Source organism: Mustela putorius, unplaced genomic scaffold, assembly GCF_011764305.1.
Source record: "Mustela putorius furo isolate JIRA1106 unplaced genomic scaffold, ASM1176430v1.1 tig00000151_pilon_pilon_pilon, whole genome shotgun sequence".
NCBI lineage: Eukaryota > Metazoa > Chordata > Mammalia > Carnivora > Mustelidae > Mustela > Mustela putorius.
In genome coordinates this window covers 3,083,196-3,155,284 of record NW_025421296.1, presented here as the reverse complement: position 1 = coordinate 3,155,284, position 72,089 = coordinate 3,083,196, and the positions used below count along the sequence as shown (strand labels likewise).

The following is a 72,089-nucleotide window of genomic DNA, read 5'->3' as shown; positions in this document are numbered from 1 at the left end:
GAATTAATGCCAATTCTACACAATTTCTTCTAGAAAACAGAATAGAAGGAAATACTTCCCGCATTTTATGAAGTTATTATTACCTTGCACTAAAACCAGGAAAAGACAGTACAAAAAAAGAAAACCACAAACCATTATCCTTTGTGAATATAGACACAAATATCCTTTAAAAATATTAGCAAAGAGAATTCAGTAATTTATAAAAAGAATTATAACCATGCAAAGTAGGATTTATTGCAAAGATGCCAAGCTGCTTTAGTATTTGAAAAGCAATGAGTATAATCCTATGTATTAATAGGCTAAAGAAAAAAAAAAAAAAACTCATGCTCATATCAACTGATGCAAATAATTTGACAAAATCAAAATCTATTTATGATAAAAACTCTTAGAAAAATCGAAATAGTGAGGGACTTCCTCATCTTCATTAAAAGCATCTATGAGATGCATATAGCTAACATTACATTTAATGGTAAAAGATTGGATGCTTTCTTCCTAAAATTAGGAACATGGCAAAGATGTCTGCTCTCTCTTTTTAAGCATAATGCTAGAAGTTCTAGCCAGTGCATTAAAAGCCATGAAAGAAAATCACACAAATCAAGGGGAAAAAAAAGAAAGAAAGAAAGAAAAGACATAAAACTACCTAATTGCAGATGACATAATTGTCCACATAGAAAATTCCGAATTATCTACCAAAAAACTCTTAGAACAATAAGTGAGTTTAGAACATCATACATAAAAGATCAACACATAACATTAATTATATCCCTGTATACTCATAATGATCAAGGGGACACTAAAATTAAAAGTATAATACCATTTATTATTATTATTATTTTATTTTCTGGTGAAAGAGAGAGATAATCCTAAGCAGGCTAACACCCAGAGGGGAGCCCAACATGGGACTCCATCTCACAATCCTGAGATGATGACCTGAGCTAAAATCAAGAGTCAGATGCTTAACCAAATGAACCACCCAGAGACACCAAAGTATAATACCATTTTTAATTGCTAATAAAAATGAGACATTTAGTTATAAATCTACCAAAATATTTACAGGACCTGAACGCTAAAAACTACGTAACACTGATGAAAGTATTCAAATTAGATCTAAATTATAGGCCATGTTCCTTGAGTGAAAGGCTCAACATAGTAAAGGTGTCAATTATCCCCAAAATGATATAAAGAATTAATGCAATTTCTACCAATATCTGAGTAAGATTTTTATAGATATAGATAAGATATAGATATTGATATCTGAAATTTATATAGAAAGGCAAAGGAACTAGAATAGCTCAAATAATTTGAAAAAGAAGAAGAAAGTGGAAGGAGTCAATCTACCTGATTTTAAGGCATTATTTAGGTACAGTAATTAAGACTATGTTGTGTTGGTGGAGGAGCAGACAAATAGATTAATGGAAAAGAACAGGAAACTCAGAAGTAGATCCTTACAAATATGCCAACTTATTTTTGATAAATACGCAAAAACAATCAGTGAAAGAAAATTTTTCAGTAAAGGTAGTGGAGCAAATGAATACCAACAGGTCAAAAAATAAATAACCTCAACCTAAGTCTGACAACTTATGTAAAATTGGGTTCACAATAGGTCTTAAAAATTTATTGTATAACATAAAGTCATAAATATTTAAGAAATTAATATTAGAGAAAATCTGAGAGATTTGGAACTAGACAAACAGTGTGTAGATTGACACTGGAGCACAATCCGTAAAAGGAGAAAATGATGAACTGACTTCACTAAAACTAAACACTCACATTCTATAAAACATCCTCTTAAGTGGATGAAAACACAAGCAAGATATGGCAGAAAATATTTGCAAACCACATGTCCAACAAAAAGACTAATATGTAGAATATATTAAAAACTCTCAAAACACCTCAGTAATAAAAAAGAAAGAAAGAAAGAAGGAAGGAAAGAAAGAAAAAAAGAAAGAAAGAAGCGAAATATCAAATAGGCAACTTGCTGAAGAGATTTCACCAGAGGATCTACAAATGGAAAATTAGCACATGAAAAGATGTTCACAATTAAAACCACAATAAAATAGTACTATACACTCATCAGAATGGATAAATAAGAAATAGTGACAGCCCGAGGCTAGGAAGGATACAGAGAACTGAAGAAACATTGAGGAAGGGAATGTAAAATGGATTAACCATTTTCGGAAACAGTTTGGCAGTTTCTTTAAAAAGATGAAACATGCAGCTACCTTATGACCCAGCAACTACAATCCTGGAAATTCAAAAAAAATTGAAGTCTTACGTTCACACACAAATCTATACGTAGATGTTTATAGCAATTTTATTCCTAATAGCCAAAAACTGCAAATAATCTGGATAGACTTCAGCAAAAGAATGGCCAAACAAACTGTAGCTTATCTACAATCGTGGAAGACTGAGCAGCAAAAACGAATGGACTACCGATACACACAGCAACCTAGAGAACATGAAATTAAATGAAAAAAGCCAATCTCAGTTACAAACTGTATGATTCCATTTATACGACATTCGTCAAATGACAAACCTATAGACATCAAGAGTTAATGGTGACCCAGTTAAGGAGAGAGTGAACAAGGAGTCAATGTGGCTAAAAAAAGGCAACTTGTGGTGACGAAATTGTTCTGTACTTGCCCTGTTTGTTTTGTATTATAGTTTTGCAAGTGTTACCATTGGGGTAAACTGGGTAGAGAATATATAGGATCTCGCTGTAGCATTTCTTACAACTGCATGTGAATCTACACTTACCTCAAAAAGTTTATTTTTAAAAAATTAAACTAAACTCCTCTCCCAAAAATGGACACTAGAATTTTAAACAAAGTTTATGATTTAGAATGACAAATGACCAAACAAAATCAGGAAAACTTAAAATCATAGTAATGAATATTAAAGAATTTTACATGTATATAATTTTAACAAAGTGCTAATAAATATTCACTATGTCAGCTCAAGGCAACTTGAGTTGCATATACTTGAGTATTGCACACATTCAAATATCTTTGAGTGTGTGTGATAATGAAGTACTAGAAAATGTGTATTTATTTTAATTATTTAAAGATCTCCATTCTACATTTTTTTAGATCCTGCATTTCAGTCATTAGGTCAGATACCTGGCTGACTCATGATATCAAATGAATATAAAGTAGTCCAGGAATAATCATCTGTTAAATACATATATGGACCTCCTTCAGCAGATGTCACTGTGTACATAAGTGAATGAGCACAGAATTTGCATTTTCATTTGATATATAAAACTTCCATCATCACAGTTCTCTATCCACTTTAAGATAAAAGACATATTTTGCAGCTCTAAAACCATATAAATTCTGTAACTGAATTTATCTATCAATGTTGGTACTGGTAGGAAAAAGTAGAAAGAACTGCAAATGGTCAGCAATATTATTCCCTCAAAATTACCTTTTTAATTTCATGAGGAGTTATGATAAGTAAGTGATAAAATGAAGGGCACTTTATTTCAAATTTTAATTTTACTTAGAAAGGACAACGCACAGGGATTTAATTCTGGAAAATGATACGGAGAAACAAATGGATGTTCTAAATTGTGTGAAAAGCACTATGGGAGAGAAATCACAACCAGGAATTCTCAAAATAAAAAAATCAGGAGCTTAAGAGAAATATGAAGCAAATAGTTAAAGACTTTGGTGACATTGCCAGTAAGGCAAAGAAAGAAAGAGAAACTGTCAATAGGAAACACTTCAGGAACTTTAACTTAATATTTATCAATTCTGAAAACAAGAAAAAAAATCATATTTAAAAGAGAAAAAAGTGGCAGTAGTTAAATATGTATCATCCTTATATCTTGTTTTGTTTAACATTTTGAGAATTAATAAAATATAAAGTTATAAATATATTATAGATCCAAATATTTCCATGAAATTTTGCCTGTATAATTTATGCAAATATTTCCATTAAAAGTCTCTTCTTTGGGTAATAGGAAGGGCACTTATGATGAGATGAGCACTGGGTGTTGTATGTACGTGATGAATCACTAAATTCTACTCCAGAAACCAATTTTGTACTGTATGTTAACTACCTAGAATTTAAATTAAAAAAAAAAAAAAGTGTCTCTGGTTTAAGAAAACAAGGTTAACTGCATCATATACTCAGAAAACACACTTACTTATTTTTAGAGGAAGTCTTATACACTGACAAGCACTATCATAAGTCATTTCATAATCACCAGCTTTTTAGAGGTATATAATCACCACCTAAATTAGATATATAGTTTCAGTGGGAATTAATTCATTTATAGCCAGGCACACTTTTCAAATCTAAATATTTGATGAATTTTTAGCATGTGTTTCAAACTTTTGTCTGTTATATTCCTTTCTGGATGCATATTTACGTTTTGCTTTTTCCTCCTCTCTCATGAGAGGTAATGAAAAAGGCAACAGATCCTATTTCTGCCATATTCTACCTTTCCTTTGTATTATCTCTTTCCTCCTAAATACAAATTTATATAGCTTTTCCTTCTAAATTATGCATTTCATTTATTCTATTACTTTTCAACCTTCTGACAGAATCCTGCAAATAAAGGGTAATGATCGTATTTATTTATGGATGGTATTTATAGACATCCACGGAACCATGTGCCTGAACGTTTGGGCTCAAATTCCCATTAAAATGCCCATGAAGATATATAAAAAAAAAAAAAAAAAAGATGAAAACTGGCAATTGCATAAGACACTAGCTACAAGAGAAGATGACATGTCAAAGTCCAGGTGGAATGTGGATTAAGATGACTTTATCAACACAGTCCTCCTCTGTAGGCCATCATGTCCTCTAGCCTCTGAATCAAGCAGAACAATTCACTTTGAAGGAGTTAGGGAAAACCATTTTGACAGGTCTCCACAGCTGAATCAGAAGATCCAAACTCAGTCCAAGAGACTTGCATTAGAAGAATCCCAACTAGCCATTGTAAATTCTACCAACTTGGAACTTCAGGTTTAAATCTTGGAGAGAAAATATTCTAGCACAAGTTTATAGAAAAAGAATTTAGATTATTCACTCTGTTGGAAACTCCAGGAATAAATAAAACTCTTCCTTTTCAATATGTATAAACAGAAAAGAAAAATTATCCACTTTGTAGAGACTTAAGTCAAAGGAATCATTGCTCTCTGAAGGTTAAGAGAATCATATTTCCGATTCTTATTTTCTTTTAAAAAAAGATGAAAATTTTAGAAGAAATTTGATTCATGTCCTCCAAAAACTACAGAAAAATATGAACCATGTGGAAGAAAACACAAAAAACCATAAATGAAAAATATGTCATGAAAAAGAAATTTTAAGTGAGCTGGCTGAAGTATTAATGAAGATTTTGAAATATAATAGCAAAGGGGAGCATGGGTAGCTCAGTTGGTTGGGCAGTGGACTCTTGATTTCTGCTCAGGTCATGATCTCAGGATCCTGGGATTTATCCCTGAGTCAGGGCTCCGTGGTCACTCTGGAGTTGGTTTAAGGATTTTCTCTCTCCCTCTCCTTCTGCCCCTCTCCTTGCTCACATACATGTGCGTGCAAAAGTGCTCTCTCTCTTTCTCTCTATCTTAAAATAAATATTATTCCTCTAACAGCAGAAAAAGGCTTAGAATACATAAAAATATAATACATAGGCTTTGGATCATAAAGTTTTTTAGATAACTGGGAAAATATGATTATGTATTAGGTATTGGATGACATTAAGAAATAATGTTATATGTGCATTGTGAGTGTATAATATATTTTTCATAGTTTTAAAAGATGTGCAACAAAGTACAAAGAGATGAACTGGTCTAATGCCTGGGATTTATGCTCAAAATACTTTAGCACAGAAATGAAAATTAGAGAATGGACACGTCATGAATGCAATGAAATCTAAATTATTGCTGATGAGTGGCTAGTTGTGCAGATGCATATACTGGGCAAAGTTGGGGGGTGTTTCCTGGGGGTACTTCCTGTGAAGAATAAAAGGAGCAGAAGCAGGATTAATCAGGAGAAGGCGGTGGGCAGGCCATGATACCATCTGACAGGTAGGAGAACAGAGGCAGAAGGAGGCAGAATAGAGTGGGAGGGCCTCAGACTGTGATGCAGATCTGACAGAGTCAGCCAACCCAGTGGATGAGCTCATTCGGGAGTCCCACACTGGGCAGAAATGGCAGGCCCTCATGTCCCTGCTGTGCTCACTCACTGGCTGGAGGCTGCCCTGGAGGAAAAGAATCCTGGCTTGGACGCTTAACAAATCCCAGAAGGGATACATCTGGAGATTCAGCTAACTGCTCACAGCTGAAGCCCATGTTCCTTCTTGATGAGAGGTCCAAGCAGCTCACCTCCCTGGCTACATCACCCGTACACAAGCCAGGACACGTTATTGCACTATTCTTTTTGTTAATATTTTGGAAATTTTCATTTAAAACGTTCAAAAGCAAGAGCAGGAGTCGCGGTTGCAGAAAAATGAAATCAATGATAGAAGACAAACATGGGAGACTTACCCGGAATAGAGTAGAACACAATGAAACAGAAAGGAAGATCTGAGAGAACACAATTGCCCTAAAGGATGGAAAACCATCAGAGAAAGGATATCAAAAATCAGCCCAGAAATGATCTTCATAGATATTTATAGACCACATATTTCCTTGGAAGAATTTACAAGCCAAAGAACAATCTGAGTCCCCCAAAAAATGAATGAAAAAAAGCACACTCAGAATATAGCGAGACTTGCCTTTTGATGTGCTTTTACAAAGACAGAGCTCATGTATTTCTTTTTTTTTTTAAAGGTATCTTCCCTTTCTTACAATTCACTGTATAGCAAATGTAGTCCAATCTGGTGAAAAACCGAACCTGATTCACTAAGTTGAACAGTCTTTTTAAGTTTAATTCAGTCACTTTGGAACAAATTCTTTTCAGATTCCTCCCCTGCCCACCCTCCACCTGCTACCTCAACAGGGCTTCCTCTGTCCCCAGGGCTGAGAAGGGCTTTTGGGATCCACTTTGTTTCCTGTCATTACGTTGAGCTCTGGAGTGGTAGCTTTTGTCTGCTTGGTTGCTTTTACCCTCTTGGTACCATGGTTGAAGTTAGGGGCCAAAGAATGCATAGGACCCTTGGTTCTCTCTGGCTGTCTCTTTGTCAGAGAATCTCTCAAATTCCCCAGCCTGCCGCTAGGGCCAACCCCTTCTTCACACCCCCTCACCCACTGCCACAGCAGGCCCCGAAGCCTCAGTTCAATTACACTACTCCTCAACCCGCCCCCAAGGACCTCTGGGAACTCTAGTTTCCACTCATGCTTTGCAGAAGCTCTTGCTATCTGCTGCCTGCCCAGACTGTGCCACTGACTTTGCGATGCTGAGGTGCCAAGTTTGGACTGACGGCCCATGAGGCAGCATCCTGCCAGAGTCCCCAGGGATGCCCTTGTCTTCCACATGCTTCTCACTCAGTTCAGCACACTCCCTGTGGTGGACAACCGTGTGTCTCCCTCCTTGCTGCCTCACTTCCCTTTTCTTGAACAATGAGGAATCCTGAAAGCATGACATGGGGCAATTTACAAAAGCACCAAAATAAGCCTCTCCTCAGACTTCCTTTCTCAACACAAATAGAAGCAAACTTCTGATCAAAAAAGTAAATATCAAGCCAAGCTATCACATGTGCAAAAAATAACGTGGACATGTACAGTTGAGAAACAACTTAGAAAATGAACCTTCTCAGACAACAGCAGAAGAAATATACCCACACATCAAAAAGATGTCTATCAATCAAGACTGAAAAAGTCACGTTATGTAAGAGGTAAGTGAATTAAATGTGCTCTGTAAATTATAAATAACCATTGTACAACAACATCAGTCTCTCTTCAAGGTAACATTATTAAATGGTATAATACCGTGATGAAACCCAGATAAACTTTTAAAAGCTTGTGAAGTGTTAGGGGGAAGATGAGCCAAATTGCCTCAGAACCTATGAGGAAAGTTTTTATTACTATGAAAAGAAATTTGGGCAACTTCTACATTCTCAAGAAAGAAATCAAATTAAGAAACAAGTGGTTAAGAGTTACTGGAACAATACATTGGAATATCTTAAATACATATATTTATATATACTTAGAGGGTGGCTTGCACTAGTCTATTCACTACATAAGTTGGTATTGATTGAGTGAACAGCTTTCAAACTGATTTTGATGGCTATTTATTGCTCCAGCTACAGAAGAGTCTTTTTTGAAGTTTGCAGAAACTGTTTTATTTTGCTTCCCTTTTGTTCTTCATTCAGGCAAAACTGCATGAGAGACTATCAGTGACTGGTCGGGTCTTTGCCACAGGCGAAGAATTCTTCTTAAATAAATCTTTGCTTATAGACTTCTGGCTTTTGGTTTGAGAATTGATCAGTGTGAGTTTATTTTGTTTTTGCTTAAATCACTTGCAGAATCATCTGTCAGGACAATGCCCAGAAGCATTTAAGATTCTATGTAACAGGCATCAAACATAATGCGACAAATAAGTAAAAGTTTTATATTTGAAAGTGAAGGGAAGATCAGTCCCAACAACTCCACGTCTTTGTGAAATAGCCAGATTGTCTTTTCTTCAGCTTAGCTACAGATTTTTTTTCCCTTATGAGTAATGTTAACTCAAGCAACAATGATACAGATTCTTCCCTGGTTGGCCAAAAGAAAATCTGTGAATATTTTGTTACCCCTGACTACTTTAGTTAAGGAATTTAAACTGGTCTATTTTACCTTCAGGCTATATTTTTACTATATCATCCAATATGAGGGAACAAATTTTTGATGGCCACCTCAAGTTATCTGATTTCGGAGGAAGGAGTCAGTATTATTAGGAGTCTTTCCCAAAATAGAAGGAGTGGAGGGAATGTTTCCTATCTTTTTTGGTTGTGTGTAAAAAGATATAGTCCTTTAGTGGTATTACGTAGTCACATCTCTGGAATGACATAACCCAAAGGGTTGACAAAGCATAGCTTATAGACTAAATCCAGACTACAATTAAGAATGGTTTTTACTGGGGTGCATGGGTGGCTCAGTGGGTTAAAGCCTCTGCCTTCGGCTCATGTCATGATCCCAGGGTCCTGGGATCAAGCCCCACGTTGGGCTCTCTCTGCTCAGTGGGGGGCCTGCTTCCCCTCTCTTTCTGCTTCCCTGTCTGCCTACTTGTGATCTCTGTCTGTCAATAAATAAATAAAGTCTTAAAAAGTGGTTTTTACATTTTTAAGAGTATTAAAAAGAATAAGAGTATATGACAGACACTGTATATAGGGCAGGATGCCTAAAATACTTACTGTTTTCCCTTTACAGAAAACATTTGCCACCTCCTGGCTTAACAAGAGCCATATTAATGGAAAGACATTTTACCTAAGGCCTACACTCAAGCAAATCATTGTTATCAGTAAGGGGTATGTGGTAGACTAAGCCAGAAACGTAGTAACTTTAAACTAGTAAAGAAATATAACAAAAATCCTAGTAAACAAGAGTATACAAGAGGAGTAGGACATATAGAAGAATCTTTTTCTGATGGTCTTGGACAGACATTTCCTACTTCATGTGATCATCAGCTTTTTCTGAGGCTGTGTCAGCTGTCAGTCTGAGAATCATCTACTTCTTGAGACCCTGTAGAACTTCTGTTTAGGTTCTGTCAAGGTTACAACTTCCCATATCTGTTCAATTCCTTTCATTTTCCAGAGGATTTAGAGTAGTAGAGACACATTTCTGAGTAAGAAGCAAAGCCTTGCATCAGTTAAATGAAAGAATGACTATTTCACGTTTCACCTTAGACGTGTCCCATCTAAACAGATCATACATTAGAATGTCTAAGTAAGAAACACAAAAGCCGATAGCATTTTAGCCATGGTAAGTGTCATGGTTTTCAACAGAAAGATGCTTGGATTCATTCAGAAAAAAACCAAGTCAACTATTATTAGTACATATTTAGAACCCATAGAAGAAAGCAACTGCTTAAAATCTGTCTGAAAGTATCTAAGGAGTGCTTTAAGCATGAGCTATATTCTGTCACTCCACCTTTTCCAGATTAATTTAGCCACAGATATAACAAACTGGCTATGTCCCCTCCTATCTTGCAAAAGTGATTCCAGTGTTTCATATTGTAGCAAATTTGTCTTTACATTTCATGGAAGATTTTTTTCAAGTGTGTATTTGAGATTTTATTTGGTGCTTCTGGCCATTCAAATTTTGCTATATCTTATTCTCATAAACAATACAATATTATCATTTCTAGAGTGTCTTTTCAGAATTCATTTGGCTTATGGTTATTAATGTATTTATGTGGCATTTTAAAAAGTATTAATATATTATTTCTGAATAATTAAATAGCATTTTTTAAGTATTTTATGAGATCTGGAGTATAGCATACTACTTTTTAGAGTTTATTTTTTATGGCTTTTATAAACCAGCTTTACTATCCATTTTAACTACATAATGCAGTAGCTTTAAGTAGATTTATTGAGTTGGGAAACTATTATCAGAATCTGGCTCCAGAACACTTCTGATAAGTCACTTTTTTGAAAAAGATTTTATGGGGATGCCTGGGTGGCTCAGTTGGTTAAGCGACTGCCTTCGGCTCGGGTCATGATCCTGGAGTTCTGGGATCAAGTCCGGCATCAGGCTCCCTGCTCGTCTGCTTCTCCCTCTGACCCTCCCACTTCTCATGCTCTCTCTCTCTTTCTCTCTCTCATTCTCTCTCTTTCAAATAAACAAATAAAATCTTTTAAAAAGATATTTTTATCCATTTATTTGACAGAGAGAGAGAGCACAAGCTGGTGTGGGGGGCGGACAGGGAGAGAGAGAAGCAGACTCGCAGCGGAACAAGGAGCCTGATGCGGGGCTGGATTCCAGGACCTCAGGATCATGACCTGAGCCTGAATACAGACACCGAAAGGACTGAGCCACCCAGGCGCCCCTCGTAAGTCACTTTTAACAGCAAATACTTTAAGTAGTTTTATGGTATCTATTCCTTATTCATTAATAGACTGGTTTGTTGTTAAAAAGTACCTAAGGAAATTTTAAAAACTCTTTTTCTGCAGCATTTTAAAATAAGGGGATTATTTTAAAATACGCCAGCTGCTAGTTTTATATTTGCTGTTTTGTTTTAGTAATTTCATATGCCATTAGAGAAGACCAGACAGGTTCAGATATTTGAACAAGTTCACTTCTGGTAAGGAATTAAAATTTACAAGAGAAACTAGACTACTTCTCTCACTCTCTCTCAAATAAATAAATAAAATAATAAATAAACAAATTCCCTAATTTAGAATTTAATGGCTTTTACGAAAATAGAGGGCAAGGCTCCATTTTTCAGTATGTGGGTCTAACCCAGAATACAACTTGAAAGTTTTGTTAAATCTATTCTTTACCTTTATTTACTTTCAGCTTTTGGATTTTATTTAATCTTTGGATTAAATCTTTGGATTAGTTTAATCTTTTATTAAAGAAAGGCATAGGGAACTTCCTACTTTGTATGTTTTCTTACTTTTTTTTTAAATTTTACTCAATAATATTTAAGTCTTCTGTTTTCCACCCTGTTTCTCTTAAATATTTTTACCAACTTAGGGGTGAATAATTAACTGATTAATTGATACAGATCTTCAGTTTAAAATAAAAAGCAGTTAACAAAGTCCTGTATTCTACAGGAAATTTTGCCTGTCCTTTCGAGGTTTAGAAAACTCCTTAATTATAGCCATTGAATCTAGAAAAGATTTTGATTCAGTTTCTATAGATTTCATGCATTTTGTCAATCACGTTCACAATATGAGTGTTCTTTCCTTAGAAAACACTGAAGGAAAGGTAACTCAAGTAGAAGGTTAGATAAAACCTATTAGAGAAAGAGAAATGCAAGGAAGATAAGTTTCAGAAGGTTTCAAAGTGAGAAAAACTATCTTGGATTTAGAATTTTGTTTAGAAATTTTAGTAAATCTATTTTAAAAGCTGACTATTGCCTTGTGTTAAGAACGCAAACATATTAATTTGCTGATTTTTGACATTTTAAGTTCAAATGTTATTTTGATATTCTTATTTTAAGTTAATTTGTTTACATTAAAAAATTAAGTGCAACGTTTGGGTTTATCATACCCCTTAATATGGAAAAAAGAAGTTTTCTAGAAATTTAAGATTTTGACATAAACAGATCCATGACAAATGAGAAAGAGGAGTCACGATAGCTGGTCAACAATATTTACTTATTAGTGATAACTCAGGCCAACAGACGAGGCAGAGGTGAGGAAGAGGCTATATGATCGATAAAGGACTACAAGTTAAAGAAAATGACTCTTTCAGAAATTGACAGACAAGGAATACATGCCTGACAGTTTTGTAGGGGAACTACATAGGTTGACCACTTTGTTTTCCACAAATTTGTTGCCAATTTAGAAGACCGTTAAACTCAGGACCTACTTGGATTGGAGTGGAGACTTATCAGATAGATGCCTCAATCTATTCTCTTATACATATGAAAAAACATTGCAGAGCAAAACAAAACCATTTGAAAGAATACTTTGTATATATAAATAAACACAAAAGCAAAGAAGCAGCTGAAGAATAAACAGGTCAATGGAAAATATGTTTATCAAATGGTATAACTCTAAAACAAAAAGTCTAGTTACCTTATTCCAAATGGTGCTCTTCAAATCAAAGGACTAATTACTCTTTAAAGGAAAATATGAGACCTAATTAACTTAGCAAAGAACTAAGTCTAATGCCCTTCTACAAAGATCTAAATGGCTACCGGTCCTAGGATAACACAACTAACTCATCAACAAAAGCTCAGTGAAACTAGTCAGAATTCAGATCATTGCTGGATTCATATCCCTGGCAGCAACTACCAAGGATGAGTGGAGTTTGGGCAAAAAGTTCCCAATAGGACTTGCATGGACTGCTGCCATGCAGGGCGCCTTCAAAAATTATGTCAGGGGCACTTTCCAAATTGTCAAGGAAGAAGACCATCAATTAACACCTAAAATAAACAAAGCTGAACTTCTTGCTTACTACAGTAAGAGAGCAATATTGGTCAGGCACATTGCCTCTGAGTGGCATGCTCATCTTATTTGGGTTTTGGAGAAGCACAGAATCTGGGGATTGGTGGACTTTCAGAGGCATAAGTGGGTTGGAATTATTGGTAGAAGTTGATTACTCATGTGTGGTTGTTGTTGACTGATTAGCACTCAGTGGTGTTTTGTAGACTATCTCTACTTAACTAAATTGCAGAAGCAGGAGATTGATATTGAATTGACTGACTCGCGAAAGCATGTTCACTGAATTGAATTGTCACTGATTAATTGAACAGGCTTAAAATACATTCTAGTAGCTACATATTACCACGGTTACAGAGCAATCAGTCTTTTTCTAAGTTTGGGGGAACTTTTAAATCCTTATTTTGAAGGAAAACTGTGCTGAGCCTGATTCCCAGCTCTGTCACTTAATTGGCTTAATAGCTCTCTATTTTGGCAGATTACTAGATCACTCTAAACCCCCAAGAAAGGTGAAATAACTATGTCTACCTTGCATAAATAGACATTGTATTGCATGATTAGCACCTTGTATTTAGTTCATATTCAAGAAATAATAAATTTTATTCCATAATCTAAAATAGGCAAAAATTAAAACACATAATACTGGAGAGACCTTGTCATGTACCAGGCATTTTTTCCAAAGGCTTTTGCATATTATTCATTTGAACCTATAAACAGCACTCTGGCATAGGTACTATTATGTCATTTTCCAGATAAGAAAATCATGGCACAGTGCCCATAACTAAAATGTTCTGTCACGCAGTAGGTAAGTAGTGGCTCTGAGACTTGAAGCTAGGCAATCCGGCTGCAGAAATTTTTGTGTTTAATCACTATACCAAACTGCCAGTCTAATGCACAATGAAGAAATATGTGATTAAAAATATAAATTCTTATAAATATGTATATATAATATGATAATACAGATAAATTACCAGAGACCAATGTGGAAGGATTAAATTTTCAACCAATGTATTGGGGAAAATGAAAGAGGTTAATTAATACAAAAACCAATTAGAAAGTGTCTTCTTCTTGTAATGGGAGACTAAGTAATTTAACCAATCTTTCTATCATGGACAAAAAGAAAAGCTGGACAAAATTTTGAAAAGAGATGTGCTTGAAGTCATGGGAAACTTTAAAAAGTAGTGAGAAACCACTGGGATAATATCAAAGACAAGAACAATTTTAGAGAAATAGTCTTAGTATAAAGGGCCATGTTTCCAGAGGGCCATTTGTTAATGAACAGAATAATATAATATAATATGTAACATGTAATTATTTCAGCACTTATAAATTTCCATCTGCTAGCATTAATACATTTCAACAATATAATGAAGTGATGAAATTCCACTTATTATAAATACCATTTTGTTATTTAAGCAAGAAAATATTGTAATTTGTTTCAGATACATTGTTGGTGCAGCCTGAAAGCAGATACATTGGAAGCAGATGGTCTTTATTTGTTACCCATGTAGGAAGATAAAGCATTTTATTAAGTATAGTGTATACACTAGTCTTATGAGCAGAGAGTTCTACAAACTAATATATTTAGAGTTTAGGATACAATTTCTGATTTTAAAAAGAAATTTTGTGAGAAAGTTTAAAGAAATTATTTTAAAATTAAATTGCAACTTTTTATTGTATAACTCTGAGTGAATATAGTTATGAATCCAGATAAGTAAAATGGACCCAATTTCATAGTGAAAAGCTACTAATGAATAACTTTTAATGAATAGCTTTTTATTTGTATCAGTTTAATCCTTTTTCTAGCATTCAATTTAAATCTAAAAAATCCACTTGTATCATACTTATGGATATACCAAAAAGACATAATGAACTCTTATCTTGGAAGTATAAACAAAACCCAGTTACCTTTAAAAATAGGAGAGCAGATTAACTGAAATCAGTGACAGTCGTGAACCTAATCATAATTTTTTTTTATTTTAAAGATTTTTATTTATTCATTTGACAGACAGAGATCACAGGTAGGCAGAGAGGCAGGCAGAGAGAGGAAAGGAAGCAGCCTCCCCGCTGAGTAGAGAGCCCGATGTGGGGCTCAATCACAGGACCCCGGGATCATGACCTGAGCCGAAGGCAGAGGCTTTAACCCACTGAGCCACCCAGGTGCCCCCTAATCATAATTCTTAAATGAGGTAGTTCGCTGCCCAGAAAATTGCTTCTATAGAAAGAATGTAAGGAAAAATAAAGTACGTGATTAAGGAAAAGGAAAAATAAATAAATATATTCTCCTTTTCCCCAACTATTTGCTTTCTTTTTCTTTTTCTCCTCCTCCTCCTCCTCCTTCTTCTCTTAGATTGTAACAAGATGGAATATTCAACTGTATCAGAAAGGTCAAGTCATTCCACAGTTTTATTTAACAGTTTTATTGACAGGAGATCAAATAATCCTACTCCAGAAGTTTTCTAGTGAAAATTACAATAAGTTCTATTGACTCTTTTGCCTTTTGATGAAAATGAAGTAAGTAACGATATAAGATTTTTAAAAAGCTAGTATGTGGAAGAGAACTAAAAGCAGATTTATCATGTAAACCATGCACACCCACCATGAGAGAGCATCCAAAAGACATACATTTCATCACGACTAAGAAAATAATTTGTAAGCAAGAACCCCAGGATTCTTAAAGAGGTCTATGGTCATCTTTTCTGTAGGAAAGAAATTACAGTGGGAACTTCTGCTTAAAATGGAACCCTATATTATGCTTAGCAAAATAAGTCAGTTGGAGAAAGATGACTATCATATGATCTCCCTGATATGAGGAAGTGGAGAAGCAACGTGGGGGGTTTGGGGGTTAGGAAAGAATAAATGAAACAAGATGGGATTGGGAGGGAGACAAACCATAAGAGACTCTTAACCTCATAAAACAAACTGAGGGTTGTTGGGGGTAAGGAGTAGGGAGAGGGTGGTGGGGTTATGGACATTGGGGAAGGTATGTGCTATGGTGAGTGCTGTGAAGTGTGTAAACCTGGCGATTCACAGACCTGTACCCCTGGGGCTAACAATACATTATTTGTTTATAAAGAAAATTTTTTTAAATTATAATTTCAAAAAAAAAAAAAAAAAAAAAGAAATGGAACCCTAAATGTAATGGAAATAATGTGGTCCCAGGATGGCAGGGACCAGATGGTGACACACAATCGTGACAGACAAGGAGGGCAGATTAATCTGACTTGCATAGATAGACTTATGGTGTTGACTAGATGATCAAGGTATTCCCTGAAAAACATATAGTTGACAGCCTACTAATTTTCTAACTTGATCTATATAAATAGGAGAGTTCTGAATTTAGTGCACAAAAATCTAACTTGAATCACCAAAATAGAGTCATGGTCCCTCCTTCAACTCCCAGACTTAAACCAGCTTACAGACCCTGGTATAGAGCCACCAAGGAAGCAAAATGTTGTGGGGCTGGGGCAAGGTTTCCCCAGGAGGCTGTAAATGCTCTAAATCAGTGTCCAATACCGGTGCTGTTCTCCCATAGCTAGGATCCATGTGTGCAGGAAATGAGGGGTGGACATGAGAACTGCTCTCCTACTAATCCCCTTGATCCACCAGCAAAATTTTTGCTTCCTGTCACCACAACTTCAGGCTCTCGTTGTCTAGAGGCCGTAATCCCAGGGAAGAACCCCTCTGCTAGGAGATACAACAGGGATTCTATTGAACTGAAAGCTGAATCTGCCACCTGACTACTTTGGGCTATTCGTGGCTTTGAATGAATGGGCCAAGAAGAAGGCTACTGTACTGATTTGGATGACTAATCCTGATTAGCAAAGGGAAATTGTGTTGCTACTACCCATCAGAGGTAAGGAAGACTGTGTCTGGAACATAGGAGATTCCTTAAGGTACTTACTTACTTCGTAAGTACTACTATGTCCTATCACTAAAGTCAATGGAAAGCTATGACAACCCAATTCAGGCAGAACTAAGACATAATAATGACTGGGAGCATTCAGGAATGAAACCTCACCAGGCAAAGAACCATGGCCAGCCGAGGTGCATCCTAAAGGCAAAGGGAACACGTCATGGGTAATAGAAGAAGCTAGTTATAAATACCAGCTACAATTGTCTGTCCAGTTGCAGAAATAAGAATTATAAGAGTTATGAATACCTCTTCCTTACTTTGTTATAAATATATTTGTGCATATGTATGTATAGATACTAAATATTTTGGTTTTCTTTCCTCTCATATCCCCTTATCATCTAATATAAGATGGAATAATACCAGTTAACTTTACATCACAGAGTTTAAGTTACGGGATATCACAGAAGAGTGAAATGCTTTCTCTTCTGAGACGTTACCACATTTTTGGTTGGACAGGGGATAGTTGCATTGTATCAGGCAGAAGTATGACTCTGTTATTATCTTTGCTGAGCGATTAAGTATGGCATGAAGAGATGTGTATGGATGCTATGTTGACAAGAGATAAAATGTCTTTAATGTCTTAAATGTCAACTTGGCTAGGTTCCAGTCTCCAGTTATCCAATCAAACACCAATCTGGGTGTTTCTATGAAAATGTTTTGTAGATGCAATTAAAGTCCATAATAAGTTGACTTTAATAAGGAAAGTTAGCCTAGGTAATCTGTATGGGCATGACTCACTCAATGGAAAGGTCTTAAGAGAAGAGCTGGAGGCTTCCCTGAAGAGATTCTGCCTATGACAGTCTCTGAGAGCCTGCTCTCTGGATTGTGGACTTCTTTAGCCCAACACCACATTATGTGAAACAACATTTCACAATAAATCTCTTAATGCATATCTCTTGTCAGTCTATTTCTCTGGTTAAACTCTGACTGATAGACCTATCTTATTCTCAGTATCAAAGCACTAAGCCTAAGGCCCAACATGTATTAAGCGGGGGGGGGGGGGGAGGCGGCTTCAAAACCTACTTTATTTAAATAGTTTTATATTATATTTAAGTAAAAGAGCTTAACAAAAGTCCCTTTAATTATTTTCTTTTTGTAACCCACTACCTAGGTACAGTGCTTAGTAAATTAATGAGATTTTAATAAATGTTTACCAAAAAAACACACAAATAAATGAGGGAATTAATTAATAAATTATGATTACAGCTGCAGGGATTTATAAACAGTACATCATGGCAGAAAATTTTTACAAATCGCTGCATTTTGTAGATTTGAAACAATTAAACAGATGCTAGCATTTAGTTAACTGCAATTTCACTTTGTGTCTCTGAAAATGATGCTCTTAAGAACTATAATGAAATGACTTGGGGATAAGGATAATTTACTCCTTAATAAACATCTCTGTGAAAGGGTAGGCTATTACTTTTTTGAGTGTTATACAACCTCCCTACAATTCTTGACTCACAGGCCTAAGAAAGCTCCTGGGAGGTCATCAGTCTAGCCATTTGCTTCCCAAATGCCTCCCTAGTCTCACTCTAATAAATGAAAGAAATCCTGGGGAAAAGAAACTGCTAAAAATTTGACCAGGCCTAAGGTGGCATATATTTAATAGTGGTATAAGATAAATGGTGTAGAACCATTGTTTTACAATAAGGTGAACAGGACAAGAAAAAACGGAGGATGTAAAGAGAAAAAAAAAAACAAAAGTGCTTTGGACCTTTAAAAATAATTTGGGTGGTGTTGATGATGCTGTCTGTAAATATATATCTAACATAATGGAAAAGAGGGAATAAAGGGGGAAAGGAGAAACCAAAGGAGGTTGAAGTTCTAGTAACTTCTTAGGAAAAATACTCTCAATAGAATAACTTTAATGCTTGACCAATATTAAGAGAGAAAATAGATTTGTACATTGCAATAAGGTGTGGAATCAATCAGGGTAGATGTTACTGAATTTTATCTGCCCAAATAAGGCATAACTTTGAGAAATGATTTGGAAAAACATTTAAAAGATTATTTTGAACTCTGGGGATTGTGAAATCTCGTTCTAAAAGATACAGACTTGGAGGCTTCTATTTTCAGAGCAACTATTAAATGGTTCTAATATTCCCATTTGAGTGGGAGAACAGTTATTCTAGATATCTGCAATTCAAGGTCTCATATTTCCATCAAAAAGGTCTGACAAAATAAAGATTTTCTTTTTTTAAATTTCCCAGGGAGACTTTATTTTTTTTAAATTTCTCTTCAGTGTTCCAGAATTCATTGTTTATGCACTACACCCAGGGCTCCATGCAATACATGCCCTCCATAAAACCCACCAACAAGCTCACCCAACCTGCCAACCCCCTCCCCTCCAAAACCCTCAGATTGTTTCTCAGAGTCCACAGTCTCTCATGGTTTGTCTCCCCCTCCAATTTTCCCCAACTCCCTTCTCCTCTCCAGCTCCCCATGTCCTCCATGTTATTCCTTATGCTCCACAAGTAAGTGAAACCATATGATAATTGACTCTATCTGTTTGACTTATTTCACTCAGCATGATCTCCTCCAGTCCTGTCCATGTTGATACAAAAGTTGGATATTCATCCTTTCTGATGGAGGCATAATACTCCATAGTATATATGGACCACATCTTCCTTAGCCATTCGTCCATTGAAGGGCTTCTTGGTTCTTTCCACAGTTTGGTGACTGTGGCCATTGCTGCTATGAACAATGGAGTACAGATGGCCCTTCTTTTCACTACATCTGTATCTTTGGGGCAAATACCCAGGAGTGCAATTGCAGGGTTATAGGGAAGCTCTAAAATTAAAAATTAAGAAATTTTTAATTTCCTAAGGAATCTCCACACTGTTTTCCAAAGTGGCTGCACCAACTTGCATTCCCACCAACAGTGTAAGAGGGTTCCCCTTTCTCCACATCCTCTCCAACACACGTTGTTTACTGTCTTGTTAATTTTGGCCATTCTAATTGGTGTAAGGTGGTATCTCAATGTGGTTTTGATTTGAATCTCCCTGATGGCCAGTGATGATGAACATTTTTTCATGTGTCTGTTAGCCATTTGTATGTCTTCTTTGGGAAAGTGTCTGTTCATGTCTTCTGCCCATTTTTTGACATGATTATCTGTTTTGTGTGTTGAGTTTGAGGAGTTCTTTATAGATCCTGGATATCAGCCCTTTGTCTATAGTGTCATTTGAGAATATCTTCTCCCATTCTGTGGGTTGCCTCTTTGTTTTGTTGACTGTTTCCTTTGTTGTGCAGAAGCTTTTGATCTTGAAGTCCCAAAAATTTATTTTTGCTTTTGTGTCCTTTGCCTTTGGAGACATATTTTGAAAGAAGTTGCTGTGGCCAGTGTTGAAGAGATTACTGCCTATGTTGTCCTCTAGGATTCTGATGGATTCCTGCCTCATGTTGAAGTCTTTTATCCATTTCAAGTTTATCTTTGTGTACAGTGTAAGAGAATGAAGTTTCTTTCTTCGAAACATAGCTGGGAAATAAACTTTCCCAGCACCATTTATTGAATAGACTGTCTTTTTTCCACAGTGTATTTTTTCCTGCTTTGTCAAAGATTATTGACCATAGAGTTGAGGGTCCATATCTAGGCTCTCTACTCTGCTCCACTGGTCTATGTGTCTGTTTTTGTGCCAGTATCATGCTGTCTTGGTGATCACAGCTTTGTAATAAAGCTTGAAGTCAGGCAACGTGACACTCCCAGTTTTGTTTTTCTTTTTCAAGATTTCCTTAGCAATCCGGGGTCTCTTCTGATTCCATACAAATTTTAGAATTGTTTGCTCTGGCTCTTCGAAAAACGCCAGTGAATTTCAATCAGAATGTTGTTGAAAGTATAGATTGCTCTAGGCATTATAGATATTTTAACAATATTTATTCTTCTGATCCAGGAGCATGGAATGGTCTTCCATCTTTTTGAGTCTTCTTCAATTTCTTTCATGAGTATTCTGTAGTTCCTCGAGTACAGATCCTTTACCTCTTTGGTTAGGTTTATTCCCAGGTATCTTATGCTTCTTGGTGCCATAGTAAATGGAATCGATTCTCTAATTTCCCTTTCTGTATTTTCATTGTTAGTATATAAGAAAGCCACTGATTTCTGTACATTGACTTTGTATCCTGCCACATTACTGAATTGCTTTTTGAGTTCTAGTAGTTTGGGGGTGGAGTCTTTTGGGTTTTCCATATAAAGTATCATGTCATCTGCAAAGAGAGAGAGTTTGACTTCTTCATCGCCAATTTGAATACCTTTTATTTCTCTTTGTTGTCTGATTGCTGTTGCTAGGACTTCTAATACTATGCTGAACAAGAGTGGTGAGAGTGGGCATCCTTGTCATGTTCCTGATCTCAAAGGGAAGGCTGTGAGCTTTTTTACATTGAGGATGGTATTCACTGTGGGTTTTTCATAGATAGATTTTATGAAGTTGAGGAATGTTCCCTCTATCCCTATACTTTGAATCGTTTTAATCAGGAAGGGATGCTGTATCTTGTCAAATACTTTTCCTGCATCAATTGAAAGGACCATGTGGTTCTTCTCTCCTTTATTGATTTGTTCTATCACACTGATTGATTTGCGAATGTTGAAATACCCTTGCAACCCTCCCCTTGCTTGTGTTCTCTACTGCTCACTTTCTCTTTCAAATAAGTAAATAAAATCTTTTTTTTAAAAAGTAGAAAGAGAAATAGAAAAAGGCCAGAAATCTAACAATTGTTTCCACAGGACAAACACTGGAGTTAGAGCAACAGGGAAAGATCTGTTTTCTGCCACATACAAGAGGTCATTTGCAGCTTCTGAGAAATACCCTGAATGGCTCACATTGATTAATTCCAGAAAGGTAAGGACCCCATTCTAATACTGAACAAACATATGTGTTAGTAATACCACATTGTAGAAAACCAAAGTATTTTATGCTGCAGTTTGGGCAATTTCCTCTTATTTATTTATGAGTACAAACTAAAAACATCTGGTTATCAGCCTTTTCTCAATATAAAAATATTTGAGCCATTATTTATTCATTTGTTATTCATTTGTTTGTAAACCACATACTCTGTATCCAAGGCAAATATAATATTGGATACGCATGTTCTAGTGTTATATAAATAAGGATGGAGGAATAAGAGATTTTAAAAGAGAGATTCTGAGAAGAGTTGTAACCGGAATTTTAAGTTGTTCCAAATTCAGTTGAGTTTCTTGAGGGTGGAGAGCAAAATGTGAGGCACAATGGATTAAACAATTCTTTAGAGTCTATATTTTACTATTTTTTGATGAAATGATCTTACTTCCTATACTCTTTCAGTGTAGTTCTTACTTATATAATAATTATATAAATATAATATATAAATATATATATATATATATATATAATATATAATCATTTTTATATTTTTCTGGATTAAAAAAAAAATTCTCCAAATTCATCTTAAGTTGTGGAGCCCCGACCTGAATAGTACAGAGCAAGCATCAAAGTTTTGAACGTCCACATAAAAGTTAAATTAGGAAAACTCCCAGGTGGTAAAGGAAGAAACAGAAAACAATGTGACATGCAAACAAATTCTATTCTGAAATTAGAACCAGCTACAAAACAAAATGTTCAATGAAGGGGGAAGAATTAGAAAGAACCACAATAGAAATCTTAAGGTGACAGCAAATTTTAAGATATACTTACTCTTTTTTTAAAAATTGAACTAACACTGCAAAGTGTAACAGAAATGTCTCCCAATGCCCACAGATGAACAGATAACATGCTAACAACTTTTTCTAAACTCACTGTGGGCACAGGCAGAGTGGAGGTGGATGTTACCTAGATGGGTGCCTCCCCTCGCTACAACTTACACGACCTCCCCTTCCCAAGGCCATTAGAATGCAGACTTCAGTCCTGTCAAGACTAACCACAGAAACATAATCTCAGGCAGCTTTTCATTTTTATTTTTTTGGACTAAAAGAGGATTTGGTGGTGGTGTATAAGAAGGGACCCATCTCGGGGCGCCTGGGTGGCTCAGTAGGTTAAGCCGCTGCCTTCGGCTCAGGTCATGATCTCAGGGTCCTGGATTGAGTCCTGCATCGGGCTCTCTGCTCAGCAGGGAGCCTGCTTCCCTTCCTCTCTCTCTGCCTGACTCTCCGTCTACTTGTGATTTCTCTCTGTCAAATAAATAGGTAAAATCTTAAAAAAAAAAAAAAAAAAAAAAAAAAAAAGGGACCCATCTCATACCATCCAGCACGGGACCTCTGTTCAAGCCCAAATTCCCATGACATTTTCCCATCCAGCTTTCTTCTAGTCCAGCCATTTCCCTTCCTTTTCTCATACTGTCCAGTTTTTACAGACATCTGTTCTCTTGTATATCCAGCCCTCACAACTCAACTGTGAAGAGCAGTTAAGCCCTGTGTTCACAACTACCTCCAAATTACTTTCTAATGAAAGTAAGATCCATGATAGGGAAATTGGGTCTGTTTTGGTATTGTTGCATCTTCAGCACCCAGGAAAATAAAAAGCATATAATAGACACTCAGTAAATAATTGTTGAATGAATGCATGATTGAGGACATGAATCAATTGCCATGTGCCCCCATATAAATGGTGATGCTTTTTAAATCAGCTACTTGGACATCCACCCATCCTCCCCTACACCTACACACACACACACACACACACACACACACACACACACACCCAGAAAGCATAACATCAAGAAATAACACATTTTTCTCTTGTTTGCCTACCCTGGAAGAAATACTTATAATCCCTTCCTGTTATTTTGCTGATTCCTTCATTCTTGAGGAGAAGAAACAATTTTCTTCCAGGATTTATACCGTCCATCATATTGCCTGTCTATAGGAATAGTTGCTCACTTTTTTCTCTGGAAGACTTCTCTCAGAGCAACCAAATTAGCAGAATTCTCTAATGAAGTTAGCAGTAGGTAGGATGGGAGTTTCTGTTCAAGAAAATTTGTAACTGGCATTGATCAGAGGTGATAGTACATTGTTGGGATTTAACAGTACCTCCCCCCCTCCACAAAGGATGGAGTTCCCAGACTGCCTACTAGCACAGGGTCTCTTCTGAGGGCTGGGGAGTGAGGAACTATCAGGCAAGTGCCTGACCCCACCTCCTCCCTTCAAGAGGAGACAGATGATTTGCATGCCTCTTCACTTCCCCTGAAGTATGGAAATATTTGTCTTTTCAAATCTGAACTTTGGAGGGCCAGGATTGGACTCTCCTCATGGGTGCAGTCTGTCACAAAATGTCCATCTTCTTCACAACAGTAACAACAAAATCTACAGGCATTTTTGCTCCACAGAGTCGTAGGCAGTATAAGGTTAGTTTGTTGGATTTTTACCTGAATCTGGCCTAAATATACCAAGTTGGGTTCCAGAGGGTTCACTCTTGCAGTAACTTACTTCAAATAATATGGAAAATTCTTTTCTTCTTCTTATGGGTAGAAGTGCTCCATCAAAGAACATAAGCTAAAAGCTTCACTATATATTGTAAGTTAACTTTTAGAATAATGGTATTTGTTTTAAATCCCACCTATATTATATGAGTAAACATTTTTTACACACATTTGCCTTTAAAAAAAAAAAACATGGAAAAGACAGAAATAACAATAGCCATCATGTTAGAATAACACATCGATATTTTGTTGTTTTCAAAATCGTCTGTGCTGTCATTTTAATTCAGTAAAAATCTAAGAGAAATATAGGTATGTATTTTATTTTGAAGGGAACAAGCTCCTAAGACACTGAGGTTACCTTCAGAAGAGCAGATGGATTAATTCAGAGGAGGAATAATGATGGTGGTGATGGAGGAGTGAGTTATGAGAAATGATTAAAGATAAAGATTATGTCTGGTGTTGCTAAGTAATGGCTGAGGGGGGACCAATAATTGACTAAAAAAATCTGACAGGAGAAATACTGAACAGGCAGTAAGAATTATTCAGTCAGGTTTAGGGCAGGTTAGCTAGAAGTAGAAGGAAGGAAAGGAAAATTTACCCTGAATGGGAGAGAAAACTTTCTGACAGTAAAAATTATTATTTAAGAAAAATATTGCAAGAAAAGTGATGAAAGCCCACCCCTAGGGATATTTAAAACAAGGTTGGATGGAAACCAAGAGAATGTATATGACAGAGAACCACAGGGCTATGATTCGGGGCTAGCTTCCATCTCTGATTTTATAGCAGCATTGGGGAAAAAAATTGGTCAGTCAGTCATGATGGAGGATTAAAACATGGCCAAGGCAAGTTTACACAGTTCTATGTAACATTGTTTTCGCAGCTCTGGGGTGTCCTGCTTCCATGCTAGGCACTAAACTAACCTGAGCCAATGTCTTTGTCTGTAACATGACCTGCTGTGTGTGACTGGGAACTCCTACTTGGGCATGGCTCCCACATGTGTGATGGGGACAGGGTGTCAGCAAGATCACCTGAGCCAAAATGTGGATGCTACTAACTGGTTCCTGGGTCATAGAGAATGGATCTAAGGCTTCAGACATCCATTCCTCCAATCCTAAGAAACATTTTGAATAGAGCAAAATCTAATGAAACAAGTTAGTTTCTAATAGTGCTTAATGTGTGGAAAGAAAAAATGGGGTGACATTGTGGAAAATGGAGGTTGGGGAAAATAATCTTTTGAATCCTCTTTATGCTGCTCCATTGCTCGACTCACCCCTGGAGACAAGGGGAGATGGCCATCTGGATCACAGGCACACAAGAGGATGCTCTGCTGGAGAAAATGCTGTGTATTATACAGAGAAGTATTCCTTCTCTGCTGCACAGTGGCTGCGGTCCACGTGACCCAGCCATCCCCACCTGCATGGGCCACTGGAAGAAACTATAGAAACAGTGGAACCCTGTTTGGAGGAGATGAATACCACACAGACCTGAATACTTTAAATAGGAGCACACTGTTGGTGCTTTTCTGTTGCTTAAGAGATTTTAACTGTGTGCCTAGAGATGGTCGTATACAGCCACAACTTACGTAGGAAAAGCATCTGGAGGCCAGGATAGCCACAGTCCCTTCCCTAAGGCTCTGGGTCTACTGGCAGAGAAAGTCTCACTGAGAAATCCTTTCTAAAAACTGAGTCTGAAATGCTGAATTCTGGACCCGGTGGCTTCCTTTCCTGTGTTTGTGTATATTCTCACTTTTCTCGTTATTTGCAAAACAGACAAGAAGTCTACCTTTCCTTTGACTAGACAAAAATAAAAAGCAAATAGATTCCTCAAGAAAGCCACAAATTTCATTATTCTGTAACTCAATAGTCCAATGTAAAACCCAGTTGTCCACTGAAATATAAAGCCCAAAATACAACATGTTCATATTCTTAAGCCCAATGTTATAGTTTTATGTTCATATTAAATAAAATTTTTAATAAATGACTCTATATCTAAGGTTTCTGTAAACACCTTCCCTATATTTTCTACCTCCACATCATATCTCCTAACAATTATGGAAATTATACCCTATTGATAAAATACTTACTGTGTACAATTTTGTTTTGATATAACAATTAAAATAAATAAAATTTAAGTTATATCTTGAAGCACTTTAGTCATCTGTGAAACAGAGTCTGGAGCAGTAATTTTTTTAAAAATTATGGTCAAGTTTAAGACATAGAAGCAAAAACAAATGTGAAATAATGTAAAATAGCCAAGATACAGATCTCACCCTGTTCATCTAAGTCAGCCCTGAACTGTTCCTGTACATTTTTCAGTTTCAGATCCTTTGTGTGTTTGACAGCATCTTACTGGTAATGGTTTACTTTAAACTTGAATTGTCAGAATAATATGTAATATAACATTGTGTTCTACCACCACCCACATGCAAACCCATTATTCCAATAGTCTTGTGAGATAGTAATTCCTTACATTAAATAATTTCCCCACCCTTTCATGGTAAACATAATCAATAAGCTAGCAATGAATTCGAACCTGTATTCCTGGGTGTTTGATCCTTAATTAGCTTGTAAGTTGAAAAGTGTTGTTGTAGAGCTAATACTTCTTGTATTATAGAACTGGTAATATTACTATTAACTGGAAAGGAAACCAAGGTCCCCAGAGAAATTACTTGGCCAGAGAAGTGGCCAGGAAAGGTTCTGGAGGTGCATTTTCTTCATTTTTTGTGCAGTGATTTTTTAATTTTAATTTCAATTATTTAATTAATTATTTATTTATTTAGAGGGAGAGAGAAAGTGAGAGAGTGTGGGGAGGAAGATGGGCATAGGGAGAGAGAGACCCTTAAGCAGGCTCCACTCCCAGTACAGAACCCAGACTCCCATCTCTATTTCAGGACCCTGCGACCATAACCTGAGCCAAAATCGAGAGTCAGACACTTAACTGACTGAGCCACCCGGGAACCCCTGTGTAGTGAATTTTTTAGAATGACGCAATGCTGCTTCCAGGATTGGAATAGATCATAGAACCAAAAGTCACTTCATTTTAGGCAAGTTTTTACCTTTCCTCCCAAGCCTGTTAATTAATTTGAACTAGTATGAGTTTTTCTATTCATTCCCTTGATGCTAGCCAACTCTAGAGAAAATCATCGAATGCCAGGCCGTGGGAGAAAAGAGAACAGGAGCCCTCGAAAACCGAAAACCGACAGCGAAGGTCTCCAGACTCTAGATGTTCAGAGATGGACTACATTCACCATGCATGTAGCAGGAAACAAAGTGATTACCCTAAAAATGACTCAAAGGGTTGATTCTAAGTTTTTGTTGAAAAAGAGAAAGAACAGGAGGGAGGAAAAAAAAAGAAAAAGGAAAAAATACTATGACATGATCACATCCTATTGATTCAAATTTTCATCTTGGTAAAAACAAGATGATTTGGTCACATGTAGAGAGGTGAGCCTGTTTGGCCTGTCGGCCCAGGTCTTGGCTGTGGGGAGGGGAGGAGGGTCAAGGTGGACCCAGGCAAATGAACGCTCTTTTTTTTTTTTTTTAAGATTTTATTTATTTATTTGACAGACAGAGATCACAAGTAGGCAGAGAGGCAGGCAGAGAGAGAGAGAGAGAGAGAGAGAGGAGGAAGCAGGCTCCCTGCTGAGCAGACAGCCCGATGTGGGGCTCCATCCCAGGACCCTGGGACCGTGATCTGAGCTGAAGGCAGAGGCTTTAACCCACTGAGCCACCCAGGCTCCCCGGGAATAGCTCTTTGTAAGTGCAAGTTGTGTCTGCCCAATTTGGTGAAACAATTCCCTCTAAATATTGTTTGTGGGAAAGTGTGCTGAGCTGTGAAAATATCGAATACTTCTGATAGGGCTCAGTTTTCTTCAGCCAGTGTTGATGCTCTGCTAAAAGCATGAGAAATGCCCTACAGGCAGCTCAACAGAAGTGACCACTGTGAAATGCTGGCTACAGGGAAGTAACTGGTTCTAGAGAAAGCTTTGTATTCATCCCCATGTTCGATCAAGTTGTTCTAAAGCCCATGTCCGTATGCCTCTGTTGACCGCTCTTCAACAAATAACCCTGTGACATATACTTGCCCCCTCTGTATTCATATTTGATGTGAAAAAAATAGGCACACAACAACTACAAATTTTAAGAGCTAAACTTTTATTTAGACTTTACTACATGCAGGCAGGCACTGTATGAAGCAGTTTACGTGCATCATTTCATGTAATACTCCCCAATCCCATGTGATTGATAGATCCTGAAACTATCCCAAATTTTTATATAAAGAAGCTGAAGCTGAGGCAGGTTAAATAAATTATAGAAGAACACACAGCTTGTAAGTAGCAAAGGCAGGAAAAGGTAGCCGGAAAAGTCGGGCACCAGATCGCAGGAATGCAACGCTCACGGACGGGGTATTTGGATGTTGTTTATAATTTGATGGGAAGACCGTGCACTTTTCTGAGCAAAAGAACAACACAATTTGATCCGTGTGTGTGTGTGCGCACACGTATGGCAAAATATACATAATACAAAATACACTGTTTTAATTCTTTTCAAGTGTACAATTCAGTGGCTTTAAGAACATTCATATATTTGTGCAAACATCACCACCATCCATCTCCAGAACTTTTCTACTTCCCAAACTGAAACTCTGTACCCATAAAAACTAACTCCCCATTTCTCCATCCCCCTCCCCGCCCCCCCCCCCGTCTCTGGTAACCACATGTCTATTTCATGCCTTCATTTTGACAACTCTAGATACTTCGTATGGAATCATGCAATTTGTAATTTTGCTTCTGGCCAATTTCATTCCCTTTATGACTAAAAAATATCCTACCATAGGGATATACTGCATTTTATTTAACCAATGGATTAAATAAGATCTGTTATCAACATTAATTTCATTTCCTTTTTTTTACTTCATAAAAATATGGCTCATGGAAAAAGAGTGGTTACATATGTGACCCACATTTGTAGACTGCGTCATATGTCTCTTGGACAGCTCTGCTTTAGAGTCTTTGCACACTTATAGAGAAAGCATGGGAAAAAAACTACCTTAATAATTTTTTAAGTGTCGTGGGGAAGAAAGGAAAGCAGGTTGTTGCTGACTATAAGAGCCCCCAAGAAAAGAACTATGCCCTCCACCAGCACAAAATGCCCCAGAAATAACTTTTGTGTATGGAGGTTACGTGGTTTTACGACCAAAGAAAGCATTTGTAATAGTGGATTGTTCACCAAAGAGAATTCATTGAAATCAAATCAACAGCTCATTCATTATGGAGGGTGGGGGGATCTAATGGGAAACAGGAACCATTTGCTCACTGCCAGCCTGAAGAAGATTAAAATGAGTGTCAAGCAATCAGTAGAACAAAACATGAATGTGTTCTGTAAAATGTTTATTAACCTTTCTAAGCAAGACATCATACTATAACAGAAATATTTTGCTGAGAGATTTTTTTTTAAGTCACAAATATGGTAATAAAAAAATCATGAGAGCTGAGCAAAGACAAACCAACAGCTTGACAAGCATTGGGTGTACTGGGTGGCATTCTTGTTCAGAGATGCAGGATCAGAAAAAAATGCAGACATTGAGGGTTCAAGTTGGAATCTGACCAAAAAATGCAGTAGCCTCCAGATACCCAACTTAGAGCTGATGTGAGCTCATATGACAACATCCTGCACGTGCAGAATGGTATTCCATGTCTTTATTCCAGAATCAGTAGAGCTATGTGTGAGCTGTTTAACCAGTAGTGAACCATCCACTCCCTCTTTTGACATAAAACACTGTCCTTCTGAAAAGAAGTCCAAAAGCCTTGGTGCACAGAGAGCGTGGGAAATAAGCATTCATTTATTAACGTTATCACAAGGTCACTTCAGGCCAGTGGCAGGCTTTGGAATGCTGAGTTTTTAGTAGATTGCTTATCTTTTTGCATGCATGTTTTACAATTTGTGTAACCTCTCCTCTCAGCATTGTACCAATCTTCCAAAAAATAAAAATAAAAAGCACTCTCCGTGATTAAAAATTGCTCAGCCCATGTTGGAGCTACTGTCCATATTATGGCCACAAGCCATTCTCCTTCTGGGGTTCAGAGCTGATGGAATGCGGAGATTTGTACATCCTCTTACCTGCCACACCCATGGAGATATAGGGCAAGCACGTATACACAGCGTTATAAAGAAAAAGCTCTGCAGACAGACCCACGTTTTCAAATTACCACAAAGAAACTTACTCTAAGAAATTTATTATTTGGGAATGATAGGACATAAAAGGGAGTAAAGATATATGATTATGCAATTTGTATGTGATCAGGTGACACTCGACACCAAAGAGGAAGAGAAAGAATGTAATGATCTGAATTCGGGCCAAGCTCTGATGACTGAATTTCATGCTGGATGTATGTCTCAAAACAGGCATGTTCCAGTATAAGCTACTTTAACCTTCTGGCCCCCGCTGCTGAATTTCCCCATACAATCTTTTTTTCCTTAAGGAAAAGGGTTAGACAATGTTTGCCGTTCTGAAGCATTAGTGTGCGCCAGCAACCAGAGTCTGGGGAAGACGCTGCTACCAAAAGACAGAAATGACCCGTCCTGCCACCCCTCCTTGTGGCCGTGTTGATGAACATGTCTATTACAGAACCTGTCATCCCTGAGAGCCAAAGGCCAGGACGGAGAATACACACGGTGTCCCCGGGGACAGGACAGCGGGTTCCCACCAGCTTACATGTCCGGCCGTGTGTTCCACAAGAGCTATTATTGATGAAAATGGGAAGCCTGCTCACCGGAGAGCCAGCCCGAGGGGGAAGGGGTAGGCAGAGCACAGTGCCCATAAAAGAGCTGTTTGCTACCTACTTTTCCTTGTGAAGTTTTATTTCACAGCCTAGCACAGCCTACCTCTAGCACAACCTACCTAGCACAGGCTCCTAGCACAGCGTCTACCTCTCAGGTGTTCGGTGCACAGTAGATATTTCCTGAATGAATTGAGTCCACTGATCCTGCAGACTGCATATCACTGTGATATGTACCATGTCAGCTACACTTCTGTGAAAAGACAGTCCATATGCAAAGTCCTTACTATTCCTGTTTATTCAGAATGTGAGCCCTTTCTTGTAGTTTCTCTTGTTTTGTGTACACAGATTGCAGGAGGAAGCTCTCTGGTTGTGTTTGTGAATCTCCAGAGCAGGACATTAGCATTCAGAAGCACCTATGAGAGGAATAAAGCCTTTATGAGAATCCATGACTCAATAATAAGATAAGTTCTCAGCTGTCAAACAAATAATTTACAACATGGATGATGGAGTCAGGGGCAGGAGAAAGGTTTGGATTTTCAATAAAGCAAGTAAGTATGCAGATCTAGAAGATTAAAGTTTCGAGCAGGAAAATCCATGGGATGGTGGAAATTTGAGATCTCTTCACAGGCTTAATAATATAAAACACCAGGATCAGATAACAGATATTGGGTTCTTGGGAAACTACAAGGTTGGGTAAGTGGACTTTTGCTTGAAATGTACATTTCCTGGAGCTCGGGAGGGAGAACAACAGTGGAACTCTGCCAAGGGAGGAGGAGGGAGAGGGAGGGGGAGAGTCCTTTGATTCAGATCCATCATCTTTGACCCGAAATCCGTGCCCTTACCTCTCAAAAGACAGTACTGTGTTTTTCTCCCACTGTAGGTAACTTTGACTCATCCCCCTCTCATTTTCTGAGCAGTTGGAGCTTTCGGAAAGGTTTCAGTTGTGGAGGGGGGTCAAAAATGGACATTTGTCCAGACTTGCTGACCCCACAAATCCCACACGATTTGTTCAGGACAAAATAATACGCCTATATTTCATTGACCTTAAGTCCAAGACTTCATTTTTTTTTTTTAAGTCCAAGACTTCAAATTCACAAACCTATATTCAATAAACATGCACAGAAAAGGAAACAGATACCAAATCCATCACTAAGGCAGCCTGCTCTTAAAATACATGGTACCAGTGACTCCGAGACGTCTGTGACTCCGTTTCCTTCCTCTCTTCCTCTCTTCCTTCCTTCCTCCTTCTCTAAAAGCATGTGTTTATTCGACACACATTTATTGGACACCTAAAACCCTTCACATATCCATTGCCAGCTGATCTTTTCAGGCCAGGCGTACATTTGCATTTTATTTTCATTTCCAAAAATCTGCCTCAAGTTGAGCAAACTTGGGCTGAAGACACAGGGACCCACTCTCAGTGCTTGGGTGTCCCAGCACCTGCCAGCCGTGCATCCCCGGCATTGAGGACATCGTGTTTTCAATTTTCTTCAATAAAGCGATGAATCTGGCAATTTGCTGGCCTGCTTCAGCTAAACAGAAAGGACAATTTGAGAAAGATCATAGTTCAGGCCCAGTCAGACGGAAACGATTGAAAACAGAGAGCTGGCCGCTATGTTTCCCCAATGCAGCTTGCTGTCGCAGTTTGACTGACAAACTGACTTTTTTGAGGTGCTCGTGCCCATTTCAGTCAGAGTTTATTGAAGGTGATTTTGCTCTTCTCCATGAGGCCACAGCAGTGGCCATGCCATCTGTCACCTTGATTGCATCGTGGATTCTCTGGAGAGAGCGCCATGGCTTCTGATCATTTACAGATTGTGCTGCTCTCCCCTCCATAAGGACCACATGCACAGAGCCAGATGGTGAACATGCACGCTTATTATAAGTCTTTATCTCCGTGCAGGAAGGAGAGGAACCATTAGGTCTCCCTCAGGAGCTCTGCTCCTCTCTACCATCACGCTGCTCCTCAGCAAATACAGTCTTCTTCAGCTGTCATCAGCCTACCTCTGAAAATTAAAAAAATAAACAATAATTCCATCAGCCAAGGCCAGGAAAACCAAGACCAGACTGCAAGGCAATCCCCCCTTGCCTTGCCTTCCTTTCTTTTCTCTAACCTCCCACTGGCCTGACTGTCAGCACAAGGTAAAAACAAGTTTGTTTGCAAATGCATCATTAATGTGTTGATTTTCTTTTTTTTTTTAAGAGGTCAGGAGGGCCTGCCGCTGGGAAATTGAGCAACGTGATCCTATTTTCTGGTATTGGGATCATGGCTTCCACTGTATTGGCCTCATTCTGTTCCACATAAGGACTTGGGGTTCACGTGGTATATATTAAAATTCTATGTTATTGTTCTAAAATAACACCAGGAAGGGGACCACGTGTGTGTCAGAGGTAAGGGACGTCAGTGCCGGTGACCGAGCAAGAATGGAAAACCCCAAGGACAAGGGAACTCTAGAAAAAGTCCTTTTAGTAAATTCTCCGTGGGGAAAGAGAATGCGGGAGGCTGGGGGCGCGTCTGGAGAGTGGAGTGAGCTCAGCTCAGAGATCCAAGTGACAGCTGGTAAAAATGTCGGTCTTCTCCCAAACCACCTCTGTTACTGACGGTTAGGGATTCCAAGGGGGTCCAGAAGAAACCGAGGTGGAACTCTAACGCGTGCAAAAAAATAAATACTGGCAAAAGAAGTACACATTAGTTGTAAATGAAGAGATTCTCAACTTTCTGGTTTTATAGGTGTAACTTACATAAAGTAAAGCACAGATTTCTTAAATGTACGTTTTGGTTTTTGCATATACATAGGCCACCGAGGTCCGGATGTAAGACATGTGGTCCGTAACTCCAGCAGCAGCAGGCTTGTGATAAATTAATTAATTAATTAATTTTAAAAAGTATTTATAAGCTGATTCGCTAAGAAGCCCACGTCCTCTTTCTGCATTCCTTTTACCATAAAAAATACACTCCAGCTAGAAGTCTCTTCTCGTGTGTGCTCTCTCTCTCCCCCTCAACGCCCGCTGTCTCTTCCTCCCTCATCCCTCCCTCTCTCTCTCTCTCTCTCATACACACACGCAGAAGAGAGAAGGAAAAAGAGTGGGGATTGGCCTTTGCCACCAGGAGCCCCCAGCTCTGTAGGAAAGCCTCCACCAGTGAGCAGCTGTATGCAGAAAGCAGATGAAGGTTTCCAGTGACCCATAACCTTGAATTCTCACCTACATGGGTCATTCATTTCAAATAACTGCCATGTTAACCCAATGGTTGCAATTACTGAAATGCAATATCTTTGCTCAGACACTAAATCGAAGTGATCCCGGAGCTCACTAAGTCACATAATCTCTTTTGGTTTAGGTTAAAATGGCATAGGCTTTCTCTCTCTGGAAATGCTAAGTTGAGACCATTTCCTAAACACACTTTCTTGAGGACCTGGCTCTTCCAGAAGTATCAGCCTTTGTTGGGAATGCAGGATAAGCTATAACAGAGTAAGTGAAAAAAAAAAAAAAAAAGAGAGAAAGAGAAATTCCACTGGAGAGTGCCAGTGTGCATGCACACACACACACACACACACACACACACGCCAAGCTGTTTACACCTCCACATCTCCTCAAAAAGTAATTGAGTCCAAATCACTTCCTAAACCAAGTCCAAAAGTTATTTCCCACGTTTAGGTGACGTATCGGGGACCTTTCCAGTACACATTTGAACAGAAGATAATGTATCAAACAGACCAATTTCATTTTTGTAAGCCTATCATTTATAAACCCATCAACTTCCATGATGGTATGGCTTTATTTACTTTTTCTGTGAACTAAAACAACTGTTCTTAACAGAATAAAGTTACTAGCAAATATTTTTAGAGGAAGAAATTTAGTGTGGTTTTAATCCAATGCAAATGTTTTTTCAGAAGCGAAGTTATGATACACTCCTATTCTTAAACCAGCTTTTTTTTTTCCCCCACTTTGGGGCATGAGGAAATGTGTGCCCATAACGCTGTGTGAGGATGTGGGTGTGGGCAGGAAATGTATGGATTTGATGGGCTCGTGTGCTCGCTATACTTGAGATAGTTTGCAAATGGTAGTTAAAAAACACAAACAAGAAAAAAATTAGTCATGCCTATCTAAAATAATCCCTGGTGCCTGAACATAGTCTCAAATAACTAAGCACATGGATTTTTAAAAAAAAAATCATCATTCTCCCCAATGTTTATCATTTTTCTACACAGCATAGATAAGAAAGGGAGTGGAATTACCTCTACTTAGTTAAACAGATGATCTGGATCTTTGTAATCACACTGTTCTGTAGTTTTGGCACAAAACCATTTATAGAGATGCACGTTGAAAACCAAATCACCAAGTACAGTTCACTCCCTCCAAAAGGAAGTAAGATAATCAGAAATAATAAAGTACATTTGGTTAAAAATAAAAATGTGGTTTTATAAAGTGAAAAAAGATGACTAAGGTCCAGGAAAAGGAAAGGGAAACTAGGTTTGATTACTTAGTGTGAATGAAAAGTACTAAGAGAGAAGACTTCCTGGCCCCCAGGTGGAGAGAAGATAATCCTGCAAATCTAAAATATGGACTGTTTCAATTCTGAGTTCTGGTTATGCCACTTCTAGTAAGGCTAGGATCAGAAGCTCAGCGCCCTGCGTCCCAGGCCATGGCTTCATGTTCAGGTGCAGGGAGAGGCCATGAGGTCATGGAATCAGGCTGGGGTGGAAATCCAGCCTTTTTACTTGGCCTTGCCCTTGGACAGGTTGCTCCCTTTCTCCCAGTTGCATATCCTCTCTCTGCCATGAGCAAAGCAATTCCAGTCTCCCAAGTGAGGATTCACTGAGATGAACGAGAACACATCTCACATGTGTCTGGCATGTACTAAGCCTGGAAAGCTTTGTAGGACTGAAATGAAACTAGCACAAACGTCACTATTTCTGGTAAAAGATGGGGCTGCAAACACATACCCAGAGCAATAATGAAGATTATTAGGTGTCAGCATAGAAATCATATTTTGTAAAGCAGCCAGAACTGTAAATGCATATTTGATGGCAGGAAAGTGGGCAGGGTGATGAGAAATAGACGTCCCCCATCCAGTTCTAGCCTCTGCCTGCTGTTTAGTTACCCTGTGACCTTGTGCACTTACTGAAGTTCTCCATGTACGGTTCCTCCACCTGAGGAAGGGGACCACAATGAGGAACCTACCTCAGGGTCAAATGAGCTCATGGATAGAACGTGTCTGGCACACCGTACCCATTATAAAATTTAGCCAGCGTCCCAAAGGCTCCGAAGGCTGTGAGATTGTAGCTTGTGATTTCATCCTTTGCTAACTTTTGGCTATGCTGCAGCCATAAAACCTTATTGCAGCTCCAAAGCCCAGGAAACTGACCAAAATTCATTGTTCAATTTTATTGGCTGCTTTTGGTTTCCAGTGTTTGCTAAGTTGGAACTCTTGTTTATTTTATTTCATTGCTACAAACCATACCTATAAACTTACCAATCTGTGTCACATCTCACACCCACACGGACACACAGATACACACAGACACACATAGTCTTTGGACAGGGTGGGGGTGCCATTCTAACCACAGCCAAAGTACAACAGAAGAGTGGCATTGATTTGGACTCACAGGACTCGGATCTTGGTTCTCATTCATTTCTTCACCTTGGATAAAGCCCTTATTCTCTCTGTACTTACAGAGTAGGTCTGGGGATGCCTGTTTTACTTCATGGGGTTGCTATAATCTGTGAAAGGACTTTGAAACAGCTGAAACAATACGAATTTCAATATCAGGCATTGGTATTCCATATTAAAGACAGCATCACCACCAAACATTAATGAGTCGTATATAGATTAATGAAAATTTTGTAATTATTGTATAACTGTCAGAAATAAGATTCTAGTTGAGAAGCAAGAACATCAAAATCTACTGCCTTTTGAACCACAAGGCCAGTGTGGAACTATATCTAAATTCTGCTCCCAGGGGTCTCAGGGGTTCCTGGATCAAGTGATTTTGATTAATAGAGTGGATGAATAGGGCTCACATTTTAATTTTGCTTCTTCCTATCTTTGAGAATATTTCCAATATTACATTGTCTATCCCCCAAATAGCATAATACCCAAATGAAAGTAAATCTAACCAAATCTGCTTAACTCAGGCTGCTTTAAAATAAGAGTTCCTACAATGGGACAGTTGGTCCCAATCCTGGTTTAATATGTCTGCAGTACAAAGGGTCTTTGCTGCCTCTTGTTCCTGCAGAAAAAAAGCTTATTAAAATAAATGTAGACTAGAATTTAAGCTCCTAATAGAAATGGAAAACAATAATTATTATTGTATATTAGTATTAATAATAAACAATAGACCTACTTTTCAGGATATTTCTTATTCTTGCACTATAATTTAAGTCAAGAATATTCAGATTTCAAGGATTATTCACATGAATGCAAAAAAAAAAAAAAGGAAATAATTTTTCCTCAAAAAGTTCCAGAGATTCTTTTCTTTTAAAGAATGATATGGCAATAAAAAGGGAGTTCTAAAAATGAATTCAAACAACCCATAACAAATAAAGTAATTCAAATCAAAGTAACATTAGAAAACATACAGGCACATAACCTTTCCTTTTTTCTTTCTGTCATTAGGCAAAGTAAGCCTCAGAAACTAATTGATTGTGATTTAAAAAGTAAGTCTTTTTAAATAAGAATATTGTAATGTGTCAACTAAAAATCGGTGCACATATGTCTACATGTTTGTGCGTACACACGTGCACATGTGTATGCGTGCACGTGTGCGTAAGTGTGTGTCTGCTCAAGCTAAGTTCAACTAGCAGGCAGGGATCGCACGTCTCATCTTGTGAATGGCATTAGATATCTTGTTCAAAATCTCTGATTAATCTGATTAAGCTAGTGAGTGAATAATCCTTTAATCCTCTCAAGAATAGTTTATGTCTGCTGAGTGTCAAATTTAAGACGAGTAAGCTGTAAATACTAAAATTTCAGGGAAAGAAAGGCAAGAAAGGCAGCCACCCAAAGTCAAACCCTGTCGCCTCTTTTCTGGATTCTGTCTTTTGTGGGTGACCTTCTCGGCTGAAATGAGAATGAGAAACATTAGGAAAAATAATAAATCATCCTCCAGCGGTGGCTCTGCGGCGGGGAGCGTATCAGTCACTGAGGACCAATCTGCTAGCATGTGCTTCCCTTTCCCCAACCAGTTTAATTATAAATTAATGGCTACTGCCTTTCACTTCTCATTTCATTCTGAAGCAGAAATGCTTAAAACCCCATATTTATTCTGGAGTTGGAAAACTATCGCTGAAGCTGAAAATGGCTAACTATTTTTGCAGAATCACACAAACAGTTAAAAAAAAAGAAAAAAGAAAACAAAACAAAAACCAGGAAAAGGAACATCCTTCCTTTAAAATCCCAATCAGAGGACACACTTCAGGAACTGTTACTGCATTTAGAATAACAGGGAGTTTGGGGTCAAATGAACTGAGGTGCCTTGATGCTGCTTTATCATTGTGCACCAAATTTACATAAGAACAATAAGGTGTGGTGATTCTTTTGCTGCCCAAGGAAAATAAAGAGTAAACCAAAAAAATTATTTTAAAACCAATTGGCTTACCTGCTTACTTGTTTAGACATTTGACCATCTACTTTTTTTTTTTTTTTTTTTGTCTTAAATATGGTTTAATACTCTTCTCCATTTCTGGGGCACCTGGGGAGCTCAGTCAGTTAAGTGTGTGCCTTCAGCTCAGGTAAGGATCCCAGGACCAGGGGATGGAGCCCAGTGATCAACAGCCAGTTCTCCCTCTGCCCCTCCCACCCCCTCTGTGCATGTGTGTGTCTGTCTCAAATAAATAAAATCTTTTAAAAAAATGCTCTTCTCCATTTCTGTACAAAACAACACCAAGATTTTGCTGCTTAAGATCTCTCTGTAGAAGCTATAGAGATTGCACCGGGTATGGTTTCCAGGCCCTACCTCCCCGCCACCCCACTCTTTATTTATGTGTTTGTATGTGTAATACATTTTCAGTAATACTGATACACACATCAATATGTAATGCAATATATTGACTGCCTACTTATTTTTTTTTTAAGAATTTTATTTATTTATTTGACAGACATAATTCGTAGGCAGAGAGAGAGCGGAGGAAGCAGACTCCCGCTGAGCAGAGAGCCTGATGCAGGGCTGGATCCCAGGATCCTGGGATCATGACCTGAGCTGAAGGCAGAGGCTTTAACCCACTGAGCCACCCAGGCACCCCAATGACTGTCTAGTTTTAACTGGAATCTACACATATCATCCAAATCACAAGTTTATAATGTTAGTAGTCCTAAATGTGCTGTGAATTTGCCTGAAACATTTTTTGGGTCAGTTGTTTATGAAAATCATCCCCTGCCCCTAAAAACCTTAACTAGTATCTGCTAGAGGGGCAAAGGGCAAGACTGCTACATGTGATTAATTTGCCGCTCAACTACTTTTTCATTTACTAATTTAACAAGAGTCAAAAGGATCTGATCTAATTAAAGTATTGGCTCACCCTTAAAAGCAGAAAGTCCATATTATCCCTTAATTCCTCATGATGTGAGGAAATGAGGCAAGGGAAGAATCCGTCCCAGCCTGTGTAGCACCACAGTCTGAGAAGTGAGGTAGAGATGAGATCAGCCCATGCTGCTCTTTCCTGTTTGGGTTCTGGTTGTAGCCTCTACTCATTGACTTTTCCAATGAAGACTGGAAAACCTGGAGAAACTGGGTGCTCAGTAACCAGACAATGGAGGGAAGCAGGTGGAGGAACCCTATCCTGACTTTCTCTATGTTTGCTTGAATGGAGGTGCTGTATGTCTAGGTTTGTCCCAAATATATGGGGGTAAGATAGGTGGTGAGAAGCTTCTGGCCCCAAAACAACTAGCCATACCCTCAGCCAACTGTATTTCTCACCCCAGAATCTGCCAATCTCTGTGAGTAAAGCTTTCAGTGCTGCTAACTTCATCATCTTTCTGTAATGTCAAACATCTGGCACCATTTAGTAGGTTTGATCCTTTGTTTTTACTAAGGTAGGTAAAAGTCTCACATCTCTGGCCCATGTGTTTAGCTCTAACTCTGTCTTCCTGAATACTTAGTGGTAATAACTTCTTTAATTTGACTTGCTACGTTATTTGTGACCCCCATGGGTATTTAGACTCTTACTAGCTTTAACCAATCTACATTTGACTGTGAAGTTCCCCCCAGCACCCTAAGCTGGAGATGAGCTAATGCCTGATTTTGAAGGGCAGGGCCAATGCTTAGGCCTTGAGGACCACACACCTCATCACAGCTTCTAGAATGAGAGGGACCCAAAGTCAGAAGGGGAGGTTGAGAATTTTCTGCAAACTCTCTTGTAAGGTGTTAAAGAATGGACTAGAAGGCTGAGAATAGTTTTCAGCCACCTCTGTCAATAGATTTTGCAGTTGAGTGAGTGCCTGAAGATGAATCCCATACTGGCAACAAATTACAGAATGACTTTGTGCTTTTTGTTCAAATAGTAAGGGCTTACTTAAACTCCAAAGAATAGTGTTTACCAACTATGGAAGATCATTTCTGAAATGATTTTATAATAAACCTAATTATGAACAAATATATAAGGAATATGTGTATAAACTGTGCCATATATATTTTTTTCATTTTCTACAGATCCTCTAATTTACTGTCTTTAGATCTTGTTCTCACCTTCTCATAGTCACTCTTACACATATTACAGGATAACAGACACTCTTTTCCTTTACATGGCATGCAAGTTAATATAGCCCTCTCTTTTGCTGTTCATTTACTAATTCACCCAACAAATGCCTACTGAAAGTTTGTAAGTACATGGACATAAGGAAGCTATTAGAAATTATGAATGGGAGGTGGTATTGAAGATAGCAATGAGAAGATGGTGAACTCACTTACTCCATGGACACATCAAATCTACAGCTACATACTGATCACTTCCCTCTGAAAACTAGTGGAACTGCTTCTCCACAACAAAGGATAAAAGAACTACATTAAGATGACTAGGAGAGGTAGAGACAAACTCTCACAAAAATCCCACCCTCTGCCTCCGTAAAGAGAGATCTCACAAGTCTGGCACTTATCCCAGAGAAATGAGGGGAGGCTCCCCCCAAACAGACACCAGAACCCTAGGGAGATATGCCCCCCAAAATGTCTAGCTTAGAAAATCAATGGGGCTGATGTCCAAAAGATCCAAAGTGCTCTAAGAAACTGAGAGTTTCTAATTAAAATACTTGTGGGCAGTCTCACTAGCCCTAGGATCTAGTGAAAAGCACTGACTTGAAAAAAATGCCTCAACTGTACATAAAGGAGATTCATTTTTGGATCTGGAGCAATCTTCTGCAGGGGAAAGGGATAGTTGGAGTGCTCTCCAGAGATGGAAGCACTGGTGGATGCCATTTGTGTTCTTCCCACCTACCCCACTAGTGCTAGCGGTGTCTTCAGGCACAGCACCCTCCCGCAGCCTCACTGAGTCAGAAAAGGGTGAGTGGACATGACACTGTCTTGCTGCCTTGCCAAGGCCAGAGAGCGGAGGCAGTCATAGTGCTGCCCTACTCTCGGGCTAGAGCAAGTGAGCACCAATGATCATATCATTCTCACAGTTGCTTACTAAAGTTGGTGAGCATGGGCAGTTGCAACACTTACCTTGTGTCATGTCTGGGGCTGGCAAACTGGAGCAGCCATGGCATTCTTCAGGCTCTATTTTGAGGCAAGCATATACCCACAGTTAGGGTACTCTCATGCAGCATTGCTGAAGTTCCCAGGCCTGTCAAAATAGTCAAGACATTTTCCCACTGCCTTTCCTGAAGCTGGTGGGTGTGTCCCACCTCTACACTTTCCAACTGCCCTACTAAAGCCAGCAGGTCCACATAAACCAGACAGAAGATGCCATTGTTTGCCTGGCTCAGGTGGCCAAGGGGACTGGAGTTTCTGCACTTCAAGAGATTTTAACAATCAGAAAGATGGTCTTGGCGGGCCACCACCCCCAGGGTACTGCACAGACAGCAGACTAAAACAACCCCAGACTTCCTATGAAAAGGCTATTTATTTATCCTGTATCTTCAGCCTAAGAGGCAGAATTCAGTTTTCACGTACATCTAGAAGCCATGGAGGCACTCCTTGGGAATGTAAGCAAAGTGACACCATCTTGGCACATTCCTTTGGCCAATTCCTCCCAGAAAGGAGCTTACACACACATCTGGACCCCCCGTTTTTGCAACTGTCACCCAGGGCTAACCTCCAGATCTCCTGGTCAGGAGGCCATTAGGGTTTATAATTTGATCCCACAGGACTGTATATATTTGCATATTTTAAAAGCTGCTGCCTAAGGGTCTGTCTTCTCATCAGCCTGAAACTAGGTGCTAAATGGGATTCCTCCCCTTGGAACACCGACAGGTCTTGGCACACCCCCAGCAACAGGAACATATCAAGAACAAACCACGCTGTTGATTAAGAGGTAAAATGTGATATCAAAAACAAAATATGAGGGGGGGGAGTAAAAATGTAGTGTTTTGGAATGTATTCAAATTTAAGTTGCTATCAACTTAAATAAACTGCTATATACATAGGATGTTATATGTGAACCCCAGAGTAACCACAAATCAAAAACTTACAGTAAATACTCAAAAGAAAATGAGAAAGAAATCTAAATATAACACTGGAAAAACTCATCATACCACAAGGGAAGAAAGGAACAGAAAGGAACTACAAAAATAGCCAGAAAACAATTTTTAAGATGTCAGTAAGTACATACCTATCACTTACTCTTTAAATGTAAATGGACTAAATTCTCTAGTCAAAGTCTATGGCTGAATGCTTAAAAAAAAACAAGACTCATCTATGAACTGTCAACCAGAGACTCACTTCAGAGCCAAAGACACACACAGGCTGGAAGTGAAAGGATGGAAAAATATATTTCATGCAAAGAAAATGAAAACTAATACAACCATACTTATATCAGAAAAAATAAACTTTAAAACAAAGACTGTAATAAAAGAAAAAGAATGGCATTACATAATGATAAAGGGGCCAATCTAGCAAAAAAATACAATATTTATAAATATATATGCACCCAACATAGGGGCATCAAAATATATAAACCAAATATTAACAGATCTAAGTAGAGAAAGAAGAAAACTGAAAAAAATACAAAAACCTGAGGATTAAACAACATGCTACTGCACAGTCACTGGGTCATCAAAGAAATCAAAGCCAAAATTTAAAAGTATTTAGAAACAAGTGAAAATAGATAAATGACATACCAAAATCTATGGGTATGTCATACAGCAAAAGTGGTTCTAAGAGCGAAGTTCATAGCAGTACAAGACTAGCTCAAGAAATAAGAGAATTCTAAAATAATCTAAATCTACACCTAAAGGAACTAGAAAAAGAAGAATAAGTGAAGCCCAAAGTTAGTAGAAGGAAGGAAATAATAAAAATCAGAATGGAAATAAAGAGACTAAAACGATAACAGAGAGAATCAATAAAACTAAAATCTAGTTCTTTGAAAAGATAAACTAAATTGATAAACCTTTAGATAGACTCATCAAGAGAAAAAGACAGAGGGCTCAAATAAAATCAAAATGAAAGAGGAGAAATTACAATTGATATCACAGAAATACAAAGAATCATAAGCAAACAATTATATGCCAACAAACTGGACAACCTAGAAGAAATGGACAAATTCCTAAAAACACAATCTTCTAACACTGAGCCAGGAAGAAATAAAAATAAATTGAATAGGTTGATTATTTGTAAGAAGATTGAACTGGTAATCAAAAGCCTCTCAACAAACAAAAGTCCAGGATCAGACTAGTGAATTCTACCAAACATTCAAAGATTTAACAACTACCCTTTTCAAAATCTTCCAAAGAATTGAAGAAGAAAAACTCATTTTACCTCTAAACTCATTTTACAAGGCCAGCATTACCCTGATATCAAAACCAGACAAAAAACAAAACAAAACAAAACAAAAAACAAAAAAACAAACAAAAACCACCTCCATAAGGCCAATATCCCTTATGAAGACAGATGCAACAATCCTTAACACAAAATATTAGCAAACTGAATTCAACAATGCATTAAAATGATTATATAACAGGATCAAGTGGAACTTAATTCAGGGATACAAGGATGTCTCAACATTTGCAAATCAATCAGTATGATACACCACATTAACAAAAGGAAAGATTAAAACCATATGACCTTCTCAACAGATGCAGAAAAAACATTTGACAAAATTCAGTATCTATAATTAAACAAAACAAAACAAAAAACCTTTCAACAAAGTGGGTATAGAGAGAATGCACCTCAACATAATAAAGCCCATTTATGACAAACTCACAGCTAATATCATACTCAATGGTGAAAAACTTAAAACTTTTCCTCTAAGGTCAGCAACAAAACAAGGATGCCCACTATCCCCACTTTTATTCAACAGAGTATTGTTCAGCATAGTATTGGAAGTGACTTTATTGCCTCTAGTCCCCTACCAACCAGCATGTAGTCAAATGTTCTAGTTTTAATTCTCAATTTTATGTTTTACCATACACTTTGACAAAATAGCATAAAAAATTTCAAGAACTTCATTAGTTGGATTAAAATTAGAAAAATGAATAATGCCATTATTGGCCAAACGGGTGTATTGCCTGCTGGCTTAAGCATAGACTGGTGCAGACCTTCTGGAAATAACTTGGTAACTTAGTTAAATTAAATGTTCCTTATGACAAAAAGTATTCTTCTTTGGATACAATTCTCAAAAATACTTTTATACAGTGGAGGTCATCTCCCATGATATTTATCACAATGTTGTTTATAGTGGTGGGAAGCAATCATGAAGTCCATCACTGGTGGACAGGTAAAACATAGTGAATGCCAATTATAAAGTATTCTGCAGCAATTAGAAACAAATAGCTGGATGTTTACATAGCTATATGGATAGGTCTTAGAAACAATAGGCCAGGGGTGCCTGGGTGGCTCAGTGAGTTAAGCCTCTGCCTTCGGCTCGGGTCATGATCTCAGGGTCCTGGGATCAAGCCCCGCATGGGGCTCTCTGCTCGGCGGGGAGCCTGCTTCCCCCCCTCTCTGCCTGCCTCTCTGCCTACTTGTGATCTCTCTTTCTCTCTCTCTCTCTCTCTGTCAAATAAATAAATAAAATATAAAAAAATATGAGCTTTTATTAAAAAAAAAGAAACAATAGGCCATAATGATAAAAAAGAAAATAGAATGATCTAACATAATAATATTCATATAAACTAGAATGCATGAAAAAATGTCTTATAAAATATACAAAAACAAAAAGATACCATCAAACACAATAATATGACTGCTTGTAATAGGAAGAAGAACAAGAATGGCAGTGAGAAATTGAGAACAGGGGATTAAATGAGATAGATTGATGGATAGACGAAAGAGATAGACAGATGGCATACAAGTGAGTCAGCCATTTGGTTGAGAGAAGCCTATACAATCCAGAAAGAAACTTAAACAGTCTAAGAAAACTGCTAAGTTTCTAGGGCAATAATATATTATTGATGTGGCACAGTCCAGATTGAGATTAAGTCTAAACAATGAGTTGTGGTGTTGCTCAACCTTCACTCTGGCTATAAGACATATTTACCATGAGCATCATGTCTGCCTTCTTGAGACGTCTGTCAGTTACCAGCCAACAGTGAGAGCCTAGAATGGGACCAGTCCACTGGTTTAGCATCTTCGGCAGAGGAGACAAAAGCTGCTGCTAGATAGCAAGCTGGAGTGAGACCGCCACTAGCAGAGAGTAAAGACATCTTAAGGTAATATCCAATAGTCTAGTCCACCAACAGAGCCATAGCACATCGCAAACTGCAGTGTCTGGCAGCCTAACCTAGGCAACTGGACAAGTCATAGTTCTAGAAAAGCTCAGCCTTGGCAGCCTGGGAAAACCCAAGAGTAGCCTTCACATGTATGAACATGAAGCAGACTTCACTCTCACTCCTTCTAGCCATTCACCTATATATATTCATAGTTTGAAGTATCAAGATCACATAGAAATGAAAACATTTTACAGCATTTGAAATAATTCATCCTTCAAAAGAGTCCCTCTTAGAGAACTCATATGCCGATGGAGGATTAACAGTCCAGAGCTAAACTGTCCAATATGGCAGCCACTACCCACATGTGGCCACTGAACACTTGAAATATGGCTGATTCAAATGGAGATGTGGAGACCTAGTCTGATAAAAGAATGTCAAATCTCATTAATAATTTTTATATTCATTAAATGTTAAAATGATATTCTGGAAATAATGGGTTAAATAAAATATGTTATTAAATTACTTTCACCTGTTTCCACTTTTTTTGAAGTAGGTAGTAGTAAGTTTTAAATTACATCTGTGGCTCACCTTCTACCTCTATTACACAGGATTGGTCTGAGGATTTACATGTTGATTTACAGCTTCTCTTTCAGTTTAATAAGTGAAACTGAAGCCTAACTATTTTCGCACAAAGGTGTTAAATTCTGTCTTCCAGATGCTACTCTTCAAAATCATGTTTGGTCCCCTGACATTTCTTATCGGTGGTGATTCCCACTAGAAGTTTCTGGCCTTTTCTATGTTTTTAATTCTACCTTTTAGTCTAAATAGAGCATGATCAAATCACAATAGAACAAGAGGTCCACATAGGTTGGGAATAGCCTGCAAATACTGTGATGATCATCTAAATTACATTAGAGTTGCTCAGGTCTTTTGTGCCAAGATAACTTGTAGGATCCAGAAGGTCTCTTCTAGGCTTCTACTTGCAATTCTGGCATGAAATCTCACTGACAATCAAAGATAGAAAAGAAATGAAAACAATCCATACCCAAATATGTTATTTTCCACCATAAGGAGAAGTCGGGAAATGGAAAAAATTCACCTCTTATTCCCAAGAGTCAATGTGATAAGAATTCAAGATTTTTAAAAACAAGATACTCCTTTGAAATTAAGAGGTGGATGCAGCTTTACTTAGTAAAAATGTGGCTTGTGGAACTGAAATCCTGAAATGTCACTAAAGACCTTTATTAATTTGGGAATAGAGCACCTTTTCTAGTTTGATTATTACCACATAAATATATCACCCCTCTTTTATTATCATTATTATTTTTTTTTTCTTTATTTGAGCTTGATCCCTGGAGTCAACCCTTAGTTGTCAGGGGACTTGTTGTAAGTAATGGTCATTTGTGTTTCATAATTATCTTGAATCAACACAATTAGTTCCACATTCTGCTGTTTTCTTCCTAAGGCATCTGTAAACATTTTTTATACAATTCCAGCAAATAGCTTTTGGCAATAATTAAATTTTTCTAATTAAAAAAAAAAGTAAAGTGATCCAGGATAGCTATTTTAAATGTGCTTTACAGGCCCCTCCAAGAGTATTAGAAAATATTCTTCAAGATGCCAGGAGATTTTCTCTTTCAATTATCAACCATAGTTCCACAATTTAGAATGTCTTTGGTCACGGTTTTAACATGGTTAAATCAACACAAAGCCTGAAGGACATTCCATTTTTTAAAAAAAGTACTATATTTGAATAGTGTTTTAAATTTCCTGGGAAAATTTTTTATTCATTTCACCAAAAAAATGTATTGAACACCAACTACGTGCAAGGCAATGGATGTGATGGTGTCAGATTGTTCATGTGTATCAGAACTACCTACTTAGTACCTTAGCAACTCTGATTCAGTGAATAAAAGCTAATCCCAGTAATGTGCACCTGTAACATGTACCCAACATGATTCTGAAAGAGGGGAGACTCAAACTCCCTTTTGAGAAGGTACTTTTTTTGAGAAGTACTTTTGAGAAGTACTAAGAGCTTCAAATTCTGTCCCTTACTCTTGAGAGAGGTGTGGAATACGAATGCTCCTCCCTGAAATTCAAAGGTGGTTGTGTGTCTCATATAATCTCAGTAAAACTAAAATGATCTAAATGCAGTGGTCCTTCCTCACCTGCAGCTGGGATAGTATGTGTAGGAAGAAGGTGGAAAGGTGGGTGTCATTTCTAAAAAGTCTACTTTGGATTTCTAAAAAGGATCTCTTTAAGAACTGCTCCTAAAATAATATTCTCTAACAGGTTCTTCATAAATAGGCAAATCTCCTACTGAGTGAGAAAGTCTATAGACAGGAACTAAGCATGGAAAATTCCTTCTCTTCAGGCCACTTCCCCAACAGCATTTAGAGCCATCTGGAGGGTGTGGCCACCAAAACAGGGTCACTGAACATAGCCATTGTGCTGTGCTCTCTCCTAAGCCCCAAGTCCCTTCACCGATGCCATATTCAGATACCTGTTTCGTTTTGTCTTGTCTTGTTGTGCTGGTTCCCCCAAGGAATAGATTTGGCAAATTTTAAATAGTGTAATTACGGGCTTACAAGGGAGGTTTTTCCAGTGTTCTGAGGCCTGAAAACATAAGTGATGCTGCCCGCCCATAGTCTAGAGACCTATGGAGGAAGAGAACATGGCCTCCTCTCAGAAAAGTGAAGGCAAAGAGCTGGGCATTGAAGGCTCATCCTTGTGATGTAAAAGTGTGGGGTCAAACTCCTTCTCGATTTGTCACTCCAAGTTCTAACAGGATCCAAACCAGAGAAGATGAAAATCAGAGTATATGAATGAAATACCAGCATATACGAGTATCAGTAATGGGGTATCATTAAGTATCATATATCATGGCAGTGTATCCACAAAACTTGAAAGATTAAAATCAGCAAGCCCCACCCTTGTCACAATGAAGAACAGCACCGATCCCACCTCAGGAATAGAAATCTCTGGCCTCAGCCTATCAGGATGTATTTCCCACCGGGGATTCAGCATCCTGTTTGAAATCACAGTATTATTTTCTTTAATTTCCCCCAAATTAATCTCCAGTAATAAAAGGTAATTTCCCTATCCACATTTGGCAATTGTGAGAACATTTAGCCACTTTCAAGTCAGGTGTTGGCACTGTAAGGAAAAGACACGAGGTAGTTAAAAATTTGAAGAATATGTCAATTGGTAAAATTAGATAAAAAGTTACGCTGTGTTCTGCCCTACATTTGGACTATCGCAAGTGAGGCAAACTTTTCTAGGCAAACTGCTGAGGACTGCCAATTTAACAAGCTGTTCCATGCTGCAAGGGACATATTTATGGACATACTTTCAACAAGATGTACCTAGTGCTACCAAGCTGTGCTGTACTAAAGAGCAGAAAGAATCAGAATGATAGATGAAAAAAAAAAAGGATTTCACACATGGGTCTTATTAAAATCAGATCAAGTATTCTGAAAATTTACAGGCAAAAATATTTAAAATAATGACAAGGTTGTTGCCATGATCTCAGGAGAAAACACCCAGGAAATGTAAAAGATAAGATTGACACAGCATGTTTAGCTCAGGCTGTTGTACAACAAGTCTCTTGGAGAGAGAGAGAGGAAAAGCCAAACTACATTGTGAATCTTCTCATTTTTAATTAGTTGGGTCAACATGACTCGAGTGCTTTTCTCATGGATGGTTTTCAATATAAAAATTACTTTTCACAAAAATCTTTCAAAAAAGATTGATTTCCTGTCTCTTTATCTTTTGACAATCCAAAAGTCACCTGAAATGACTACTAGTACTATGAGTACTAGCACTTACTTATTTTGAGAAGCCATTGGCTATTCCCTATGATAGCACTTCCTTATCCTCGGGAGTGTGTTTGGGATACTGATGAGTCAGACTGTGCTCTATTTAAAACTTGCTACCTATTTCTATTTCTGGAAGTGGAGCTATCAGATCAACTCAGAGCTCCTCTTCTTTGTTTTGGCGGGGGGAGGGGGAATCATTGCTCTGGGGAAAGAGTATGAAAGAATAGTTGGGAGGTAGTTTGACAAGAACTTGGCATGAAGCTGCTTTGAAGATTGGCACTACCCTTCACACATACATTCGTTTACATCCATCCATTTATTTGATCCAGAACCCTGCAGGAGAATGATAAGCAGGACCAAGAACGTTTTACTTTGATAATCAATGTCATTCTAGCATTTTGGATGGTCACAGGTGTCTGAACACATTTTTACCACAAAGGGCCAGGTAGTGAATATTCTAGGCTCTATAGTCCACAGGGTGTCAACACAGGTCCTCCACTCTACTGTGTGAAAACAGCCATGGAAGCTATGCAAACCAATGAGCATGGTTGTGTTCCAATAAAACTTTATTTACAAAAACAGTAGCAGGCTGGATGTGGCCCTGTTGGCTATAGTTTGATGACCTCCTGGACTAAGGTGAGTCCAACAGAGGCTGCCTGCAGGAGAAACAAAAGGAACCCTGAGGAGGAAAGGAGAGTCCGTAACTGCTGACCCAACTCTAGCGTCAGGATCGCTGGAGAGGAGGACTGGCCCTAGGCCCAGAGTGGCCAAGACTCAATTCCCTTCTGATGATTACTCTGGAGCCAGTGTATCCCCAGGGCAGGGCTGTGGGTTTGAGAACTTAGATTGTTGCTTGCATAGGGCTTTAACCCTGGAGGCTCTGGCCTTCTTGGGTAAGCTCTACTCCCCTCTTCCCTGATCCTCATGTGGAGAAACCACCAGTGACCCCATGATGGTCTTGGCAGAGCAGCCTGCTATAGTCAGGATATCAGCTTCTAAACTTATAGGGTTTGCTGATGATGGCAGCAACAGCAGTAGAGAAAGGGGCTCTTCTGCAATTTGAACAGATGTTCGAATTTTGTCCTTTGTAAAGTGATGTATTTATGGAGCTCTTTGGACTGAGCAGGTTCCTAGATGTCTTAGTTTTCTCATGAACACCACAGGGAAAGAGGAAATTGGATACATATCATTTGAATAACAAAATAAATGTGACCTCCTTCTCTATCCTAACCTGATGAAGGAGTAGCATTAACTATAGTTAACAACACTACAAACCAGGGGAGTGTCTCCTCCTCGTTCTTTGGACAAAGGTGTTAAGCTGGTGAGACCCATGGATTCAGATTCTCTCCCAAGACAAGGACTGTGATGTAATCATTAAAAGTCTACTTAGATGGAAATGAGAATAACTCAATGGATAAAAAAATCAAAATGAGTTAAAAGAAAGTTGGTGTCCAGAGACCTAATCTGGGTTCAATTACAGAAACAAATAATTTCCACTAGTCACTTCAGACAAGGAGACAAATCAGGATTTTATTTGATATTAAAAAGAGTTTTCTTCATATTTATATACACTTTAGAATTTCCCATTGCATATTCATGCACCACTTTATTTTATCCTGAGAACAATGTGTGAGGCAGGTAGAAACAAGTGCTTATATTACTGCCAGGATTTTTTTCAGACATAACAATTATGACCCCCCCTCAAAATGTCAATGATCTGCTTAGGGTTCCAGAAGAGCAAGTGTGGCTGTACTGGTCTTCATTCCAGTCTGTTAATTTTGAATACCATGTTCTCCCCACCCTAGCCGCCCCAGTACCTTTACTTATACAGCCTCTCAACCAAGCCACATCTGTCCTGGTGAAAGGGAGCCTGGAAGGTGGGCAACAGAGCAACTCAGATACTCACTGCCCACATCTCTTGGCTGAGATGAGTTGCCTGGTATTGTAGCCACTTAGTGATGACGTGTTCACCTCAGGCTAGTTCTTATTCTTGTTGGAATAAGGTAGAAAGCATCACAGAAGAGAAACTGGAGGTCACAGAGCATACAACTAGGAGATGTACAATTTCATGGGAACAGTACCAAGCAGATGTCCAGGATATACTGTGAAACTTTGGGCAAGTTACTTGCCTTCTCTGTCCTCAATTCCTTTATCAGTAGGATAATGAAAGTCCCTACTTCAAAGACATGCAGTACAGGTGAATTGACTTAAAAGGTATAATGTGCTCAAAGCGATGCATAGTAGACTGTTAAGTGCCAGGCAAAAGTAAGAGACACAGACTCAAAATGGTGTCAAGGAAAGAAGTCTTGAGCAAGAATCAGAAAAAGGAAGGAATCTGGTCTGGCTAGATGTGACCAAAACCAAGTTGTTTTGGGCCTCCTATTTTCTCCTCTGTGAGTAGGAGAAAACACTCTCTATCTAAACTGTTGTAGAGAAGGGCTGGGAATGCTTTGTAAAGTACTGGTCAAATGGTAAACTATGTTGGTAATTACCTTCTTTTTGAGGGACTTGTACTACACAGTGCAATTTTAGGACTATGAAGCAGAAAATGTCAGAAAGTGATTTATATAAAATGTAAATACAACCTGCTCACCCCTTCTTAAAATTCCTTCCATCACACTTAGAAAAAAAAAAAAGAAAAGAAAAGAAAAGAAAGAAATGTCATCATCTGCCCCATCTTGAGCTGTCAAAATCCCAAACATAGAGAATATTCCAATAATTGCCACCATTTATCGAGTCTTCACTCTGCGCTTGGCCCAGGGAGTTGCATGGATTACCTCATTTAATCCCCATGGAAATGCAGTAAGTATAACTAACCTAGTTTTACAGATGAGGAATCTAAAACTTACAGAGGTTAAATAATCTGTCCCATGTCCCATGTCAATCTGTCTCATGTCACCCAGCAAATAATGAAGCCGATTCATTTCAAGTTCCTGTGGTCACAAGGACCATGACTTTAACCAACCACTCTACATGTTCCCTCCATTAAAAGGAATCTCTCCCGGGGCACTTGGGTGGCTCAGTTGGTTAAATGTCCTCCTTCGCTCAGGTCATGATCCCAGGGTCTTGGGATCTAGCCCCACGTTGGGCTTCCTGCTCAGCAGGGAGTCTACTTCTCCCTCCCCTTCCCCTTCTCCCTCCCCTCACTCTCTCTTTCAAATAAATAGTATTAAAAAAAAAAAAAGAACTCTTCCTACTCAGAGATGATATAATACTTTGCTCAGATTCTTTTCAGAGGAATACAATTCTATCTTGAGTTACGATTTTTTGTGTACATACCACAGCTTAACTGCTGGTTTACAGGCTTCCTAGAAATGGAGGATAAGCTTTTGCATCTTTGAACATATCCTAGCTGCCAAGCAGGTGCCTGGGTACGGGTGGGCTAGCAGCAGGACAAAGGGCCAAGAACAAAGTCTGAACTTGCTTGAGCTGCCTTACCTGAGAATGAGGTGAAAAATCCCTACTTCACAGGTTTGCTGTGAAGGTTGTCAAATGACAAAAGTCATGTGATTTAATAACAAGCCTGATCCGTTTTATTCAGGGGACGGCAATGCACCACAGATTGGAGGAGTTCATTGCCTCACAAGCAGAGGGATTTGGGGCGAGAGCAAGTTTCACTGAGCATTAGAAGCAGCAGCATGGATACAGGCCTGACTGACGAGGAGGCCAGGGATTTCCTTATTGGGCTAGCAAGGCCTATTTTCTAGGGCAAGTTAAGCTAGCTAGAGCTGAGTTGGAGGATTGTGACTGGTGGGTGGTAGGTTTCCCTGACAGTGAAATGTTTCCACTAAGTGTAGGCTGGCCGGGGTTTAGATTTGTGATATGGGCCCGGCTACTGGGGTGGTCACACCATTTTGTGGGTCCATTTTGTGGGTCCAGATATTACCTTTGTCAGGGCCTATTAAGAGAACCACTTTAAAAGTGCTGTGCAGGGCCGCCTGGGTGGCTCAGTGGGTTAAAGCCTCTGCTTTTGGCTCAGGTCATGGTCCCAGAATCCTGGGGATTGGATCCTGCTTCCCTCTCTCTCTGCCTGCCTCTCTGCCTACTTGTGATCTCTGTCAAATAAATAAAATCATTAAAATAAATAAATAAATAAATAAATAAATAAATAAAAGGGCTGTGCAAACCACAGAGAGCTACCAACATGGTCACGATTCAAGTTGATTAAAGTCATACTGAAATCAGAGTGGTTCGTGGGATACACTGGCTCTTCACCAAGAAGAGGTAGAGGCCATAGGGTTATAAACACAGATGGAGAAGGACCCGGACTACCTGCCCAATTTCCCTGGCAGGCAGAATTTTAAGGAAAGCAATGAACAGATAAGTAATAGTGAAGAAGGAGAAAAAGGTGCAATGGAAGACAAAAGTACTGAGAAGGGGTTACAGTACTATGGTACTTGAACCCCGCCCCCCCAGGGCAGCAGGTGGGCCGTCTCCCCATAACTTCCCTGTGCCCCCACCTGATCTGCACCTACTGCTGGGTTATGGGGGAGCGATTTTTGTAGTTCATCTGTAGCCTCTCCAACCAGAAAGTGCTACACAGGTGTGAGGTGCTGGTGCATCACAATGGCCTCCTCAGTGGGAAGACCCAGCCTGGGTCAGCCCCTTCCCCCAGGCCTGTCTGAACACCAAGGTCATTCATGGGAGATGGGATTTGCTATCAGGGATTCAAGCTCTGCTGTGACATATTTTAGTTCTAGAAACAACTCCAGGTGACTTCTGTGAGAGACTGACTATATTCATCAATTCTTAATAAAGTTTCCACCAGGTTTACCAAGGGAGCTTTAAATGGAGAGAACAGCTTGTTTCCTTGACAGCAAAAATCGACAGTTTTTTTTTTTTAATCTTTTATTGTCTGTCAAGAATTCCATCGAAATAATAGATGCCTAAAAACACAAGGAAACAGCATGCGGGTTTTTTTGTTTCTTGTTTTTTGGGTTTTTTTTTTCCTTCCAGCTTTGGGGTTTGCTTCCAAGGAGACTGACAAGAGGAAGGAGGAGGGTTTCAGAAATGTGAGCGGTGGGCTACAAAGACCCTCAGAGCCAATGGAGGACAAGTTATGACTCAAAACTTGCCTTTCCCCAAGTCAAGGAAGTGTTTGCAGCATTAGGACCAGCAGCTTGCTGGGGAAGCGGGAAGGCAGCATTTCAAAACAAAAAGAGACAACAAACAAACACTGCAGAAGGGGCTAAACCCCGGCCCAGGCAAGCAGCTCTGGACCCGGCCCTGATTTCGGCCGCTCTGGGGGCTCCGTGCAGCCCCCAGAGCTGCGCCCCACCGCGCGGGCCTCCGGCCCAGGCCCAGGGGCTTCCTCCAGGCCGGGGTTTCTGTCGTGGGCGCGGGGTCTGCGGCTGGCCCGCCCCGGAGCTGTGAACTCCTGCGCTCGCCAGGCCCATCGATTATTAATGAGCCATCGTTAAAAGACTTGCCGGGGGAGGCTCCAACTGACTTGCCCACTCTATGGAGAAAACAAAGAGGATAAGGTGGAAGGGGGACCGGGAGGGGGAGTGCGGGGCGCACTGGGGAACTAGGCGAAAATGCAGCTTTCAAGTTCAAAAAGCTTATTTTGCATGAGAAAACACACGGGGACGCGAGGATTGGTCGTAGGCATCCCCCTCCCCCATCTTTAATATCTGCTCAGCAAAAAGTCAGGATTAAAACCATCGGCCTCTGGGACACCTTAAAAAAAAATCCCTTTCTTCTGTGTCCTTATGTACAAGGGTAAAGACCAGCTTTCTCTGTCCAAGTCGGGAGTGCTGAAGGGAGAGCTAGCAGTGGGGCGCCCAGCCGGAGCCTCTGTCCTCTGCCTGTTCCCGATTCCATGGCCTGAGGCGATGGTTTGCATTTTTAGGACAACAGCCGGCTATCGGCAAGCAGGAGACCTCTCGTCAGGCTTCATTACTGCACACAAAATGACACGAGCGAGCCTGTGGTCACAACTGCGCTTATGAAGTGCTGCGAAGCCATTGCCTCTCCCTGCAAACCCAACCGTCTTCCTCTGCCCACACACACGCCCGGACGGATGGCCCCAAACCTGAGCTCTGCTTCTGTGCGTGGCGCCTTACCTTGGGACCCAGCGCTCCCGCCGGATATCGGGCTTTACCACCTGGCTTGCTGGTTAGCTTATAAATTTCCAGAGAGACAGAGAAGAGCTGTATTTGCCCACTGAACTTTGTAATTCAACACGTTCTTTCCCTTCCTTCCCCTCTGGTAGACTTCCTGAGGCAGAGGCTCCGTGGTACCATCTCCTGATCTAGACAGGACGCTTTAGCCACCAATGGGAGCACAGCTGGGAACACAGACTCCTCTCCTTACAAGGTCATTTACGCCTTTTTAGTTACCTTCCTAATTGCAATAGTCTTATGTGTCTGGCCTAAATCATAACTGTCCTTTTAAAAAGAAATCCCACAGCCAACAGCTGCAGATATCACCATTAAATCCTATCTATTAAAAGCTAATGCCACTCCATGTATTTTTTCCAACAAGGGTGGTCTGTTTACATCAGCCAGAGAAGGGGGCATGATGGTTTGGTCAGTGCAGACACACCAAGCATTCTAAACCAATATACCGGAATAGGGATATGTAGGCACATGATTGCTGATTATGAGGTTACTGATTATTCTGAAGACATGATTTCAGCGAAATACATTTGTGTCATCATCCAGGCAGATTGAACTTGATGGTGAATTTTTCTGAAGCCTTTGGGACTCAAGTTATGTGGAAGATGGCTAGGTGAACCCAACATCTGAATCTTTAAAAAAAAAAAAAAAGCCACCAGGAAAGATGTGATGTGAGACACTAAAAGCAAATAACAGGCCACTGGCTAACAGTGAGGTGTGGAAAGAGAGATCATCATATTACCTAGCAGCTTCTTCTAACCTATTCCATTAGTTAGGGTATGGGCTCAGTCACTGTAGCAATGAGACCTCACATAATTATGGCTTACATATGCCAGAGTTTATTTTTCCTTTGCTGAGCGGTACTGAGATGAGCTGGCCAGATTGACAAAGTGTGCTACAAAATGTGCTCCACAAAATTACTCGACTCCAAGTTCCTTCTATCTCATTGATTTAGCAGTCCCTGTGGCAAGAGTTCTCAAACGTCAATGCAGAGGTTGGTAAAGTTTTTCTTTACCATATAATGAATATCTTCATCTTTGTAGCCCACAGAGAATGTCAATTAAATATTCTTTGTTTTTATTTGTTGTTGTTGTTGTGGCAACTCTAAAAACATGGAAACCATTCTTAGCTCACCAGCTGTACAAAATCAGGCCCCCCAGTGATTTTGGCCCATGGCCATAGTTTGTCAGTCTCTGCTTTAGGGCATCGGAATCACCTGGAGGGCTTTCTGAGCCCACTCCAAAGTTTCTGATTCATTGGTCAGGGTGGGATCCAAGACTCTGCATTTCTAACAAGTTCTTATGAGATATTGATGCTGACGTTTTGGAGACCACACGTTGGGAGCCACAGCCCTGCATGGTTGCCTTTGTCTTTATGGACAAAGCTGAATCTCTTGCACATGCGCGTTCCAGCAAGAAAAGGAAAAGAGTCAAGAAAAAGTCTCTTTAAGTATGTGACCAGGAAATTATACACATCACTTTCACTTGCATCCCATTGGCCTAATCTTCATCATATGGCCATGAGTGGCCGCAAAGGAAGTTGGGAAATGTGAACTATAAATGGATGTTCGTGAGTTCTGTTACAACTCAAGAAGTTTTATTATTAAGAGGAAGAAGGGGAGAGTTTGCTTTGCAGAAGAGTTAGCAGATTCTGCCACACCAGGAAAGCAAGGACCAGTGGATGTCTTCCATACTTTTCCACATTGATCTCACAATGTTTACCCTGGGATTTATTGCAGCATCTCTTTGCAATGTTCACAAACAAAAAGTAAACTCACAGCGTACTATAGGGGCCTTAAAGTATATATAGAAGACAGATACCACAAGGAGTTATTTAAGCTCCCATTTTCTAAATAAGTATCTGTTCTGGACGCCCCTCCTGATGCTAAAAATTCTTTAAGCTCTTTATCTCTTTAATCCCTCAGGATTTATGAGTTTCTAGAAATTTACCAATGATTTGTGGCAAATAACAAGAATAATAATAATAATAATAATAATAAACCTATTTCCTATTATATAACAAATCAATATCAGATAATTTAAGTATAAATAAAAATAGTCATGAGATTACCTTATTAAATTGTTTTAAAATATATTTTTGGAATATTTATGTGATCCTGGTGCAGGAAAACACTCTTGGTGATGGTAATGAGGCTACCAATAAGGTAAAGACTATAATAAGATAAAATAAGTCATATTCCTAAATATTTTCTCCAAAAAAAAATAAAAACCACAAGGACCAACAGACATATGGGAGAAAAATCCTGGCAAAAAATATAACAATAAAAAATGCTAATACTCTATTCAGGTGACATGTAAGGCAATTCTCAAAAGAGAAATGTACACATAACCAAGGAACATGGGAATATACACTTATTTTCAATTATAAACAAATATATTAAATAAAAATGGTAATTTATTTTTTCAAATTAGTCAATGTTATAGGGAAAAGGTCACACTAATTCTATGCTAATAGATACATTTGCAGTTTGGTTATATTCATCAAAACTTTTAAACATGTATTATTGTGGACAGAGTGTTAGAATGGCCCCCATGACTCTGCTTCTGGATGTTCATGTCCTTATGTCATGCTCTCCCCTGCAGTATCATGGGACGTGTAACTTATGCCAGCCAATAGAATGAATACAGAAAGGGGGGGAAAAAAGATACACATGATTACATGATTATGCTACATAAGATTTTAACACTTGTCTTGCTAGTGTATGTTTCTCTTGTTGGCTTGAAGTAGCAAACTACCATGTTGGAGCAGCCTCTGTTAGGAGGCCACCTGGCAGTGAACTTTCAGCTACCTCTAGGAGGTGAAGGCACCGCACCCTCTATCCTATAACAAATAAGGGTTTTGGGTCCATCTGCTGCAAGGAGATGGATTCTTCTAACAACCAGAGTTTGTTTGCATATGGATGCCTCCCAGTATGGCCTCAAGTGAGATCACAATCCCCATTGGTGCTTGACACCTTGATTGGTGCCTTAATGTTGGTTCAGTTAAGTGGCATCCAGACTCTTGACCCACAGTAATTGCTATCATGAAAGTGTGTTGTTTTAAGCTAAGTTTGAGATCATTTGTTATGCAACAAAATATACTAATATGTGTATATTAACTCCCAAATCCTGCTTAGCCACAAGGATACTACTCATTATAGCATCTTAGAGTTATGAAAAATTAGAAACAACTAATATATGCAAAAACAGAAAATTTGTCAAATTATGGAAAATCTACCCAAAGGAATATAATTCAGCTAGCAAAGACTGCAATGAAAATAAATACATATTTTTAAAGAAAACTGTTTTAAATACAAATGAAAATGTAGTTTCTAAACCAACTTGCATAATCAATTCCCACTTTAAATTTTTAAAGGTTTATGCATGTATAGAATATAGTGCTTAAAGTTACATACCCAAATGTTAATAATAGTTTTCTCTGAGAGGTAGGATTATAGATTTTTTTTTATTATAAGACATATTTTTACAGTTTTCAATACTAAACATTTCATGTCTTTGCAAAACAACCAGAATCTAAAAATGAATTTTAAATGCAAAATGAAGGGAAGGAAAGAGTCCCAGCTCCATGAAAAGAAAAGGTTAAAGTCCAATGCAAATGCTAGTTATTTATGGTTATTAAATATAAGATGCATATGTCCCCAGATGCTAAGAATAATGACTACCATTTTTGAGCATTTACAATGAACCAGGCACGTGCTAAAAATTTAGAGTGTATTTGCTTGTTGAATCATGGATAAGAGGTTAGATTTATCCTTTGTGTTCACAGAGAAGGACAGCCCATATCCTAGGCATTCTGCTACTCTTACCTCTATTGTACCCCACGTGATAAGGTAGTTAACTAGAGAGGCACATCATGACCAAGAGCAAAGGGACCATTGGTCACCCAGGACCTCGGTCAACTCCCTTAAATGTGGTCTGGGCACTGGTCCCAAATCAAGCAACTAGTTTTGCCATTGCACAGCAGTTCTCAAAACCTTGCAGTTTGGGTTCCAAGGAGCCAGAGAGACGTTCTTTATTTGTTGTGGAGTCTACCACAAAAATAGAAGAGGCCCTTACCGCACACTTTCCCGTTGAATGACTGAAAACAACAGTTGCTCTTACAGATGCATGGAAAGAGCAAAGATATTTCAGTAGGCTTGAGGACAAGCTAAAAATTACCAGCTCCTCAGGAATTACTCATTCTGCTAGAGAACAATTGAAGGTTAAGTCTTCCCAAAAATCTATCTCACTTTGCAAACTGAAGTTAGTCTTGATTTAATGAACCTAGGCAGTCATGTAACATTTAGACCTCAGTTGTCCTCCCCATAAATTGAATGTCTGGTATTTTTCTTAATTAGAGGCTAGTCAGTGTGATCTCTTGGTTCCTATCACATTGAGGGTATGTGATTCTGAAACAGATTTCTTCATCCAGGTGTTTTATTAGTTAAAACTTTTTTTAAAGAAGTCTGTAAGACATATCTATAACACTGACTCATTGAATGAGTAAAGCTTTCAGAAAGATTCATATATAGCAACTTTGGGCTTACCAAAAGCCCTTGTACAGGATTTCCTCTTAATGAACTCTACATGTTTCCAGTACAATGTTTTCAACTGACCTTCCAGTGGAGTTCCATGGCCCTACGGCTTGAAGGCAAGTCCCCTGCTCTTCCATGAGACCAAGGGAACCAAAAACACCTGCTCTTTGATAGATTGACCACAGAGAATCAGTTCTTAGGAAGGTCACTTTTATTGCTTTAAGTCAGTCTAAAGATTTTCTGTCTGAGAAAGTACAGCAATGACATCTGTTCATTCTTCAACATAGACCGGCCCTTTACCCATGATTTTTCAATATTTAAACAAACAGCCAAAACAAAGCTGTGCATCTGTGTTAACCTTGTAAACTTAAAAGTCTGCACCTGTACAATTAGTAATTAGCATATTCAGTAACAAAGCTGGTAGGTAACGGGTGACATTCACACCTCTTAATTGGTGCGATTAGCAGTCCTTTTGTTGTCAACCATTAGCAGCTCTCCTCCAGTGTAAAGTGCCACAGGTAAAGGGACATTGGCGAAGGGAGGAGTGAAGGGGGGAAGGTGAGAGTGAATAAAAGTTTGTAAAACAGATTAATCTGATCTAGAGGGAGGAAAAAATAACTTCACTACAGAAAAAAAATGGCTAAAACTGCCAAATGAGTAGCATCTGCGATTGTATCTCCTTTCTTCTTCACTGATGATGTAAATCTGACTTTGTGAAAAAAAAAAAAAAAATCGACTCCCCCATTACATCGCAAAATGGGAAGGCCTCCCTTTCAGTAAATTTAATCATGAATGGGAAAGTCAAATTAATTTTGTTTTTAAATGAAGGCCGATATGGCTGGGGAGCTTTTGCTCTCCTAGCAATACGCTATAATATTTACTAGGAGATTCTTGACAACAAATAACCTCTTAGGTTATTAAAATGAAGCCCAATTATACAGGACTCTTCAAGAATACAGGAAACAAGATGTATTTCTGCATTTCTTATTTAATCCTCCTCTCTTCTCTTTTTCAAAAAAATAATAGCAGGCTCCCCTTCAGCTCCTTGAGTAACTTCCTTATGTATCTAGTGCTGAACCCTCATCATTCATGATGAGGGTTTTTATTTAGGTTTTTTTTTTATTTAGGTTTTATTTAGGTTTCCTAGAAGGCATGGCCCTGTATTAGCATCAGTCCTGTTTTCAGGTTTTAGCTTCCAGGCTTGGCTTTTCTATAGTTTCCTCAAAGGTTTGTCTTCTTTTCTTGAGGACATGGCTTGGTATGAACCATACAGAAATGTTACTGTTCTCCTATTGACTAGAGGCTCCAACATTTCTTCATAATGGGAGGGGTTATCCTGTTGTCATTCTGGGACTGAAATCTGATATAATATGTTTGTGTGCTCTACAAGGGCAAGAATTATGTCTCTTCCACCTATAAACCACTAACTTCTAGCCCATATACACCTTCAATAAATAGACATTACTTACAGAATGTGAACGCTGATGTCAATGAGATTTTTCTTTCTCCTAGCTTCCCTTTCACATTACACAATTTTGGTTTTTACACATTTCTTCTGGGGTAAGGATGAGCAGATTATTTGCAATGCAAGTTGAATTTAACACAAATATGTACTTCATCCTTATTTATAGACTCGTCTTCCTTACTTATAGACTCATTTTCCTTAGTTATGCACTCTCCAGTTATTAGTCAAAATAATGTTATCTGGGATAATGATTATATTTTTCAGCTAGCTTGCTGCCATGTAAATATATTCTGCCTCATTGTATATAAGCAGGAGTATCATGCATGAAATCTGTAAAGTCCTTAAATAGGTACAACTGTCTACATTCTTTCCTCTTTCTTACTGGCAAAGGGAAAAATGATGTTTGGAGCTCTGGCAGCCATCTTGAATCATGTAGTGGACATCATGGACTAAGGATGGCAGAGCAATAAGATAGAAAAGAACCTGTTTCTGATACTCCCAGCTCTGTGCTACATATCATATTTATTTATCCATGAGACAAAATTCTGTCTTTTTTAGACATTGTTACTTGAATTTTCTGTCACTTGTAGTGAAACCTGGTTCTAATACATCCTTCTGCTGGTAAGGTTGGTTGGATAATTTAGTCAGGTTAAAACAACTTAATTTAAAGTATTCTTCCAACAGACACAGTATATAAACTTGCAAAGGCTGATTAAATTTCACTAGGGCAGATCTTTATAAAAAGAATAAGTAACATATGTAAATATCACATCCGAATTTAAATACAGTATTTAACTGCCCTAGATTTCACAATGTATTCATAGCCTTGAGAGGGGATAAGAAACCACTTTATAATCCATTGATCCTTGTAAATTCTGTTTACATGTGTTTTTCAAATATGACATTTTTGTGTTGTGTTGATGGTCAGGACCTCTGAATTATAAAATATCCTCCATGAACACTCTGGAGAAGAAACCAAGAAGTGGTCTGTGACTTGCAAGCCCCTGCTGGGGTAGAGGGCAGTACTTTGGGAAAGAATACCCATTTGTAAAAGCCAATGGATTCTTTTTCTGAAATGGCTGCTGGACACCATTGTTCTAGTTCACTAGCTCTCACTAGCTGTTGAAGCTTCCTCTCTCCTTTCCTTCTACAAAACCTCCCACATTCGTTCTACACATTCCCAATACATGCTGGAATTAACCCTTTAAAAATAACATCTGATCATGTCATTTCACCATGAAGACACTTATGATTCCTTGTTGCCTCTAGGTTGGTGTAAATGGCTTGCACTTTTTCTGTCTTATCTTCCATGAACTTGCCCTGTCGTTCATCACACTTGGTCTATATTTAGACATGATGAAAATTTCACCTTGCTTCAAATATGCCATGCCTTTCACACCCTGCATTTGGAACAGGGCATTTTCTGTGCCTGAAGTAACACCCATACCCCAAAACTTGCTTTTTAGAAGGTTCAGGATGCATCTCATGGATCTAATAGCCTTTGCTCAAAAAGGTTCAAAAGCCTTTGTCACGACTACAGACAAGGTAAGGTGAACCACTCCTTCCCTGACCCATATTCTGCATTTTGTTCTACCCTACCATAGCACTTATGAGGTGATTTATAATTGATCAGTCTTCAAATCTGATTCCTCCTGTGTGAGATGCTGGAGCTTTTCTAGTACTCAGGTCAATGTCCATAACAGAGTTGCAAATGGCTATGTCTTGGAGAATGGGCTACATCCATGGCTGAGACAAGGTCATCCCAACAAAAAGCATTTGTGTTTAAGTGTAGGTTAAGGTTTGTATGATAAGGGGAGAAATTAGGTGTATGATAGGACTTATGTAGATATTTTCAACTTCTTGGAAAAGATATTCATAGGAATGAATATACAGAAACATGCATGAATATCCTCTAACCCACAATATCTTTCTTCCTACCTTGAAGAGAAATTCAGCATTCCTTAGAGCTGAATTTTCCTGGAATTAAAATTATGGAGTCATAGAATTGTAAAGCAAAAAAGGACCTTAAAAATTATTGACTCCAACTTCATAATTTATAAATGAGAAAACTAAGGCCCAGAGAGATTAAAAGATTTGTCAAAGGACACCCAGCTAGTTAGTGTCAATCAGATCTGAAATCCTGGTCTCTTGACTCCAGTGTTCTTCAAACATTTCAATCGTCAGTCCCTGGTTAAGGACAGCCAGCAGCTGTGAAGCACACGGACTTTAATTTCAAGTTAAATCAGAGCTAAAGCACAGATAAACCCAAGGGTTTCAGCTACAAATTAAGCAGGTGAGAGAAGATAAGTGAGATTATTTGATGAAAATTTTTAAATCATACACTGTTAGAGTGTAAAAGTCCAAGCCCCCAGTTTTCATAAATGAAAATAAGAAGGAAATAAATTGACTTTCTCCACCTCAATCATAAAACCAGAGACAGAGACAAAACAAGAACTTTGAATGCAACTGTGACATGGACTTCACAAATCTCCTGTAGATAAAAGGAGAGTCTACATAGAATAATGGTCCTCTCTTCCAAACATATTGGAGCCTGTGGCTGGTCAATTAATTAAAAGTTAGGTAAATTGGAAATTGGTTTAAAAAAATGATACATACATACCATAATAATCACAATAATTTTAATTTTAAGCATGAATGTATTCTTATTCTCCATATGTAAATAAACAAACTCCAAAAAAAAAAAGTGAATGCACATTAGCTTAAAATGATACAAAATTATTATCCTATAATTCTGGAGGTCAGAATCCAAAATGGATCTCACTGGGCTCAAGGGGTCTGTAGGGCTGCAGAGCTTCACAGCAGCCTCCCATGGAGGTTCCAGGGAAGAATCTGTTCCTGGCCTTCTCTAGCTTCTAGACTTCCCCAACATTCCTTGGCTCATGGTTCCCTCCCATCTTCAAAGCCAGCAATCACCTCTGTTTCTCTCATTACATCTCCTCCTCTCACTGAGACTCTACTACCTTTCTTTCACTTGGGATTATATTGGATCCAACTGGATAAACCAGGATAATATCTCTATCTCAAGATCTTTAATCACATCTGTAAGGCCCCTTCAGCCATAACATACCACAGGGTCTGAAAATTGGGATGGGATATCTTTGAGGTTGGGGATGGGGGCACTGTTCTGCCAACCACAACATGGCTGTGTGATTGACGTTTTCTTTCCTTCCTCAGTCCTTCATAAAGCGTATTGTCTACTATTTCTAGTGTATGTCTTTATATTTTTTTAAGATTTATTTATTTATTTGAGAGAGAGAAAGAGAGCACATGAGCAGGAGGAGGGGTAGCAGAGAGGGAGAGGGACAGAGAGAAGCCCAAGAAGAGCAGAGCCCAACACAGGGAGCCCGATCCCATAACCCTGAGATCATGACTTGAGTCAAAATCAAGAGTCAGATGCTCAGCAAACTGAGACATCTAGGCACCCCTCTACTGTGTATCTTTAAAGTTAAAGTAATACTTTAGAGCATTTGGAAAGCAACCTGTTTAGAATTCTTCTGGGGTGCCTGGGTGGCTCAGTGGGTTAAAGCCTCTGCCTTCACCTCGGGTCATGATCCCAAGGTCCTTGGATTGAGCCCCACGTCAGGCTCTCTGCTCAACAGGGAGCCTGATTGCCCTCCTCTCTCTCTGCCTGCCTCTCTGCCTACTTGTGTCCTCTGTCAAATAAATAAAATCTTAAAAAAAAAAAAAAAAAGAATTCTTCCAAATTTGTCTCTCAATTTTTTTTATGATGTCTGTCCCACAACCAATTTCAAACTGATTTTTGATGTGATTTGTCTTTTTTGGTCCTTCTGAAGTATTGATTTAGGTGTTATAGATACAATTCTCTTTTTTGCACTCCTATGTTACTGGTTAATGTACTAATATACACACAATTACAGTAACAAGTTCTCCTCACTTAAACAGTTTTGAGGAAAAACAGAACTTGGTAAAAATTGCTTCACTGTGGGACACAAAGGTGACCAGGTTGTTGAAAGGGGGCTGACAAATCCCTGGTCTTCAGTGTGTACAGAAATAAATGAAAAGTTTTCTTCACCTAGTAGATTGTATACATGACAGTGGTTTAAGAAAGCTTCTATTATATAAAGTATCTTGTATACTATAAGGCATTCTATAGATATGAACTATCATTATTATTTCTGCTTTTGCTTCAAGATCTTATATTAAGAATTATACAAATAAACATTTATAATTGAATATGGATGATGCATGCCACATGGCAAAAAGCAGTCTAGGGATGCCTGGGTGGCAAAGTCGGGTAGGCATCTGCCTTCTGTTTGGTTGTGATCTTAGGGTCCTAGGATCGAGTCCCACGTCTGGCTCTTTGCTCAGTTGGGATTATACTTCTCCCTCTGCCTGCCATTCCCCTTGCTTGTGCTCTCTCTCTCTGAAAAATAAATAAAGTCTTACAAAAATAAAGAAAGAGAGAAAGAAAGAAAGAAAGAAAGAAAGAAAGAAAGAAAGAAGCCATCCAGAAATTAGCCTGATGACTAGGGAAATTCAAAACAATTTGAAAAACTTTCTGCTCAAGCAAGGATAAAATCTAGAATTAAATTAAGTTAGTTAGCAATATAGTCAAGTTTCAATCAATAAAGTCTTTAATTATAATTAATAGTTTATTTCCTTTATTAGTCTGCTTTTAAGCCTTCCCACTATCTCTCTAAAAATTTAGGTTTAACTGCCTAACTAAAGAGCTATTTTCAAAAATATTTAATTGGCTGGAAAAAATGTATTGAACTCTTCTTTCAGTTGACCTATCTTTAGAAAACTGAGCTATTTGGCTCATTAAACTATAAATGTATCCAGGCATCCTCGTGAAAGCATATTTTAACTCAGACTGAGTAGTGCAGGGTAGAGCCACATACTAATATTCTGAGATAGTAAACACAGATAGTAGAATGTGACAGTATATGGATCAAAAAAAAAATCAGTACTAAATCTAGAGTTGAAGGGTCTTTCCATAGATGTGTTCTTTTGCCTTCAAACTCTATTTATTATTTTTGACTGCTGAGTCAGGAACTGTCTCCATTTACTAGGTTGCTTAGGAGGACAAGAGAGATTCTAAGTGACCAAAAGAGGATTGGCTCCTAAGCACAAGGTATACCCACCAACCAAAGACATGGGTTTCTTTATCCCTACCCAAAGCACAAGCAAAGCACTCCTTCTGTATCAGTTTCCTGACTCTGCCACAACAAAGAACCAGAAACTAGATCAATGATAGAAACTTACTATCTCACAGTTTGAGAAGCTAGACTCCTGATATCAAGGTGTTGACAGGGTCTTGCTCTCTCTGATAGTTCTAGCAAAGACCTCTCTCCTAGCTTCTGAGAGTTCCTTGCCTGTGATAACATAACTCCAGCCATTTCATGAGATTCTCCCTGTGTGCATTATCTGTGTCCAAATTTCCCCTTTTCATCAGGACATCAGTCACATTGTTTTAGGGGACCATCCTATTCCAGTATAACCTCATCTTAACAAATTACATCTGCAATAGCCCTATTTTCAAATAAGTTAATATTCTGAGGAACTGGGGGTTGGGATTTCAGCATGTGAAATTCTGGTGGACACAGTTCCACCAGTAACACTCTCAGTGGAGGGAGCCATCATAATCATATGCTTCATACTAATTCTCCAAATAATTTTTAACGTTAATAACCAGTACATGGTCAATTTAACCAACTACCTTAGTAATAATCATAATCATAAAAATTATAGGGAGTGCCAATAGAAACAATAAGCAAATAAAAGATTAATAAAATAAAAGTTGATAAAAATTGGTGAGATCTGTTATTAGCTATGAATAAGAACATCACCAGTAAGAAAGAAGGAATTAACTGAGAACATGGCAATATGAGAAAAGCTTTTGTTTTTTTAATTTAATTTTATTTTTTCAGTGTTCCAATTTCATTGTTTATGCACCACACCCAGTGCTCCATGCAATATGTGCCTGGTGGTGGATATTAAGGAGAGCACATGTTGCAGAGAAAAGCTTTTAAAAAAGAAAAAGTAGAAGGAATAGGTCAAGAATAAGGAAGCTAAGTAACAAGAAAAGGATGTCCACTCTCACCCCTGTTGCTCAACATAGTGTTAGAAGATCTACCCACAGCAATCATAAAAAAAAAAAAAAAAAAAAAAACGAAATAAAAGTTATCCTAATTGGTAAGGAAGAAGTAAAACCATTCACTATTTGCAGATGACATGATACTATGTATAGAAAACCCCAAAGACTCCACCAAAAAATTGGAGAACTGTTAAATAAATTCAGTAATGTTGCAGGATACCAAATCAATATACAGAAATCCGCTGCATTGTTTTTAAGATTTCATATAGTTAAGAAAGAGAAGAAAGAAAGAAAGAAAGAGAAGGAGCAAAGGGGGAGAAAGAGGGAGGTGGAAAGAATCCCTTAGAGCAGACTCACACTAAGCATGGAGCCAGACACGAGGTTCAACCTCAGGATCCCAAGATCATGACCTGAGCCAAAACCAAGAGTCAGACGTTTATTGACTGAGCCATCTCACCACCCCAAATCTACTGCATTCCTATACACTGATAATGAAGTAGCAGAAAGAGAAATTAAGAAAGTAATCCCAGTTATAACTGCACTAAAAATACCAAGGAATAGACTTAACCTAGGAGATGAAAGATCTATACTTTGAAAACTGTAAAACATTAATAAAAGAAATTGAACATGACACAAACATATGGAAAGATATTCCATGCTCATGGATTGGGAGAATAAATATTGTTAAAATGTCCATAATACCTAAAGAAATCTACAGACATAATGCAATCTTTATCAAAATACCAACAACAGTTTTCATAGAACTAGAAAAAATAATCCTAAGATTTGTATAAAACCTCAAAAACCCCAAAGAGCCAAAGCACTCTCGAAAAAACAAAACTGGAGTTACCACAATCCCAGATTTCAAGATATACTTCAAAGCTGTAGTCATCAAAACAGTATGGTAGTGGCACAAAATACACACATAGGTCAATGGAACAGAATAGAGAGCCCAGAAATAAACCCATAATTATATGGTCAATATTCAACAAAGGAAGAAAGAATGTGCAAAAGATAAAAGACAGTCTCTTCAACAAATGGTGTTGGGAAAACTGGACAGCTACACACAAAAGAATGAAACTAGACCACTTTCTTATGTCCTACACAAAAATAAACTCAAAATGGATTAAGGACTTAAATGTGAGACTGAAACCATAGAGTATCTCAGAAGAGGACACAGATAGTAATTTCTCTGACATTGGCAGTGGAAACATTTTTCTAGATATGTCTCCTGAGGCAAGAGAAACAAAAGCAAAAATAAATTATTGGAACTACATCAAAATAAAAAGCTTCTGTACAGCAAAGAAACAATCAGCAAAACAAAATAACAACCTACTGAATGGGAGAAGGTATTTGCATATGACACATCCAATATAGGGTTAGTATTTAAAATATATACATCAACAGATGAATGGATAAAGAAGATGTGGTATATATACACAATGGAATACTATGCAGCCATCAAAAAATGAAATCTTGCCATTTGCGACAACGTGGATGGAACTAGAGGGTATCATGCTTAGCGAAATAAGTCAATTGGAGAAAGACAACTATCATATGATCTCCCTGATATGAGGAAGTGGAGATGCAACATGGCGGGGTGAAGGGGGTAGGAGAAGAATAAATGAAACAAGATGGGATTGGGAGGGAGACTAACCATAAGTGACTCTTAATCTCACAAAACAAACTGAGGGTTGCTGGGGGGAAGAGGGTTGGGAGAGGTGGATGGGGTTATGGACATTGGGGAGGGTATGTGCTATGGTGAGTGCTGTGAAGTGTGTAAACCTGGCGATTCACAGACCTGTACCCCTGGGGATAAAAATACATTATATGTCTATTAAAAATAAATAAATAAATAAATAAATAATAAATTTTTAAAAAATAAATAAAATAAAATAAAATATATAAAGATTCTCCTCTGCACCTCAGCCCCACCTTGCCTGGGTCCACGGCCACCTAGATCTATCATCTTCCCTCCCGGCCCTGCCAGAGGTGGGATACTGCCATAACAGAGCTTTCATGGAGCATTTTCCAGAGGGCTGATAAAGACAGGAGCCAAGAGATATCAGACAACAAGCTTCAGCAAGCACTGTCCGATAGCACATGGACTCCATTGAATCCAGTGACTGCCGGGTCAGTCATATCTATATTTGACTGAGAAAGCAAGGCTGGCATGAACTTCAGCAAGTTCAGTGGCACCTGGAAGTATATCACAGACTGCAGAACTTCTTCAACACCTATGACAGGAACAAGTCTGAGTGACTGAAAAGAGCAAGTTAAAGTAAGCTCTCTCTCAGGATACCGACTCTCTGACCAGTTTCACAACATCTTCATTTGAAAGTTTGACAGACAAGTGTGGGTGCAGATTGCATTTGATGACTTCATCCAGGGATGCATCCTCTTGCAGAGTTTGATAGATATATGCAGACATTATGATAGGGATCAGGATGGCTAAATTCAGGTATCATATGAACAGTATCTGTCCATGGTCTTCAGCATTGTATAACATTGGCCTTTGCAAATAGCTATGTGACTTAGGGGAGGAACACTAAAAAGGCCAAATCTCTCTTTACAGAAATGGAATGCATATGCAGTTGGGTACTGTTCTTCCTTAGGATTTTATATAATTAATATTTGGGGAACCAACTGTATCTATGTGGATAAACTGATTAAGGTTTTTGCAAATGTAAAAATAGTTATGATCGTTATTCACATACGAACATTTGATTTCAGATTGTTCAATTGTGCCATGACATAAGATATCATAATATTTCCGATATCCTGGATGCAAAAAATTCATCATGTGCATTTCTAGATAGTTCCAGTTCTATAATGGAAAGCCACTTTTATTAGTCAATAAGAATTTAAAACTAGTACAGAATTTGTACAGAGACTTTTATATGCCTCACATTTTTAAAATGGGGTTTAATGTATTTGACTATGCAACATAAGCAAATGCACCCTGTCAAAAAAAATATATATACATAGGCATAGATATATATGTGTGTATGTGTATATATATGTGTATATATGTGTATATATATGTATACACACAATATATATATTATATATTAAATATATATATACACACACTATATATAAAATGTTATATATTTTATATATAATATATACATATATAACTAATACAACTCAACCCCTCCAAATTTTTTAAATGGACAGAAGACATGAATAGACATATCTCCAAAGAAGATAACCAAATGATCAACAAACACATAAAAAGATGTTCAACATTACTCATAGTCAGGGAAATACAAATCAAAACCACAATGAGATATCGCCTCACACCTGTCAGAAGAGCTTAAATCAACAACACAAGAAACAACAAGTTTTGGTAAGGACATGCAGAAAAACAAATACTTGTGCTCTGTTGGTGGGAATGAAAACTAGTACAGTCACTATGGAAAACCATACGGAAGCTCTTCAAAAAGTTAAAAATAGAACTACCATATGATCCAGCAATTCTATTACTGGATATTTACACAAAGAATATAAAAACATTAATTCAAAGGGATATATGCAATAAATGCTTATTATAGCATTATTTATAATAGCGAAAATTTTGGAAACAACCTAAATATCCATTGATAGATGAATGGATAAAGAAGATGTGGTATGTATATACAATGGACTATTATTCAGCCATGAAAAAGAATGAAATCTTGCCATTTTCAACAACATAACTGGATCTAAAGGGTAAAATGCTAGGTGAAATAAGTCAGAGAAAGACAAATATGATTTCATTCACATGTGGAACCTAAATAAAACAGATGAACAAAGGAAAAAGGAGAGGAACAAAAACCAGACTCTTAACTATAGAGAACCAACTAATGGTTACCCAAAGGGAGGTTGGCAGAAGGATGGGTGAAGGAGGTGAAGGGGATTAAGAGTCCACATCATGATGAGCTCTGAGGAATATATAGAATTTCTCGATCACTATATGGTACACCTGGAACCAATATAACACTGAATGTTAATTACACTGGCAGGTAAAAAGAAAAAGAAAAAAATCAGAAGGAATGGGTAAAAAAGAACATGCAGGGGCACCTGGGTATCTCAGTGGGTTAAGTCTCTGCCTTCATCTCAGGTCATATCTCAGGGTTTCTGCTCTGCATTAGGATCTCCGCTCAACGGGGAGCTTGTTTCCCTCTCTCCCTCTGCCTGACTCTCTGCCTACTTGCGATCTCTCTCTCTCTC

General features: G+C 38.4%; 1 long non-coding RNA gene and 1 pseudogene across 1 annotated transcript; one reads left to right on the top strand and one right to left on the bottom strand.

The window, feature by feature from the left end:
* Positions 1-28,428: 28,428 nt before the first annotated feature.
* LOC101687403 lies at positions 28,429-41,841 on the bottom strand. The gene is made up of 3 exons (XR_200856.3): positions 41,715-41,841; positions 36,669-36,805; positions 28,429-33,065 (listed from the first exon to the last, which is right to left on the bottom strand). It is a non-coding gene; the product is annotated as an uncharacterized LOC101687403 (long non-coding RNA).
* A 21,430-nt stretch (positions 41,842-63,271) lies between these two features.
* On the top strand, positions 63,272-70,429 carry LOC101673655 (annotated as a pseudogene).
* Positions 70,430-72,089: the final 1,660 nt, after the last annotated feature.